General features: G+C 30.4%; 2 protein-coding genes across 7 annotated transcripts; both read left to right on the forward strand.

Moving 5' to 3' along the window:
* The first annotated feature begins 440 nt into the window (after positions 1-440).
* LOC129975728 (clavesin-2-like) lies at positions 441-42,554 on the forward strand. 4 transcript variants are annotated; one of them, XM_056088907.1, is made up of 7 exons: positions 441-656; positions 27,057-27,145; positions 28,341-28,509; positions 29,919-30,158; positions 35,287-35,480; positions 38,554-38,664; positions 42,179-42,554. In XM_056088907.1, the coding sequence occupies exons 3-7, from the start codon at positions 28,368-28,370 to the stop codon at positions 42,398-42,400; spliced, it is 909 nt and encodes a 302-aa protein (XP_055944882.1). In that variant the 5' UTR covers positions 441-656; positions 27,057-27,145; positions 28,341-28,367; the 3' UTR covers positions 42,401-42,554. The 4 variants fall into 4 exon arrangements, with proteins under 4 accessions (XP_055944882.1, XP_055944881.1, XP_055944884.1 ...); XM_056088909.1 differs by lacking the exon at positions 441-656 and adding an exon at positions 23,680-24,697; XM_056088906.1 differs by lacking the exon at positions 27,057-27,145 and having other exon boundaries at positions 42,179-42,553.
* An 11,480-nt stretch (positions 42,555-54,034) lies between these two features.
* On the forward strand, positions 54,035-69,017 carry LOC129975729 (clavesin-2-like). 3 transcript variants are annotated; one of them, XM_056088911.1, is made up of 6 exons: positions 54,035-54,344; positions 57,858-58,026; positions 59,436-59,675; positions 63,028-63,221; positions 65,233-65,343; positions 68,611-69,017. In XM_056088911.1, exons 2-6 carry the CDS (start codon positions 57,885-57,887, stop codon positions 68,830-68,832), a joined length of 909 nt encoding a protein of 302 aa, XP_055944886.1. In that variant the 5' UTR covers positions 54,035-54,344; positions 57,858-57,884; the 3' UTR covers positions 68,833-69,017. The 3 variants fall into 3 exon arrangements, with proteins under 3 accessions (XP_055944886.1, XP_055944885.1, XP_055944887.1); XM_056088910.1 differs by having other exon boundaries at positions 54,035-54,340; XM_056088912.1 differs by lacking the exon at positions 54,035-54,344 and adding an exon at positions 56,538-56,669.
* Positions 69,018-72,089: the final 3,072 nt, after the last annotated feature.

The raw sequence follows: 72,089 nt of genomic DNA on the forward strand, positions 1-72,089 counted from the left end.
CACTGATGAAAAAATGAATAAGGATCTGAATGCTGCTCTTTTCCTGTCACAACTTGTATTTTGCACGCGACACTTAAAGAGAACCGGAGCAGACGCCCGCTTCAAATGCTTTGGCAATGTTGCTATTGTAAGTCTTCCCTTCAATTAATTACAACAACAAAAAATACGAAAGCACGGGAGACGGATAATCACGAATCGGATAATCGGGTGTGTAATAAATCTTTCAGATTTATCTTACCTCCGCGATAAAAATAAATTCTATATTAAGAATCTTCTATTTGCTTTTCAATCGGTTAAAGAGCAGCTGATAAATTTGCTAAAATGTACTTTGCCTCGTTACTTTCGTGTGTTTGAAGTATGTCATTTCATATCTCATTCACTCATTATCTGTTTATCTCATTTAAATGCATGCATAAAAACTTGTATTTATCTCTTTTCAATTATCGTAAAGCTAATATTTGCTGAGATGATGGTTTAATATCAAAGTTTCGCCCCCTCTATCCAACAACTATACCAGCAGAAATTGAAGTTCTTTAAAAGATTTTCTGTTCTAAATTAAATTTCATGTAATTACTGCAATTAATTGAACTGAATCTAATTTAAATAATTATTTCAAATTTTTATTTGTTTGTTTTAGTAGAAAAGTTTTGATTCAGGTAAGTGCATTACAAAAAAAAGTCTTATTTTGTTTCCTCTTATAGAAGGATTTCGAATCAAAAATTATTTGAAAATTCCTTTATTATGTTTTTTTTTTCGTGAAATTATTTGGATTCAAATAATTTATTAAAAAGTTTCATCTGTTGTTGTTGTTTTTTATAAATTGTATAAAAATGTTCTAGCATGCTTTCTTTCATCGAAAAATTTGGGTTTCGGTAATTATTAGAAAATTTTTTAATATGTTTCTTTCATTGAAATATTTGGGTTTCGGTAATTATTAGAAAAATTTTTAATATGTTTCCTTTCATCGAAAAATTTGGGTTTCGATAATTATTGGAAGATTTTATAATATGTTTCCTTACATCGAAAAATTTGGGTTTCGGTAATTATTGGAAGATTTTTTAATACGTTTTCTTTCACCGAAAAATTATTTTTGAAGAAAAAGCGTTAAGCAAAACAATTCAGTTGAATGCTCTATTCTCTCAAAATTCTCGCTTGTAACTGCAAAGTGGATTTTTTTTGTGTTTATCCTTGTCACCAAAGATGCGAAATGAATAAGAACTGCTCTTTAAACATCTTATCGATAACCGATTGATTCATCATTTCAATTGATGTAAAACCTTTATAGACCAGATTACACATTGAATTAAATTAATTTAGGGCTGTTTTTATGGCTTGAACGCTTTCAAATACAATAAGGTAGGCAAGCAATCAGAACAGGGGCGACTTAGAAAGAGTGTGGGTCCATTTGGAAAAAAAAAAAAATACTAGCCTCGCTGGTTACCGATAAAACAGCAATGCAGAGTTTCCCTTCTCCTTATATCTTTTCACATTTTCTAATTTCAAATGAAATAAAAAAAAGCGCAGACTTAAAATAGAAAAATAATGCTGTCAGAAATTTCTTTGACTTATTTATTTTTATAATTTTTGAGATCTAGTTCAGATTTTTTTATTGTTTTATTTTTCTTGTTAATATGCCTGTGCAGAAAAGATGCTATTAATGATATAAAAATAAATTTGGGAAAAAAACATATAGAATTTTACTCTAACCAGAGGCCAAAATCATGCTACAGAAACACGTTGCGTGCTTTAATTTCTTTCAGATATGATTTAGAATTTTATTAAAAACGGTATCATTCTCTAGAAACAGAATTAAACAAGGAGTGTATGGTACTGTGACAATGGGCCTCTTAGGAGCAAGCCCCGGTTGTGAGTAACTAACTAACCCAATCAGCTAAAAGGCAGTTCTGAATCATATTGTGCACGTTTTAAAAAAATTTAATCAGTAATTAGAAAAATATAATCAATTTTGGGATTAATATCATATACTAAAATTCATCCTTAGTGCTTTCGAATACCTGCAGACAAGCCATTAGCAGATTTGATTCAAAATTTGGAGCTCATTTGTTTATCTGGTGAAAAAATTATATACCAGTTCCTATTCATCTATATCATTTAGCGTGCAAGTAGGGATTGCAATACCGGACCAAAATTTCAATACCGGTATTCGGTATTTTTTAGATCTTAATACCGGGATACCGGTTTTTATACCGGTATTAGAAATTTTAGAAAAAGAACGAAAACACAGCTGTTTTTTCGTTTTATTTGCTAGTTAGTCAGTTGCCAGAGAGTGTGAATATCACAAAAAATAATATGTAACGTATAAATTATAACACTATATAAAGAATCACAAAAAAGTAAAAGAACAACTTGTTTATTTAAATTACAAAAAAAGTGTAAATATCACTATTCAGTCTGTGGTACTATTACAAATTTTTGAAATGTGATCTTAAAAAACATAATGCATCAATTGTACTGGTATTAAGCCTGAAAAGTAATTTTGTGCAAAAATGACCAGCTGTCGAAAACGCTCTTTCGGCATCTACGCTAGTTGGTGGTACTATTAGCAATGCGCGATATACTTTTTCCAAGTATTTACCTCTAAATCCCTCATCTTCAAATAAATCGATTTCTCGTAGGATGGTTTTGGATATAGCTGATTTCTGTATTGTATTTTGGTTCGTTGATTCTTTTATTTATCACTAATTCTAATTTTTGTTCAAGAGACAATTCCTTTTTTCTATCGACATTAGTGCCATCATAATCTTCGATACCTGAACCGAATTTTTGAATGTGGATAGGTTTGTGCGTAAAAAAATTTAAGAAAATTTACTATAAACTTAATCAGATTTGAATTGATTATTTTCTTTTCTTCTTTTTCATTTGCATCTTTAAAATCATTATAATTATGTAAATACCATAAGACATTTTCTATTTCGGTATGCCTTTCTTCTGTGCGATTTTTCAATGTAATATATAATTTTTCAGATAGTGATGTGTGCTGTTCTTTCATGAATACAAAATGAAATTTATTGTTGCATTAGCTGTTAATAAATTAAAATCTCTCCGACATAATGCCTCTATAGTCAGTTTTATTGGAAGTAGAGCTGATATAGTTCTGGATATTAAGTCGAATTCACTATATGAAAAATTAATTTACAGGTTTAAGTCGATTATTGCTTTTTGGATTGGATTTCAAAATTTCAAAAATCGTTCCATCATTAGGAGCAAACTGTTCCAACGTGTCTTAGAATCTATTATTAACATATAGTCTGTTTTATTTTCAGTTAGTTTATATTTTTATAATATGACATTTTTTGTAGGGGAACAATCTTAACAATTTTTCGAACTTTATAAATTATAGGAAGCAATTCTTGATGGGTTAATATTTCATCCTCATTAGCAGTATCTTCTTCAACAATTAAATTGTCATTATCTTCATTGTCAATATCATTCTCATTCTTACTCTCTTCAATGTCGGAATCCGACTTTTCTATATTCACAGTATTTGGATTGTTCTGTCCCTTATTTTTTTTTTTGGTATAATACATCTATTACTCCTAATTGAATTCCATGAGCATATCACAATTGCTGATTTGCACCAATCAATTTTCCAACTTTATTCATAACTGTTGCTCCATTAGTCTTCTTTCAGGGATAACCCATGTTTCGCTAATTTAGATTTAAGCCATTGATTAGCTAATTAATTTCGCACGTTAGGGAGACGCAAAAACAAAAACGTATACTATTTTGCTATGTTGGCGATCTCTGAACATATAATGGAGACAATTTTAAAAATTTCTAGTAAATACCGAAAAACCGGTATTTAAACTTGTGAATACCGGTATTACAAAATTGCACAAATGGCTCAAAATACCGGTATTCGGTATCCCGGTATACCGGTATTGTAATCCCTACGTGCAAGTTATTGGGCTCAAATGTACACGGAAGAGCAGCCATAATTTCCTTACTGATTTAAATGAAATTTCAGCTGAAATAATCTTGGTGAAAAGGCCATAAACTTTAATTCTTCTATCTTGTTTGTTCCGTTCTTTTAAAGTTGGTTATAAAAAAGTAATGAGTTTACTTTGCTAGAACAATGAAGCCAACACCTGTTCATGTCATAAATGTGCGAAAACCAACTTCATTTCAAATTCGGAATCTGTTATACACCAAATAATTTCTATTCCTTGCATTGAAATATTTCTTTTGATATTTAAAAATATTATGCTACTTTTCCCTTTATTTTATTACCTTATATTTAATTATCCATTAAACATATTATCGTTTGGAGCTGTTTCTTTAATTCCTATTTTTTTATTTACTCAAAATCGTTTGTTGTTTACAACAGTGATTCGTACTTTTATGTTTCTGTCGATGTTTTTTTAATTTACGTCATATATAGTTATTTTCATTTCATTATTCGACGCCAGTGTTCGTTCTTTATTAAATATGCATATATGTTGTCTTTGCACTTTAGTTAGTCAACCGTCAAAACTATGGGACCCATTTAGCTAATAATTCTAGCTAGGTTTAGGTTATATTAGCTAAATGCTAATGTTATCCATTTACCTAATTATAGACTAGGTTTCTGTTATGAATATCTTGAAAAATCATGTTAGGGCTTGTTTCCTATTTTAGAAGAAACACAGTGTGACCTCATAAGTAATGACAAGATTTCTTACAAACAAATTGAAAAGAAAACTTTGCATGATTAATAATACAAAAGGGTAAAAAAGGATATTTTTTTTAATTTAAAAGTAAGCGTAATCTCTTTCTTGGTTTTTCAAACAATATTTTTGTTGTAAGAAGATTTATTAAGATTTTGCATCATTGTCTATAAAGATTATAACTAATTTAAAATTATAACAAAGTGAAAATTTTCAGTATGAAAATATAACAGTCAATTCTTTTGTTAGTTCAATTTTTTTTCTGGTACCTTCGATTCCTTTTAATATAGTTTTAAAATATCGAATAAAATAAGAATTATTTTGAATAATTAAAAATCATTAATAAGAATTATAAAAGATTTTATATTTATTTTCTTTTTCGATGAATATATTCATACCTAAAATGCAAAAAATTCCTTTCTTTGTTTGGAATATTTAACACCTTATAACTTGCATTGTGTTTACAATATTAACAAAATTTATTCTAAACAAAATATACAATTACTTCATCTTACCGCAGTAGTAGTAAGATTTCTGTTTGAATATTTGATTCCTTATATCTTCCATTTGTTTTTTCAATTTTTTAAAAATAAATGTCTAAAGATTATAAAAATTATTTTTCCTTCTCTCCACAAATGACGCCAGGGATACTCGAAATCTTTCTGGCTGGTTATGAAGCCATTTTCTTTAACAATGTATCATTCAAATTATTATAATTATAATTTTTTTACAAATAATTATAAAAATTTCCAAATAAAGAATTCTAATGCACTGATGCTAATAAACTATGTAACAAAATATTTCTAAACGACATAGAAAAATACGTGTGGTGAAATTGTTATTATCTTGGATTTTTTTCTAGTCATTATATTCAAATTGCTGTATATTGTTTACTTGAATTATTTATTTAATTAAAGGTTTATTATTTCAAAAATAATTTTAAAAAACCTGATAAAACTGTTGTTTTATTTATTAAAATGATTTACTGTTTGTTTAATAAAAATATATTATCAATAAAAACTTATAATAAACCATGTTTGCTTTACAATTTTCATTACTCCTTCTATTCTTATATTTTCCATGAGTTTTTCTAAAATCAAATATTTGATTAAATCGGAAATATTCATATGTTTCCCATTCTCAGAGCTCCACTACATTTAAAATTTAAAAAATATGCTGATTTTTTTTTCAAAAATATTTTTATTTCAAATTTTGGTACAATTATTTAAAAAAAGTTAAAAAATAAGGCAAAAATATTGTTATGAAAATATTAAAGAGATTATTTGAAATTGAATCACATTCAGTTAATACCATAGAAATTGCTACCGTGTCCAACTAGTTTCACTTCATTTTCAAATATGGATGCAATTTTTCGACCTTTATCTGCAGCAAAATCTGCGGACGTTAGCAATGTCCCAATTTTAATCCAGCCAATTTCATTTTATTTTCTTAAGTCCATGCAATTTTTTCACGTCCGTAATAAAATCTACGAACGTGAAAAATGTCCCAATTCCAATCCAGCTAGTTTCACTTCATTTGCAAATGTAGAGGCAATCTTCTGACCTTTACTCGCAACAAGGAGATCTGCAGACGTTAAAAATTTCTCAAATCCATCCATCAACGCTTTCAGTTTCGATTCTGGGTTATCTTGTTTGACATTTTCTTTGGCGATATCTTTCAATGCTTCGGCATACGAAAGAGCTAATGAAACAACATTCGATTGATTCAAAAGTCCTTCAGATAGCAGAAACTTGGCGGCCGTATTACCAAACACCTTTACTATCATTGGAGGCACCAAGGTTTCAAAATAGTTCTCTACCGCTGCAGCTGCGGTGTTGGCGGCGCAATGAGGAGATTCCATGCCAAGGTTTGTAGCTGATGCTTTGATGTAATCGTACAAAAAGCGTCTGAAGTTTGTGGGTGTTGTTTGACTGATTTCAAAGACATCCGTTAATATGTCGGAATTCTGTACTGTGTTGGTGAGGGTGGACAGAAATAGTTCTGTCAGAGATTTAGAAAGGTCTGCTGCTGATGAATCAAAAGCCGGAATTCCTGTAAAAAATTATTCTGTTAGAATAATACTTATATAAATATTCTTTTCAAATTCAAGCAGAGCTTCAGAATTTGATAAGGTTTCCCGATTCTTGAAGTGACGTTTCAACAAGAGTTCGCATAGACAGAGTTGGTGAAGTGGTTAAACGATAGAAGACATTTTGATAAAGGTTTACTCTTCGTTCGAGGGTTAACATTTTATATATTATTCTGGGACACAGCTCGAAAATAAAAATTTCATTCAAAAATAAACGGCAGAAAAAAAATTCAAAACCAACCAAACGCTCTTAGCATACTGCTTTCGTAGCCTCGTGCTTTTAAAGTATGTAACTACATTCGGGATTAAGCGCTCTAAAATAGTTATATTTTTTAATTGTTATGTAAAAAAATGAAAAAAAAAAAAACATCTATGAAAGCAAAATCTTCTAGACAAATTACAAAAGAAAAAATATCGAAAATGTTTAAAAATTGGGGCAAAAAAGCTTCCATTTCTCTCTTTTTTTTTTAGGAGGAGAGGTTATTAAAAAGAGGTATAAAGCCAAAATTCTTTAGTTTAGAAGTTTATAGAATGGTTTGCCGATAATTTCGTAGATAATTTAAGAAATATTTTATCTCATTCCTGAACTAAAAAATAAGCTGTATTTCTCCACTCTTTAAATATTGGCGTTTGACTGATGAATAATACGGAACTTCCAATTTTTTTCGCATTGTGAAGCCTTAAAACAACTATAAAATATTTCTACATGAATGGATTATGAATTCTCCAGTTCAGAAACTGTAAAACATATTGTGAAATTATTATACCAAATCTGAACAATATATAATAATAATTGTTTTTTGTTTTTTTTTCGTATGAAACTTCTGCTGGAGATTAGAATTTGATATAAAAGCATTAAAATATATATATATATATAAGTAAATATAAAAATCAGTGTAACTTCTCGAAAATCGACTTAGACGGTTCTATAAAGAACTCTGTTCATATATAAAAAATATTAGATAAAAAGAATTAATGTTTTTACAAAAAATCGACTTCCAACGCAGTCACTTACTTAAGATCGCTTAGAATAGATGTTTGTGTGTGCGTGCGTGTGTGTGCGTGCGTGTGTGTATGTGTGACAAGAACATATACTTTTTCACTTTAATACTTTAGTGAGAGCATATTTTTAGAGTGTAAAAAGAAAGCGTATTTTTTTAACATTTTATTAATGTTTTCTTTGTGCAAAGCATTATTGCTTTACAGTATTTTATTTATTATAAATGTAGATTTAAAAGAAGTACTTCGATATTTTGTTTGAAACCTTTGGCGTTTACATTAATTTAGAGCATATATTGTCATATATCATCAACTTTAAGATTATTGTTAAATAGGATTAAATTCGAAAAAAACTGGCATTTATTGAATTATTTTTTAAACAATATTTATAATTTCACAAAAAGTAATTTTGAAACTTTTTTTTTTACTCTTTTACAGATATATATTAAAAGAAATTTAATTAATTACCAAAAAAAAAACAACTCAAAACTGCTTTCGGATTCACTGACCTCTAAATTCGATTTAAAAATGATAACTTTTTTTTACTTTAAAATCTAGCTAATGAATGACATGTGATTATTAAAAATTGTTTAGGTATTTGGGAATACAAGAGCATATTGATTTTTTAAATAAAAGGGAAAAATAAGGAGATGCGTTTAGTTGTTCTTCAAACGAGAAACCAATGAAATTGTTTCCACCAGAGAAATGTAAATGTACCATTAATAGGAAAATGGATATTAAAAGGTTGAATTATTTAAGCGTAGATGAAGCTAAAAATTATTTAAAAGAAAAAAAATCTAATTTATTCCATTTAGGAATTTCCAAAAATTATATCTCTAAACACACAGGTGCAACGATTAAAATCAGAAATTCGGCAAATTGGGAATGCTGTCTAATGAATCATTCATTAAGAAATGAATAAGAATTCATTTCTTATTATTATGTCTTTTTTTGTTTGTTTAATAGTGTATCGTACAAAAAAAAAAGAATTTCCGTAGACTCTGTAGTTTATAGTTAGCTAGATTTCTTCCATTAATAATTCTTTTTTACGCTGAAGAAAATGAATTCATTCATGAAATAAATAAAAAGAAACGATTCAAAATTGCACATATTCATCTTAAGTTCTGTTAAAATATAAAATTCTAGATAAAAAAAAGAGGTAATAAAGTGTTTAAAAGATAATAAGAAATATAGAAATTAAGCTGAATATTAATCGAGCGCGTAAAAATATCAATTTTTAAGTAGAATTGAAACTTTATAACTGATGTTTCTTTTCTGAGCCAAAGATTCATATAACGTTTTTACTAACAACCATTTTTTTATTGGAAAATAATGAGGCGAGAAAATTCATCTGAAAAAATATACCTTTATTCCTAGGTCACAAAATAAATAAAAGGATGCCTGCAATAAATACTAGTATGACGTATAACGATCAGCTTGTCCAGCTAGATTATTGACTTTTGGTCTGTTGAACTATTAAAAAGGAAAGCATTTTTTTTTTCTTTTTGTAAATTTCAATGGCTTCAAGATTTCTCTCGGTTTTAACAAAACAACAACCAAAATTTTCTGGCAATTGTCTTTTATATTTGGGTGAGTTATAACGAAAAATAAACAGACTAGATTCAATCTAGTAGTTAAAACATTTCAAAAAAAACAGACCAGAAAGTAGCATAATCATATCCTCATATAGACTTAAAAAGAAATAAGAAACAAGCGTGGGCTGATAACAAAATTCTGAAAGTATTAAAATATCGCAGTATCACTGAAAATTAGAAAGTGGGTTAATTTCAGAACTTCTTATCGTAAAAAAAACTGAAACTCAATTCTTATGTTCCATATTTGTAAACATAAAAGAAACAAAGCTAAATAATAGAATCAATGACTGTAATAAATACTAGCAATTTTTGGTGATCAACCTGTTTGCCAATATTATATATATATATATATATATATATATATATATATATATATATATATATATATATATATATATATATATATACTACAGATAATACCCATGTAAATTATATTACGTGATTATAGTGTAATAAAAGCTGAAGTGAAAACTCTGCTTCGGAGTTAATTCTCAGTAAAAGCAATTTTTATCTTACTTTTAATATTCAAAAGCTCGCGATGTGATATTTTGATTAATTAATTTAAGTTTTATCACAATGTGAAATAAAACATTGTTGCAAATATTATATCATATTAAATTTTAAAACATTTTCAATTCAATTTTCAATAAATAATTAAAAAATATTTTTTGTGAGATAACAATTTTGGAAGATATGAACGTTAATTTTCATAGGCTCAAAACGATTTCTATCTGACAAGATTAGTCTATTTTCATGCTCAATTGAAAAGAGGAATTTGAGCTTTATTTTCTTTGGTAGAATTAAAGTTTCAGTGAAACGGCAAGCCTTCCTCCCAGCATTTTGCAGTTACATGAGTTAGCTAAGCGAATGCGAATTTTAGTGCTGACGCAAGTGAAGCAGCAGGGAAACGTTCGTGCAACGATTTATCTATATTTGACTGCTGCCATTCGAAAGTAAGTAATAGGAACAATTTCTGTGCCAAGTACGTTAGTGTGTATTATATACAGATTGTAAAGAAATTAAAGGAGGATAAGTTTTAAGCAATTGCGTAGAAAAATTTTGTAAAATTACCTGTATGTTGACGTAAAAATTAATTATTTTTCTTACAAATGTTATAATAATAAAAAAGACTAAAAAAAAACTATTCCCTGATTCCAAAATTTAGAAAATTAATAAAACAATATAGTGCATTGAAGCATATTTTTAATAAATGATGTTAATGTTAGGCAATGTTAGTTCAAAATAGTTTAATAGCAAATTTTGGAGAAATTTTCTAAATTATGGTGATGTATTTATCTACTTTCGTTTCACAGATATTATATCATTAGAAATCCACAGATAAATTGTGCCTTGATTTCAGAGTTTAAAAAAACTCATAATAAATGGATGATACATTAATACATATTGTTAGCGAATAAAAAGAAGAAAATCCCAAAACAATTACATAAAAATTTTAGTGAAATTTCCTAAATTATATTAATATACATAACTGTTTCTGTGAACTAGTGTTGCAATAGCAAAAAAAAAAAAAAAAAAAAAAAAAATCTTTCCTACTTAATATATTTCTATGTGATTCCATTTGGTTACAAAACGCTCTAGAATTTCAAGTACAATCGGAAAATTACCATTATCGGAGGAAAAATAGCAATTACAAAAACATCTGAATTAGTCGAAACAATATTTCTTCCAATTACATTTACTTACATTTATGAGGAAAAAAATTACCTGCGTAATTTACGAAACCACCAACAGATTGCGTATTTTCACACATTTCATTTTCTCCGTAACATATAAAAAATACATTCGATAGAATCAGTAACATGCAAAATACTGTGCTCATCATCTTTCAAACTTAGTGTTACAATTAATTCAAGAAAACTATGAAATCATATACAAATTTTCAAAGTCCGGAAGCTTTTAATGTGGCCTTTTAGCTATTCAAACAAATGAAGGACTGAATTAACAAACGAAAGCTGTGTTGCGAAAATAAAGCTTTAGTACTAAAGAATCTATAATTGTTATTCTTGATAAATAGGAATTTCAAAAAGCTTACAGATAATGCAAGTTAACATATTGCAAAAATATTTATAGGAATGAATCATTTAAGATGACTTTACTAAATGGAATGTCAATTTCTGAATTTTGAATTTAAATTTATTACTGTAAATTTCACTAAATTACTTTGAAAATTTCGAAAGGATAGGACAATTATTTTGCGAGATATGTAGTCATTTGGACAGACTATCTTCGACTGTTTTCTTTATATTTCACTTGTAAGCCCCTCTTCGACTATTTCCTTTATATTTAACTTGTAAGCCCCTCTTCGACTGTTTCCTTTATATTTTACTTGTAAGCCCCTCTTCGACTGTTTTCTTTATATTTTACTTGTAAGCCCCTCTTCGACTATTTCCTTTATATTTTACTTGTAAGCCCCTCTTCGACTATTTCCTTTATATTTTACTTGTAAGCCCCTCTTCGACTGTTTTCTTTATATTTTACTTGTAAGCCCCTCTTCGACTGTTTTCTTTATATTTTACTTGTAAGCCCCTCTTCGACTATTTCCTTTATATTTTACTTGTAAGCCCCTCTTCGACTGTTTTCTTTATATTTTACTTGTAAGATATCAAATCTTTTGTGTTATAATAAAGCAAAACACTTTTCTTACTGTCTACTCATTTTTTAATTTTAATTTTAATATTTTCAATAATTTTTCCATTAAGTTTGAAACATTTTTTAAAGAAAAATAGCCTTTTCAATATTTTTGCATGATTTATTGTTTTCTTTACTTCTGATAGATTTAGAAATGATACGAGTTAAAATGGCATATTATTTTATTATTAATGACAAAACACGTGAAATGCTTAAGTCGGATTTTCCAAATAAAACAATTTCAAAAACGATTTAGAATTTGGTTATCAAATTAATTAGTAAAACCGAAGATGATGACTCTATTGGTATTTACTTAAAAATTTTAATTTCAATAGGCCAGTATTATTATAGTTTTACAAGTTTTAGTTTTGTTTCAAATAAAAAATAGGAATTAAAAAGTTTCTATAGAAATTTTTAAACTCATTCTTATTGAATTAGTTTATCTAGATGCCTTGCTTGTTCCACATGGTCCTTTTAATTTATATTTTAATTAAATAATTTAGAATATTTCTGGCTATTGATAAGAATTCGTTGCAAAGAATTAAGAATGACTTCCTTATGATGATGTCGTGTCCGCGCTTCCACGGAAAGAGGGTGTAGTAGCTTCTGAGTGTAAAGACCCCTTCCTAAATGTATAAAAACATTAATTAAAATATAAAATATATACCTAATTTTTCTAATACTTTATTAAATTTTCATTTTTTTTAATTATATATATATTTGTTTATTGTTGAAAAAACTGGTTCATTACAAAATAATTTAATTATAATACGTTGAATTGTTAAGCCTGTTTCTCTCTCTCTCTTTTTTTTGTGGGGGGGGAAGGGATATGTCTACTATAAACTACTGCAAAACTTTTCTGCTATATCTGCTATAAAATACTCAAAGTCAAACGCATATTATTTAAAACAGAAGATTTTTTGGAAACTCACAAATATTAAATTAACAGAATTAGAAATCAATTTTTATAACTGTTACTTTAAAAAAAATTTAAAAAATAATGAAAGTAAGAAAAATGAATATTTTAAAAAATACTGCACAAGTTTTTGAATAATTTTTTTATTTCACTAATTTTTTATCCATTAACCAATTAACTACTAAGTGTTTATAAGGAATCTTTCAAAAAAAAACTTCGCAAATTGAATGAAAGAAACATTTTGAAAGGTAAGTAACTTTGAAGGAAAACTGTAAAACTTTAATTTTTTTAATTTCTAAACAGAAAAAATATTTTTAAATTCTAAATTTCCATTATATCTAATTGGAAAACATAAAACTAACAGGAAAACTTGCAACTATGAGGAAAATAAAGCAAATCTTTTCAAAACTGCAGGGTCGAGTACTCTTTATTTATATTTCCTGCATCATTATTCATTTGTTGTGTATTATATCTCCTTTGGCTAATTAGTAATTATTTTGTTTCTAAAATAACCTATTTTATGTATGAAACGATGTGATCTTGTTGAATACATCATAATATAATACGTATAAAATAATTAATTACTATTGAAATTAGTATTCAAGTTTTTCAATGATGATGATGTCGCGTCCGCGTTACCACGGAAAGGGGTTGCAGCAGTTTCTGAGGGTAAAGACCCCTGAGCACCCAAGGGCAGAAGTCTGACTTCTAGCTCATATGAAGATGAAACTCACACATTCGCTTGCACAACCCCTTTTTACAGGGGGGCACATTCACACACCTCACAGATAAAACACAGATGAAGAACAACTATGCTCCAACCAGGACTCGAACCCAGTACCCCCAAGGTCACGTGGAAGAAGCGCTACCCCTATGCCAGGACGCCGGCGGGGTTTTCAATAAAAACTGAAATTGCAGCACAGCTAGAGTATTCGGAAAATTATTTTTTTGAATAGCACTAAGATGTCAGGGGACTTGACTTTCTTAAGAATGTTCATATACACGATGAATCGAGCATATATATAATTATTAAACTAACCTATCTTTGATATATGCCATAATTTAATGCGTGTAAATACTTGGTTGATGAAATAATAACAATTAAATTATGCATAAACCCTACTAATTAAATTTAGGGCAGCCTATTTTTCAGCAAATCTCGGAAATGAGGTATATTTATTATAAAATTATTGATTTTTCTGACACTATTCACTGCCCATCGGACAATTATTATATCGGTAAAAATCGAAACAATTCCAGTCTTTTAAGCTATAAACTACTTGACAACAGCAAACTTCGGAAGGTGCAGAATTAAAGTTTGTTCATAATAATGATTACTGAGAAACAGCTGTACAGGTGTTCTTTTAAGATATCATTCATTACGACATGAGGACATCCGTTATGTTTAGTTTACTGTTTTAATGGACGTTTCTACATTCACGCATATGTTTCTCAATCCCGAGAGGCAACCACGTATAATCAATTTCAAAATTAACATTTGGAGCCATAAATCTATCGACAGAAATAGAGAAATTTCTGATAGGTCACATAATCGGTATTTAAAGAGCGATAATTAATTTCGAAATTGTTCAGTGCTATAAGTATTTCGTCGCTGAATTCACCGGTAATATTACTAGCCAATTATTCACTCAAATCAAAAACCTATCGCAGGCGTATAATGTTATGAAACTCTAGTTTTTGCTTTCAAGGTAGTGTTTCAACTAACGCTAGCTTTAGCTCGTTTAATCTTTGGATTCAGTGTTTGTTGCCACTCCAAATAGAGAAATGATCAATTGTGTGCGTTGATCATTTCTCTATACGAAAGAGAAGATTTAAATGATTGATTTCAGATTAATGTAAATAATTTTGATTTGTAAGTATCTTAGAATTACTTTTTTTTGCTTTTTTAACGTTTATATATATATATATATATATATATATATATATATATATATTTATTTATTTATACAAATCTCTTCTATCAAAAACAGTTTTCAGAAATTGGTGAAAAATTGATGTTAGCTGTATTTCAGGTGATTTGAAATCATTTAAATTTACTTGCAGTAATTATTGCATTTATAGTTTCTTATTACTAATTCAAATTCATAATTATAAGGCAATTAAGTAAAGCGAGTTGGCATTAACTAGTGATTCCAAAAGAATCGCAATATAATTTCTTGAGGGTTGGTGAGCTAAAAGAGCAAGAATGTTATGTGTTTAACCCTTTGGTATACTACAAAACTAAATGCTTATTAGATGTACTTTGCCCTAAAGAACTTCGGGTCAAAAAATTTTGATGCTTAAGGTGTATATACACACTTAAAACTTCGAAAATCAAAATATCGAATATTTTTTTATTGCTTAATAATGTTCTCTGATCCTTTAGCTTTCAAACGATACCAAGATGTTGGCAATATTCGAAATATTTCTAGAGTTATAATTATTTTTCTTGAGGTGCTTTCATTAAAAACTCTAGTTACGGTGTTTTTAAAACTCATTTTATGAAGAATGATATTTTTCCATTATGTTGCTTCGTTCAAACAATCATAACTCAACAAGAAAATACCCAAATACAATTATTTATATATCAAAATAATCTGTATGAAATAGCGGATGTTTTGTGCCTCCATCAAAGTTATATTTATAGAAATAAATTTTTAATAGCTGTTTGAAAGTTAAAATTACAGAAAAAATCTCGCTTTTTTTATTTATCGTTGATGAAAAAATTGTTTAAAAAAACTATACATTTTTATAACTTGTTTGAGGCAGACAACATGAAGACTAATGTTAGGCATCATTTCCAACTAGAATTGTGTGTGTGTACAAATTAGAATTTAAGATATCATGTTTCAAAAAATAGGCTAATTAGCTCATTAAATATTATTTAATTAATTAATAATTAGTGTAATATGGTTTTATCTCACTGAAATGAGTTTAAACATATATAAATAACCTACTGTGAAAAAACTGGATTTTTAAAGTTAAAATTAAAAAATAAAATCTTCAAGTGTGTACGTACACCTTAATTGAGGCACTTATTTTTATTACACATTGAATATTTCAACTTAATTTCTTTTTTCAATAATAGATATTAACTGCCATAAAAATTGCATATCTCAAATCTTCAATTCTTATTCAACCATTTCAAGAAAAATAATGCACGTAATGTGCCGTTAAAATATCTTGAAAACAGGAAAAATGTATGTTCCTTCCTTGATGATTAAAAAGCTGTAATAATGTATAATCTTATACATGTGGGAAAAGGCAACGACCAGCATTAATATTTGAAATATATTTATTAAGATTAAAGTACAAAGGACAAAACATTACTACATAGAACATAAAATATACATGAGCGTGAGCTGCACGTCTTGCAGTCTCAGTGCCCAACTCCCGTCTGCCAATAATGGCGGGAAAGCATCACGTGATTAATGACGTGACGCAACATGGCGCCATACGGGATACGAGATCTGTCAGCGCTTCCCACATCTGCCATCATGACAGGATAGGCGACCTCGCCTTATGGTATACAGTACATTGAAGTAAATATATAAAACAAACAGCAAATACAGGAAAATAATAATATGTAAAATTGAAATATTCACAAGATAAAACAAATAAAATAGTCGTACCATCCGTGACAGCATAAGTATATAGCAATACAATAGCGTGCACTGGAAATATCGAATAACTAACTAAAAATAAAAATAATATTAGTGTTGAACATATAAAAATATAATAACACAAAATAAACAGAGAAAAAAAATCAAAGTCTATATCGTCCAAATATACACACACAAAAAGAAGGCAAATAGTTCTCTTTTTCTTTAAGTAATGTTCAGTGTTTTCTTTTGAAACACAATTCAAGTGATATGTTCTATATTGCTGGACCATGGTTTCATATATTCTGCACAAGTTGAAGTTTTTGATGGTCCATCGAAGAAATCACACTTTTCAACATCGTATGTGTCGTTTGCTTTAATTTTGATCACTTTATATGGTCCGAGAAATTTTTGTTTCAATTTCATACCAGGGCCAAATTGAGTGCGCTTGATTGCGACAAGATCATTCAATTGAAATTTTTGAGCATGTTTCCTACGCAGATTGTAGGTACGGCGATTTTCTTCTTGGATTTTGAGGATTTGTTGTTTTGCATCTTTACGGAGCTCATCACGCTGTTGGAGAAATGCAGACTGGATCTCTTCGTTGACGATTTCGAGGATTTTTATCTCATGCTCAGATTTCATTTTAGTTCCAAACAGAATTTCGAATGGAGTAGAATTGATACTTCGTTGAAATGTAGAATTAATAATTTGCTGAACGGAAGCAACATGGCTATACCATTTCTCAGGGTTTTTTATGGATAGCTTGGAGAGTACAGATATGATAGTAGAATTAAGTCTTTCTACCTGACCGTTTGATCTAGGAAGTCCAGCTGTAATAGCAATATGGGTGATATGCTGATGTTTACAATATTCTTTGAATGACGTAGATGTGAAAGCTGTACCTCTGTCCGTAATAATCCTTGAAGGATTACCGAAAACTGATCTTTGGCATTCGAGCTTATTGAGAACTTCAGCGGTGTCGGTGGACTTGGTCGGGTAAAGCCACACAAACTTCGTAAACGAATCGATGATTGCCAGAATATGCTTATATTTCTTAGAAGTGCTGGGAAGAGGACCCAAATGATCAATATGGTATGTATGAAAGGGAGTATCGTCTTTGTCAAGTGGATGCAAAGTGCCATCTAATTTGCCACGTTTTCTGTTATTTAGAATGCATGTTACACAATTGCGTATGCATCGTTCAATTTTCTCTTTCAAGTTCGGAATAAAGAATTCTTTGTTTAACATTTCCTGCGTGCGTTTTACTGCAAAATGGCCTCGTTCATGACAGGATTTAATAATGTTGGCCTGCATATCATCAGGTACGACAAATAAATCGATTCCGTCTAAGTTCTTATATAAAATGTTGTTCTTGACTATGTAGTTCTCGTAAGGTGCATTTTGAAGTAATGCTTTTATAGCTGTAATATGCTCATCTGTCTGTTGAGCTTTGAAAATTTGAAGATTGACACAGTCTTGAATGATCATGCAGCATGGGCTTCGGCTAAGAGCGTCGACATGAGTCATCTTTGAACCGGTTCGATTCTCTATTTCGTAGTCAAAATCCTGAAGGTATAATGCCCATCGCGAAATGCGGGAATTCATTTCTTTTTTATTTAACGTTTTGACGAATGCATTACAGTCATTGATAATTTTAAAGTGTGATCCGAGGATGTAAACTCGGAATTTTTTAAGAGCTTCTACAATGGCGAGTACCTCCAGTTCATAGCTGGTGTATTTTCTTTCGCTGTCAGACGTTTTCTTGGACATATAATACACTGGATGGAATTTGTTATCATCTTTGGATTTTTGTAGTAGGACTGCCCCCAAACCATCATTTGACGCGTCTGTATGAATTTCAATGGGACTGCCTTGATTAAAAATAGTTAAGACGGGTTTATCAGAAAGTAACTGTTTTAAGCGTAAAAACGCAGTTTTTTGCTGAGCTTGAAATAGAAAGGGGCTGTCCTTACGAAGAAGATCACTAGGTGGTTTTGCTATAGTAGAGTATGAGGGAATAAATTTTCTAAAGTATCCTGTAAAACCTAGAAAACGTTGTACGTCTTTTGCATTTTTTAACTCAGGATAATTAAGAATGGCTTTAGTTTTGGAGGGTGAAGGGAGCAATTTGCCGTGTTCTACTACGTGACCCAAAAATTCAATCTGACTATACAAAAATTGACATTTTTTAAAGTTTATATCTAGTCCATAATCGCGAGCTACTTTTAAAACAGTGTTAAGGCGTTCGAGAGCCTCAGATTCATTATTTGCGGAAATGACGATGTCCTCCATATACGGGAGGACAATGCCTTTTGCAATAAGATCACGAAAAACGGCATTTATGTATCGCATAAAGACAGGAGGACATGAACTTAAACCGAATGGCATATAACGGAATTGAAATTGACCTGTATTTGTGACGAAACTGGTGTAACAACGACTTTTTTCTTTTACCGGCACATGAAAAAATCCGTTACGCAAATCGAGAGTACTGAAAATTTTAGCATTTTGAAGACGAACTAAAATGTCATCAATTAATGGTAGTGGATAATGGTCTTTAACTAATTTACGATTTAATTTTCTATAATCTATACAGACTCTATGTTTTCCATCTTTCTTACGAACTACGACAACTTGACTAGCATAGGGTGAAAAACATGGTTCTATAATTCCATTTTTTAACCACTCGTCTATCTGCGCATTTACTATATCACGTTCGGCAAGGGGTAAACGTCGAGGAGTGTGGAAAATTGGCTCATCGTCAGTAAGCGTTATGTCAAGTGCGATGTTCGTGGTTTTAGTTTTGTTAGGTTTATAGGCTAACAAAATATGTTCAACCTCATTGCGAGTTTGTTTAGAAATATTCGGACTTATATCAAACGTGGGAGTTTCGGCAGAAATAGCCATTATAAAACTGTCAGTTTCAACAGGATAATCAGATTTAGAAATTTTGGAAAATACAACACCGTCAGGTTTAATTGTCAAATTTGCCTGATTTATTACGTCGCAACCTATTATTAGGTTATAAGTAGTACAATTATTAGGTACCACAGAAATAAACACAGGAAAACTTTGTTTGTCAATAATAATTTCAGATTCAAAGGAACCTATTATTTTAGTTTGGGAAAAACCGAATCCAGTTAGTGTCATCTTGTTATTCGTCAACGGCGGCGATCCTAGTTTAATCCATGCAGAATGTTTGAGAAGTGTCGAAAAACTACCAGTATCGACTAATCCGGAAAGTGTATTATTAAGAATAACAACCTCTTTATGCATATTCGACGGAGAATGCAATAAATGTAAAGTGTTGACATTATCACGTGGGGTAGAACTGTCATTCCGAGTAGTACGATGACAATCGGAAGATTTATGTCCGAAAAGATTACAAGAAAGACATTTAGGACCACGATTACGATTAGGGCAAGACTTTGCGATATGTCCAAAATCGTTACAGTTAAAACAACGCGTCTTACTGTTAGTCGGATTACTAAAATTCGATTTTGATTCTCTTTGTTGGACAGGAATTTTATGTATTGTATCACGTCTTTGGCCTTCATTAGCATATCTAGAATACGACATCTTTGAATTATTTGCGTTCATTGCACTTACGATAGTTTCGAAAATTCGTAATTTTTCTTTAAACTCAGAATAACATTTTGCACCGTAAAGAATAATTTTATCAGAAGGGGAACCCTGTATCCCATTTATTGTGTATTGAATAACAGAACATTCATCAATAAGGGTTTCAGACTGATTCGCAATTTCACGCATGGCAATAAAATATTGCATAAAAGTTTCATTCGAGCGCATTTTACGTCTTTCTAGTTGTTTATGTATTTCAATCGAAGTTACTTTATCGGAAAATTCATTAATTAATGCACTTTTAAAAGTATGATAGGAATTTAGATTTCTTTGAGAGAATAAAAAAGATTTAGCTGCGCCGGAAACTAATCTCTTTACAAAGATTAATTTTTGTTGTTCGCTTAAAGAAGGAAAAAGAGAAAAATTCTCTTCAACATCATAAAAAAAACTTTTAATCGAATAGGAATCATTTCCTGTGAAGTTTCTACAACTACCACAGAGATCGCGTAATAAAAAACAAAACTGAAGGTTTATTTCATTCATCGTTTGGTTATTCGAGGGATCATTTTTGAGTGATTCCCTTTTGGCGCCAGTAATTAATGCCTGACTGTTATTTATGAATGATTCGTCTGAAATTACGGGGATGGGGAAGGAAGAATTATTACCCGTATTACAATTTTGGCTTTGAGAAACCTTTTGATTAGACAAAAGTTCTTCAGTTTCCGATCAAAAACTAATATCTAGCGAGTTCTGAAATTCATTTAAATTTGTTAGGGCTTTAAAAATATTTTCACACAAAGCATCTTTGTCGGTCTCAGTTACATCTAAGTGTAATAAATTAGAAACGGAGATAAAGTCAGATAAAGAAAAAGTCTTCAGCAATTCTTGTTTATGTTTTTCTACATCTAAATTTTCAAATCTTTCAAAATTTCTCATTCTTTTTCGAGAAGAATGGTCAAAATTACTGTAACCTAACACAGAGTTAAGCAATTTTACTGAATTAGTTTTTGCATATTTAAGGGAGTTTGCGATTAATTGAATATCGTCTAGTTTTAAAGACATTGTAATGAATTAAAACAGAACTAATGCACATTCACTCGGGATTAAAATTTAAAGGGAGAATGGAATAAAGTAACGTACTATACTATAAATTACAAACTTGGGAAAAAATTGCGCCTACCTGGTTGGGAGCAGTCGAATTATTCACTCTTAAAAGTTCCTTTTTTTTAAAGCAGCCGGTATATGTCAGCACAGTTGCACAAGAACACGAAGTAATTGAACCTTTAACGTTTTCACTTGAATCATATCCATCCAAAACGTGCACTAACGTCCAGTAAAATATCCACGGCAAAAATCCACTCTTATCAAAATTCTTAGCATCAATTTAACGTCTTAAATTGTACTAACGTCCACAGCTTTTTCAACAATTTGGCGGGATTTGCTAGGGGTATTCACGAGAAAGGCCGAGCCCCCAAAAATGTGGGAAAAGGCAACGACCAGCATTAATATTTGAAATATATTTATTAAGATTAAAGTACAAAGGACAAAACATTACTACATAGAACATAAAAGATATATGAGCGTGAGCTACACGTCTTGCAGTCTCAGTGCCCAACTCCCGTCTGCCAATAATGGCGGGAAAGCATCACGTGATTAATGACGTGACGCAACATGGCGCCATACGGGATACGAGATCTGTCAGCGCTTCCCACATACATTATATTAATTATTATAATATTTATGTTAATGAATAACATATAATAATGTGTGCATCCAAAAACAAAATATTTTTATTGTTTTTCAGTGGCTCATTTAATTGTGTATAATTGAGCAGATATTCTTTTCATTTTCCAATGGTTCTTAAAAGTAGTCAATTATACATAATCAACATCAGAATGTACATATTAAATTATTTTACTTTTTAAATCTATCCATATTTATATGAATTCAAAGAGAAAAATAAAGTAATTTTGATAAAAGAATGTATTACTATTTAATAATCTTATTGAATAAAAAAATTGGTTCCTTGACCTGAAACAGATATAAACTCTATTGTTCACAATCTCATTGACCCAAACTAAATTTGTTTATGAATTTTTCCTATAGCTTTGAATTTATAAAAATGTGTGCATCCAAAATGTTAAATGCTTTCAGACTGATATTCTAAAAGTCACCGCTATCAACTGTCTATCAAAAGGTTTGAGAAAGGGGATCATTCGATTGTTGAGTAGTTTCAATATACTTTCAGGCAGCAATGGCTGTAATACAAATAACTAAAGATTTTTTTATAGTTGCAACGTCATCTTAACATCATAAATGTAATAGGCGGTATCAGGAATGAATGCATTTTGACTCAGACATTCATCTAAAAGCAAGCACCTATGTCATTTTTCTCAACATTTATTTATAATGGAACTTTTGAGACACCCTAATATCTACATTATTCATTCAAGATATCTGTGTTATTCAAGACAAACAAAGTACAATACATACAAGATAATAACTGCAGAATCCTACAGCTCATTTCTAAATCGTAAAGTAATAGACATTCTATTTTGTGTAGCTTGAGTCAATAACCGTTCGATGAATTGAGAATTTTAAATTTTTAGGCTGACTGCCTGTCTTATATTTAATAATTTTTTTCGTATTCTAATAAACTGAATTTTATGTAGAATCAGAAAAATTCTTATTGAATAATCCTCTTGCACATTGCATAAATTATAAAAAATATCCTGTGGTACACATAAGACTTCAATTCTTAGCTATTCCATCTTTTGCACTCATATTTTTAAAAAAAGGTTTTAGTTACCGCAAAAATGTTTTTGTATTATTTTCAAATAAAAGTACAAATTTAAGAAGAGGTGACAGAAAATTTTTAAAAAAAATATATACAGTATGATGGACAGAACAGTATAACATTCTAAAATAGTAATAATTATATGACTATCAAATTTTGAAGCGTAAAAATATTTTCTTGAGGAAGCTTTTAAGATCAAGTAACATTAAATATTTGATTCCATTTTTTAGTGACCGTTCATCCTGGTGGAAAAAAAATTATCGTCAAAGGAGGCTAGTTAGAATACTCAGAGTATTGTTTCCATTATTAACTTTGTAATATATTATTTGAGCAAAATGATAAGTACTTCACTTTAAAATTTACTTTCTTCAATAATACAAATTTCATTTTCATGCCTATCTTTCTGAAGTTTAAAATGTTTCAGTATATTTTAAACTTATTTTTTAATAATCGATTTCATTATATTAGCAGCTTCGTTTGTATACAAGTGAATTATAATAATATTAAAAACATTTTTTTTTATCTAAATCGTTGCCATTATCAAGAGCAAGTTTTTACAATGACACAAAAATTGACGAAATAAGGCACATTTTTAATTTACTACGAGGGCCTAGACAAGAGGTTCAAATTATTATTATTTTATAACTGTCCAAAGAGAAAATTTTTTAAACATGAACTGATAGAGATCATAATTGCTCGTTCAATAAGAAAGTCTTCAACTTAATAATCAGTAAAACAAAAATCATATTGTCCCCTACCACTGAAAATTAGCTTTGGAAGCCTAATCATTAGAAACCTCAATTCATATATTTAAATTAATTACTTAGTTTTTTTAAAAATTTAATTTAAAATACAAAATAAATTTCACAGGAAAACTTTGATGATTGATAGTAATTATTTTTAAAAATGCAATTAAAATCAATCACATTTCTTATCAATAATGAAACCATTTGAAACATTCGACGAGTCATTTGAAAACGCCAATATGACCTCGTGTTTAGTTCTGCATATAAACTATCAATTATTAAAAAAGTTTAAAGAGCAGTTTCGAATTTCCAACAATGTTTGCAAAGGTTAAAAAGAGTGCTTTGAAATGGACTCCAAATCAAAAAAAGTCAAATCATAAATAGTCAAACTTTTAAGTGGTCAGGTAAGACAAAAGAATTTTTCTCAAATTAATTTCAAAAAAAAAATTATTTGTATTTTTCTATTCCTTCTCATTTACATTGTAAAAATGCACTGTCTCTTTCTTTTTCCGCTTAAAGTATTAGATTTATTGCGATATAGCTTCACGAACAAGAAATAATCAAATCCAGTTTTAAAGAAAGAAACGAACAACCAACGTCAAACAATTCTTTGCCCTCCCAGAATTCCTTAGTATTTTCAAAGTGATTGAAGGGTAGACAGTTCCTCAGTTATCATTCGACAGCTGATATTTATCTTATTTTATCGTCCTTCACCTAATTTTTTCCGCCATGTGTTAGTAGTACTTTAACGTAATTATTTAAAATAAAAATTATTCATACGCAGTCCATTGTTTATTTCTACACGACGCTATTTTGATAGATTGAAATAGTCAAATCGCTTGACTTATCAGGATAAATCTGCTGTCTTCAGAAATAGAAATCTTATTAATATAGAAGGAAAAATGAATTGTATGTCTGTGAGATATATTTTTAAAAAAACTTAAATTTAACAAGTAATAATACCACTTCAGAACTTTAGTGTCCATATTATTCACAACCTAATTAAGGTACAGATTTAGAGAACGAGTCATTAGATAAAGTGTGAAACCAGTGTAAGTGAATTATTATTATTATTATCATTATTGTTATTATTATCACCATTATTATTATTATTATGACAACCTTTTTAAGAAGCCTATACTGGAAGCTTTCTAGCATACCCTCTTGTTCTCTCCCCTCTTTCCCATATTAAATTTAGTAAACTTAAGCAAGGTTGTAAAGTGCTTAGATTTTTATTTTTAGAGTCTCACCAGGAATGTTTTGTTCTTCGTATCATAGTAAAGTAAAACTATATATATTTTCAATGTTTCTCAATTTATAATTATTTTTATTATTACACCCTTTTTAGAAAACATGCGCGAGGAATTTACTAGTAAACTCCTTAATAGAGTTTTTGTCACCCCTTTTTCCCATATTGAAATGGATGACCTTAGGTGAGGTGATGGAGTGCTCAGATTTTTATTTTTATTGTGTTGCCAATGATTGGTTTTTGCTTCGTATTTTAAATTAAACCTGTGTGTATTTCGAATGCCTTTCTATAACCTGATTAAAACCACAGAACTGCAACTTTAACAACAGGATCATATACCAAATCTCATTGAACAAAGTCGTTTTTTTTTTAATTATCGCGTTTATACACATACAAGTGCACAGACCGACTGATAATCAACACTTAGACAGAATTTCTTCAGAATTTTATTTACATCTAAACATTAGATGCCAAAACAGTGCAACAAATTTTATCCGTCTGGTTCTTTGTTTTTCATGTTCGAATTCATATGCAATTCGTCCCGGGTTCGAGTCCCGGTTTGGACATGGTTGTTCTTCCTGCTCTATCTGTGAGATGTGTGAATGTGCCCCCCTGTAAAAAGGGCTTGTGCAAGCGCATGAGTGATGCGTGGGTAGTCAAGTCGTGCTCTTGGCCCAAGTTAGCTCTACGTTAAAAACGAGAGGCGCTCCCCCTTAAGCTTAAATCGGCTGAATTTGAACAGCGGGCTTGTCCGTGGCAAGTGCCATAAGAAACAACAACTTTCAATTTGGTTTCGCTAGCGTCTGGTCGTCATCGGCTGCTTTTATTTTATTTTATTTTTAACGAAATGTCTCTGCTGTAGAAATATCTTTACATCAAACAGCAATAAAACACACCCTTGGTTCGAGACAGGGTTTCAAAAAAATTGGCTGGAAATTTAAATGTACCACAAAATGTGGCGAAAAAACCAATTGGTATGCAATTCAAAGAGTCACCAATCACTAATAAGCAAATATAATTTTATCATATGTTTCGCAAATTCATCTCCTGAATTGTAATGATATGTTAAACCGTTTAATTCTTTGTATTACAGTTTTTCAATTGATTGAATAATTGATTCTATCAACTTATTTGTTGTTTGCTTGACTGTATTAAAGTGATTCTTCAGATATTAAAAATAAATAAATAACATTATTTCGATTTCTTTCATTGTAATAATATTTTAATTCGTTTGATCTTTTTATTGAGGTTTTACAATTCATTAATGATTGATTCGACCAACTAATATGTTGATTGTTCTATTGTGTTATCTTGATTCTTTAGATAGCAAAAAATAAATAAACAACATTTAATTTAAGTGTACGTTAAGGTAATTGTAAAATGAAACAATTTCCCGCACTATAACGTATCACCCTAATGAATGTGCAGCTTAGCTAGGTAATCAACTGATTAATTGATTTATGCATTTTAACAGTAACACATATACCATTAAATACTTTTTTTAAGTATGCTACGATAATTGCGATAATATTATTTCTCAAATGGCTGTATCATTTAATATTTCTTGTTACAAGCGTGCCCCAAGAAATGTGAATATATCAATTTTAAAGGTAATTGATTCGTTTTGTTTTTGTATACATTGTTGCCTGTCCACTTATGGTAACATGGCAAGTTATAATGATATATTATTTTTTATTATTTCGAAACTTACAAGACAAGGACATTACCTTTTGCATATCAGATTGAAATCAATGTTCATAAACACAGTGCATTTTTCCTTCTCTCTTTTCCTATTACATTTGGGGGAAAAAAATTCCGGTAACATTGCTTATTGTAATACAACCTTTCTCTGTTAGGCAAAAATGATGTTAAATTGATTGATTATCAATAAAAAACTATTACAAATGACGACAATAAAACATTGCTAAATCTTTGAAATCACCATTTACATTCAGTTTGTTTTTTTTACAATTGATACAATCTTATTATACAAAAGAAATTAAAACTAAACTTTTTATTATGTGCGTCATGGATGTCATTGAAAAAAATGGTAAACTTTTCTTCAATGACGATAAACCATAATTACTTGAAGATAGTTAATAAATACTTGAGATTTATCACTGGGTATTTTATCATTTCCATTGTGTGTTTATGATATGCAGGGATCTAAAAAAAAGATTGAACTTTCGGAAGCAACTTAATTTGAAGCTGATGGTAAAAAAATTCAACTTTTTGGCCAAAAAAGGCGACGGTAAGTAGAATTGTATTACTGTTACAAATTGTAGAAAAAAATCTGATGTTAAATTATGTGTTTAGAATGTATTGTGTGGTGATATTTTTTTGTTTAGAAAACGTGACTTGATAGTTTTTGTTGTTAAAAATATAAATTTGTAATTTTTCAATATAACGATAATATGACTTATTGACTTTTATAAATAAAATATAACTCGTAATATTTATGTTTAGAAAGTCTAATGGGCAATTTTTATACTTCAATAATTAAAGTATTAGTTATAAAAATGGAATTTAGATTAAAACCTATATACAGGATGTCCATTCTTAGCTTAGTCTAATGCCTCATTTTTAAATCGCTAGAAACAGACTTCCAGTTAGAAAAATGTTTTAAACGATGGGTTTATGTTGTTTTACACAATAAATGTATTTCTGAAAATTTTAAATTTTATTCTTTTTTATACATTGGATAAAAAAGCATTAGATCACTATGAATTTCTATCACCTTATCGAATGTGAATAATATGACTGGTAGTTCCATTTTTTAACACAAAATTAAATCTCTATCTCATTTTTAAAATTTCTTTTTATATTGATAATGATAACACACACAAAAAATATATATACTGCAATATAACGTCATGTATATTTCCCTTTATATTAACAGCGATAACATGCGCACAAAAATGTATTTAATATCGTTATAATGTACGTATTTCTCTTAATAATAACAACGATAGCATGTAGGGTAAAAGTATATTTAATATTGGTGTAATGAGAGTATATATATTTATATAGATACATAGAGAGATAGATAAATGATATTACTTAAGCAAATATAAATATTTTCGTAAATTATATTTATGAAATACAGAAGAAAATCTTGTTAAAAATCAAACAACAACATTCTATAAAAATAAAATTTTTATCAATAATTTTTTACTTTTTCGTATATGAAATATAAAAAAAAACATTCTTATCTCCAAAAAAATGATTTCGAGTTTTTGACTAATCTGCATATTTCCGATCTGTTTGAATATCAACAAAGCATTTTGAGAACACGATCACTCAAACACACTTGGAGCTGAAAATCAGCATATGATCTCTATTTCGAATTAGTAGATTTCCAGCAAATTCTCAGGTTTTCATTAAATTTCAGCGTATAATAAATGATTTTTATAAATCTGCTTTTCATATGCATGTTTTTCTTTCAGAAAAAATAATTCATTTTGAATACAGAAATGAATCCTTCAGCGAGCGACTTCTTACCCTACCATATAACTAACGCAGAGGATCCTGCTCTGTTACCAAATCTGAGAAAAATAAATGAATCAGATGAAACGAAAGAGAAATGCCTAGAAATTCTACGCAAGGATCTGAAAAGTAAGCCATTTTAGCCCCTATTTTTCTATATACGTCATTTATTTTTATCTTGTTGTTTCAAGTTTCTAGTATATAATAAAGTAAATTGAGTAGCAGTGCAATAGAATCCATTCTTTGAAGTCATTCAATAAAATGAAAAGTCATTGCGGTATTCGTACGAATGCCAAGAACTATCCACTTTTTCACAACTTTAGCGTCAATGAATCCTTGTGATAAAAGTCTGAAATTTAACTAAAGAACATTTTAAGCATGGATAACAATATTACTTAAAATAAAGTCGCTTCAAAGAAGAGTTTAAAAACTCTGACTCATTTGACGCTGCAATGAAAAACTTCACGGAAAAGAATTTAGCTATGACTGCATATCACAGAAGTGACATGAGGAATAATATAATATGAATAGGCATGCTTTCTGGAAATTTAGGAGGAATATGTTTGAAAGCTGATGTTTGAATTGCTCAAACTAATTTTGATGCTGCAAAAAATTCGATAAAAAGAATTCAGCTAATATTGCAAGTAATTAAAATGATATGAATAATAGTGCAAATAGAAATTGCAAAATTTGCAACATACTTGTTTCAACCCAAATGAGGGACCCTATCTTCATATTTTCACCCATTTTAATGCTAATCATTGGCTTTTTAAATTTAAATCGTTTCCAACAATACGCATATGAAGATTTCCCAAAATTGTTGATACAATATATGTCGGGAAAATTTATTCTTCATTTCTTTATTATCCTTTGACGTCTTTTGTAAAATTTTATCTTCTGATACTCTTAAAAACTTTTAATTAGAGTTCTTATTCTCTAATGAAGTTTAACTTTAATTCAAAGTAACTTTTGCTTCTTAATTAATTGAAAATAACATATGACTCTCCATCAAGTTCTTTCTGCTTATTTTTTAAAAACTGATCGTATTTCTGAAAATTTTTGATGTAATCAGAATCTGTAAAAAGATTTTTTTAATTCAATTTGCATTTCTTTTTCCGAATGAAATTATTTTTAATTGCATTAAGTGCTCATACTTTTAAGTGAAAGCATTTGTTCAGAATATAGTAATTTCATTCGATATATAGAAATCGTTTTTAGATTAAAAATGTAATTCCTGAAAAGAGGTTTCCGATTTATGAAAACTTGATGTATAAGAATTCCATTGTATTAATAATATTTTCCAATTTTTAGTTTCAAATATTTCAAAACTTATCATTAAAACATTATAAAAATTTATAATCAGTCATTTCTAAAATGGACCGCCAGATGGCACTTGTTATGAGGAATTGTAATTTAAATACATTTATCGAATAAGTGGCTGTTAAGTTTGTTAAACTTTTTATTTCTTATAAGTCTTGTAATATCATTTATTTCAAACTTTATAATTTTTTTTAAAATTTCTATTATAATTTTTTCAGATGTAGAGGACATTGAACCTTGCTTGGAAGATGATTTCTTATTAAGATTTCTGAGGGTGTCGAAGTTCAACACGTCGAATGCATTTCAGAGAGTACTTAAATATTACCAGCAGTTTGACATAACGTTGGAAGCACTCAAAAAAGTGTCTCTACCTGTTCAAAGAGCTCAAAGTGTAAAGTACATCTGGATTTCTCCTCGCAGATTGAAGAATAATTCAGCTTTAGCTATCGCACAAGCAAGTATATATGTATTGAATTGAATTTTAAAATTTACGCTTCCTTCAATAAAATTTGAAACAATTGCTGCATATAAAGATCTACTTAACCCTTAACTGGGGACGTGCGGTCTGTGAGACCGCAAGTGATGGATTTTCTGTCACCCCTATTCTATTTTTAGCTCAATTGAATGGATTGACCCTGTAGCTTCTTGTTTTATGACCTTGAATACACGTGCACTTTTTCAATAGATTTCAGCAGATGCTTTTTAAAATAATTCGGTTTTTTCTTTTAGAGCGGTCTTTAAGACCGCATCTCCCTGTTAGTGTCCCAGTGATAAACAAGGCTTAGCAGATGACGCTAAAACTTGGGGCCCGAAACATCATCCAGTTTACTGATCCTATTATGAAGCAGTGCTCCAGACACTTTTAAATGAAGCATAGAGTGATTTTAGTGATAAGAATAATTGTACAGAAGAGTTTTTCGATGAAAGTTCGCATTCAACTGATTTTGATATTAATGTTCAAACATAATTAATTTTTCTAGTGATAATGCAGTTTGAAAAATTTATAAAATATATTAATATACCAAGATATATATATACAGACTTTATAGGTTGATTTTTATACTAGTTCTTAGCATGTATGTTTAAAATGCTTTAAAAAACCGTGCTATGAAAGTCACACAAGCCGTTAAAAAAAGGGACAATTTTACCCATTGTCATTTTTTAAAATTTTTCATATAATTGTTGAATTTCACATTATATTGACCTCTATATACCTTCATATACTGTAAAAATAAATATGATTTAAAAAATAATATGCTTTTTCCAGAATATTATTTATTGTAGCATGTCATTTGAGAAGAAAATGCATGTTCCAACACATTTACTTTTTTCAATGATAATATATTTTGAAACATTTCTAAAACATATCTATATGTCAAGAAAAATACCTGCAAAATATATTGGCAGTTTTTCACACTAATACATTCATTAGAAAATTTAATTTGAGTGTAAATGAAATGCGGTCTCGTAGACAGCATCTCCCCAGTTAAGTCCTAAAATTTCACCTCCCCAGTTAAGGGTTAAGATGATATATTCTCTGAACTTCAAATCTTACAACCAATCAGGAGTTAGAATATGTACTAGAGGTATAAAGTATGATAGCTGATCTAAGATTCATACTCAAAATTCTATTATGGATCAAATAACCATTTGCTTAGTTATTATAATTAAATGTAGATGATTACGGCCCACCCATCGACAAATTCAGAGAAGTGATAATAAGCATCAAGAGGAAAAAGAATCACCGTGCAGCATGGAGTCCCAAACGACGATTCATTGGTGAAAATCGAAAAAATATACAGAGTCGGAGAACAGTTGGAATCTGTAAAAAATTAATTAAAAAAAATAACAAATGGTGTTTAAACTATGAATTTTTTAAGTGAAAGCACATTCTTAAAAGATTTTTTTTTCATGCCGGTAACATGCGGATTTGATGATCTAGCAGGTCTAACTTACTGAAAACGAAAAAGTAGTTTAGAACCTATATTTCCAAAAATATTAAAACTTGAAGAAAAATAAAAGCTTTAAAATATGCGGAATTTTATATTCTATAATTTGATATAAATTGGGAGTGTGAGAACCGGGGAGTTTTAAAGATATTCAGGAAAAAACTAAAATGGGAACCAGAAAACATCGCTGCAACATCAGCACCGATGTTCGCAGAGAGCGTTGTCAAATTCGAAAGACAAATTCGGACCAATGATAGTAGGCATTAAGTAGATGAAAAATGACCAGAAAACATAGGGTCGCAGATAACGTTTTTCAATGAAAATCACAAATCGGGTGGAGTTCGCACGCTGGATGCTTGATGCCACAAAGGAAGATGCATACTTTTCTGCTGGAGTTCTATTCTCAGATGAAGCCTGCTTTACGAGATTATGTGTCTTCAACACACACATTGCGAATATTTGGTCATTCAAAAATCCTCACATCAGTATCTCGTCGAACTTACAACACAAATTTGATATTAACATCTGGGCAGAATCTTCTATTTGGACCGTATCTTCTGCCCGAATGCCTCAGCGTTAAAAAGAACCTTGTTTTCTTCCAGCACATTCCTCCGGATTGACTGCAGGAAAGACCGACCATTTGGTTCATGCATGATGGAGCACATTTTAGTGACATTCGTGAAATCTGACTTATTGTTTGCGAATTGCGACGACCATCCATTATAAAACGCTCATTCATGAATACTTGCACGCTGCTTTTATTTTTTATTTGCTTTTACGCATGAAAAATTTACATACGAGAAGGCTTCTTCTCGATTACCTTGTTCCTAATCCTCGCCTTCGTAGGTCCATTCTCTTCGCCAGACTCATTGTCTTTTCGACGTCTGTTTTTGTGATTTTCATTGAATAAACGTTACCTGTGACCCTATGTTTTCTGGTCATTTTTTATCCAGTTAATGCCTATTATCCTTGCTCTGAATTTGCCTTCGAATTTGATAACGCTCTCTGCGAACATCGGTACTGATGTTGCAGTGATGTTTTCTGGTTCCCATTTTAGTTTTTCGTGAATATCTTTAAACCTACCCAGTTCTCACACTCCCAATTTATATCAAATTATAGAATATAAAATTCCTTATATTTTCAAGCTTTTATTTTCCTTCAAATTTTAATATTTTTGCAAATATGTGTTCCAAACTACTTTTTCGTTTTCAGTCATTTACGACCCCCTAGATCATCAAATCAGCATGTTACCAGCATGAAAAAAAAATGAATGTGCTTTCATTTTTAATAAAATTCGTATTTGAAACACTATTTGTTATTTTTTTATTATTATTATTAATTTTTTTTTTTTTTTTACAGTTTCTAACTGTTCTCCGACTCTCTATATTTCTGCGATTTTCACCAATGAAACGTCGTTTGGGACCCCATGTTGTATGGTGATTCTTTATCCTCCTGATGTCTACTATCACCCCTCTGAATTTGTCGGTCGAATTCGGGGCAACCACCCTGTATATATATATATATATATATATATATATAGGGAGAGAGAGGGAGATGATATATATAGCAAGATCCAGTAATCACAACCAATGACACCGCATTGATTTTCCATATAAACAAAGCATAAATGACATAGCAATGACGCCTCAGGAGACGTCAGCAGATCCAAAATGAATGTTCACTGTTCATGTATGAACTTTTCCTTATACCCCATATTAGGATCGGTATTTTAAAGGATGGCGTCATCAAAATTTTGTTATTTTTTAATTCAAAGGAAATAATTTGACATTCACTCGCTCTTGCTCTTTCTTTTCTGATTAGGCAAAATTGTGTTTGGAGTAAACCTCACCATGCAGCATTTTTACTCTTGATCCAATCAAGAAGTACGAATGCATTTTCAGTCGATGGAGACAACTTTGATAACACACATGCCTATTCTGATTAGATCTAAATGTCGTCTGCTGACGTCAGCTCTAGAATCATCGTTTTATGCCATTTTTTATGAATCTGCTCTGCTCAAGGTAGACAACCACGAAGTCATTCAAAGTAATCGATGAATCTTTTGGCAAGCATTTTCGATCTTACATGACTGTGTGATTTCCTAGTAGTCTAAGTATACCCTACCCCTCCTGAAAGTTTGCATCACTAGGAATGAGATAGCATGTATGTATTTTTATGAATCTGCAATATTTTTTTTCTGTGCAGTTAGTTATTTTGTCTCACGGAAAGAAATATAATTTTCCAAATATTTGTAAAGTGAGCTAGTTTAATGATCGCCGATTTTGCTTTAAACTTGCCGATTAGTTGATGATTTTGGTGAAAAACTGTCTCTAAAAATACAAGAATTATTATCATATAAGCAAAGATCTAGAGATCATTCAAGAAAAATTACATGCATTGTCGAAAAAACCTATAAAAACGCCAGAGTCTAAAGACAAGTAACATTTTCCTTTGGGATGCTGATCGCAGAGCGATCTCTTTAGTTGCTTCACGCTGAACATTGTTTTGAGTGGTTGCCTACTATTGTATTAATAGTTTGTTCACGTTTGATTACGTGTTTTTTAATGTAATAAAAAGTCGATATCAGTTATCGAATTTGTTGGAATCCGTACACCATGCACTTAAAAATAAATTTGAAATAATTTTTTACAAATTGCAAATAAATTTTTGTTTTTTATCAAATTCTGAACGAAATCGATTCTCAGGATGTTTACTTTCTAACTGGCTACATGTTCAAGTACACTCGAATTAGAAAACTGCGAAACGTAAAACGTTAGATAAATAAAATTTGACATACAGTTTTAGCATCTAAAATATAGATTCTTATCAAATTTTGAACACTTCTGTCTGATGGTTGAGCATCTGTCGGTATGTTAGTCCGCATACTTGTAAACTCAATAACTCATAAACATGACAAAATGAGTGAAAATCGCTATGTAACATTTGTATTACAACTGTAATTCGGTATCAAATGTTGGCTTCTGAAAAAACGCGTCCAAACTACATATTCAAACGATAGATACGATAAAAAGGCTAAATTTTCACGACAAGGATTTTTATTGCGTAAGTATTATTTGCTAATGCCACGCAAGGCATTCTTGGCATTACACAAGATCCACAATTTTATGCATGAAGAACGGGATAAAGCCAAACGAACAGACTTCCTGTGAATAGATTTCATTCAAAAAGGTTTTAAAAAATCTGCGAATTTCGTCACAATTTCATATACCCAATTTCTAGTCTAACCCAAGTACCGTATTGCTATAGAGTTCGCAGGCAGACACACAAAATGTCAAAATTGTGTTTTTGCGGACTCGGGGAGGAGGGGGGGATCTGAAACTTAGTTCGAATTTTTTTGACGATTTCAATTTTTTTATCTATATTTCGCAAACGAGAAAGCAAACATTCCAACACACTAGGAGAAATAAAGCAAGATTGTGATTAAAAAAAAAAAAAACAGATATTAGAACTCAAATAGCAACAGCTTAGAAATAGATATGTATTTCGTCTTCAAGTAAAATTTGTTGTTAAGCAATCAATTAATGTAAAATTTTTATTATGTTTCATAATTATGAATTATGTGTTTTATAAGATGTGAATAATGTCCCTTTCATTCATTCAAATATTATTTTTATAGGAAATCTTGATTACAACAAAATTACCCTCGCAGAACGTATATATCTAGATATGTTGGCTGTCAATGGAGCACTTGAAAATCCTGTCACTCAGATAACGGGGTTTACAGCAGTGTTTGACTTCAGAGGATTCAACATACATGCCGCTCTAGTGCACACGCCTTTTTGGTGTAAGATCTTTATGGATACAATAACGGTAAAAAAAATTTCAGCTGTAATCTCTACTATTAACAAAGATGAGTGTATGTATGTGTGTGCGTGCGGGTATATGAGCGTGTACGGGTATACAACTTCATTACAGTAGCTAAAAGTGATTCTAAATTCATGGCGTAAACTTTCCTCAGTTAACCCTTAACTGGGGACGTGCGGTCTGTGAGACCGCAAGCGATGGATTTTCTGTCACCCCTATTCAATTTTTAGCTTGATTGAAAGGATTGACCCTGTAGCTTCCTGTTTTATTACCTTGAACACATGTGCACTTTTTCAACCGATTTCAGCAGATGCTTTTTTAAAATAATTCAGTAATTTCTTCGAGCGCGGTCTCTAAGACCGCATCTCCCTGTTAGTGTCCCAGTGATAAACAATTCTTAGCAGATGGCGCTAAAACTTGGGGCCCGAAATATCATCCAGTTTACTGATCCTATTATGAAGCAGTGCTCCAGACACTTTTAAATGAAGCATAGAGTGATTTTAGTGATAAGGATAATTGTACAGAAGAGTTTTTCGATGAAAGTTCGCATTCAACTGATTTTGATATGTATGTTCAAACATAATTAATTTTTCTAGTGATAATGTATTTCGAAAAATTTATAAAATATATTAATATACAAACAGATATATATACAGAATTTATAGGTTGATTTTTATACTAGTTCTTAACCTGTATATTTAAAATGCTCTAGAAAACCGTGCTATGAAAGTCACACAAGCCGTTAAAAAAGGGCCAATTTTACCCACTGTCCTTTTTTTTTCAATTTTGAATATAAGTTTTAAATTTTACATTATATTGTCATCTATATACCTTCATATACTGTAAAAATAAATATGATTTAAAAAGTAATATGCTTTTTCAAGAATATTATTTATTGTAACATGTAATTTGAGAAGAAAATGTATATTCCAAAGCATTTAGTTTTTTCAATGATAATATATTTTGAAAAATCTCTAAAACATATCAATATATAAAGAAAAATATCTGCAAAATATATTGGTAGTTTTTCATACTAATACATTCATTAGAAAATTTAATTTGAGTGTAAATGAAATGCGGTCTCGTAGACCTCACCTCCCTAGTTAAGGGTTAATTTTGCCTTAAGATACGTGAAAGCAAAAAGGGAGCTCTTTGCAGAGATTCTTTTTCGGATGGTAAATCAAACAAGAAAATTACAGTTTTAAGAGCATAACAACATAATGATGTATGTATGTATATGCTTGTTTATATGTATATATATATGTATATATATACATAATGACATATGTATGTATATACATAATGACATATGTATGTATATACATTTGTTAGCCTGGACCTCTTACTTTACGCACTTTAATGATTTCTTGATTACAGTTAGTCCTACTTGTCATACTGTGTACTATATTGTTGCTTTGCTAGGAGAGTAGCCTAAAAGGAAGTTCTCTGTAGGGCCTGTACGGTATTGTTGTTCTCTATGGGGAGTAAAGTATGGGGATCTCTTTTTTTGTGGATAATAAATTAAATAAGAAAAGCACAGTTTTAAGGATTAAAGCTTGTACGTATAGATTCGGATATCAAATCCCCTGAGCACATATTTAAAGCTCTTCAATGTTTCCTTGAATACGCTCAGTTCTACTTGTCATGCTACTGTGTTGATGCTATACAGTGAATCTTATGTTGTGAACGTTATCTAGTGTATTCCTTTCTTCTGCAAATGTGACCCATGAAAGTGTTTCTTTTTTTTCAAAAATAACTTATTTCTAATTATTTGAATTGCCCTTAAAATTTGACCCATGATTTTAGAATAGGTATAATCTAATACATATATACATAATCAATATATTCTGCATGCTTTAATAGGAATATATGCCCTTTATATATTTATACAACCATATATATATATATATATATATATATATATCATGCATATAGTTATAGTTTTAATAGACTCATTAAGTCATCAGTATAGAAACATCGGAGACCACTATAAATATATTCATTTCATATGATCTCTGTCTATTCCCGACTGGGAAAGAATTAGCTTACTTTCCTATTCTGAATACTTCCTTAACCTAATGCCATACTTAATGATATCAGGAATGCAGTAATCGTTTCCTTATTTGTAGAGCAAATACTGATTTATTGAATATTATATAGATTTTCCAGTATTTGTTCAAACAAATTCGTATCATAATAATTATTTAAAACAAAGCTAAATTATCATATATCAAGTCAAACGTTGAAAGCTATGCAATACAAATGTTAGAAAGCAAAATTTTATTTATTATTATTACCATGCTGAGCCCCAATATACAATTTTTCCCTCTTTGAGAATTTTAATTTAATGAAAAGATTTTAATCTGTTTAATTAAAAAGAGTTTAAATCTGTTTCAGCAAATAGTTTTGAATTTTTGTAGCTCCCCAAAAAATTACAGCTGTAAATTAAACCAGAAATCTAACAGGAAATCTCAAAATAATATTTTTGTTTAAACAAAATCTACAATATCAATTTAAAAAATCTTTTATTTCTTTTTCCTAAGGTGTGTAGTTATATGTTCAGTTTGCTAAATAGATCTTGGGTGTCACCATGTTACTTACATGCGCTATAGAAACATAGTTTTTAACTGATAATCTTTAACTCTTTCAAAAGTGATGTTTTATTTCCTGTACCACTCATATCAGAATATCACTGTGTTTGTTTTATAACATTTATATAACAGTATTTTTAAAGCTTATAAGTATGCTTTTTTTCATTAAGTAGTTTAAAAACTGTGCATCAAAGTATTCAATACTTTGATATAAATGATTTAGGTTATAAATCCCCATGCTTGAAAGCGTTAACTATTTAACTAATCCTTCACTAAAACTTTTTTAAGCTTCATATTATTAGTAAAAAAAAAATTTTTTTAATATGTTTACTTGAATAATTTTTCTATTTTGGATATCTCTATAGTACGAAACACTGACGTCCAAATTTTATTTATATTAATGTTTTTGACATTTCTTAATTTATTTACTTATTTTTTCTATATGCATAAGAAAATTTCAATTTTTAATTTTCATCCTGTATTTTTAGAAAGCATTTCCTGCTAAAATTAATGCTGCCCACATAGTGAATCCTCCAACCATATTTTGGGCTGTGTTCAAAATCATGCGTCCATTCATTCCGAAAAAGATACAAGATAGAGTAAGTTATTAAATTATTTTGAAGAAAGAAATAGATTGTTGTTGCATTAAAAAAATATTGGATATTTTAAAGAATAACAAATATTTCAACAACAAAAATAGCAGATATTTCAAAAAAAAATTCTTAAATATCGTTTTTTTGGTATATTTTAAATGTACTGTGTGGTTTTTGTTGTTTGACATAAGAACGGATTGACGATGAAATATAGGTTAAAAGTTCCAATATTTGGGATAGAAAAAGAGAATTTAATACAATTAGTACAGGGGTGGCGAACATTTATGGATCAACGTGCCATTTTTTTTTTTTTGTAAAGAAATGATTAATGAGGTATAGGCGTGCCATCAAATAATTTTGACTTCTAATTATTGGGAAAATGATAAACTAAATACTAGCAACTTAAAACTCTTTATTTACTATGAAAAAATACATTTTGCACTGTATAGTAGTAAATGTTTTAGTTATATGTGTAATTCAAATTAAAGTACATTAGTGTGACTTCTATTGTTAGATGACAAATAACTTATATTAGGATTGTAAGATATAACTTTAAGCAGAATGTATGCTGAATTGGGAGTCATCTGCCAAACGATTTCTTTAATGTTATTCGTCTCTGTAAATAATTTCTCGCAGGCATAGGTAGATGAAAATAAGGTTAATAAATAAGGCATGAGCCAGCTTCTTCAAACAGTTAAATGTGTCTGGAATCGAATTGCATGCTTCCAAAATTTCGTTACTGTCATTTTTACTTATATTGTTTGTTAATCTTTCTGTTTCAATCAATTCCAACTTTTTCCTTGTTTCACAAAATTTTTGAATCCATGTTAAACTAGATTGGAAAGCAATCACTTGCATTTCAAATTTTTCAATTCCCAACCAATCAAATTGGGACAAGTTCAGTTTATCAAATGAAGTCGCATGCAAACCGTTTTGATCAGTGGCATGACCAAAATATTGTGTCGCGTGCCATTGGCTTACCTGAAGGCCGCGGTGGCCTGGTGGTAAGATCTCGACTTGAGAGCCGTAGGGATTCAGGTTCGTGACCCAGTTCCACCGAAGAACCCTCGTATAAGGGGGTCTGTTGCACGTTAAATCTGTCAGACCAAACGTCCATCCGATGGTGTTGAGAGGGGGTGCCAGCTCAGGTGTCGTCCTCGTCATCTGACCGTGATTCAAAATTATGAGGTCCGTCCCAAAATAGTCCTGGTGTTGCTTTACAACGGGACGTTAATATAACTAAAGCCATTGGTTTGCCATCCCTGAACTAGCACCAAGTACTATTGTAGAGTAGCATAGCAAAGTTTCTATTACCCCAAATAAGGGGACATTTCATACATAAATTAATACATATTCTTATTTTCAATCCTTTAATAATCCTTTAAAATGTATTCATTTTATTATATTTTATTTTTTAAACTTCATATTTTTCATCATTCATAATTACTTTATCCCAGATTATAGTAATCACTTTTTCGCAAATTCTATAAAAGATGTCTCAAATTTAATTTATATTAATCACTTACTCAAGAAATAAGTTCTGGCAGCATTCAGTTATTGCATTGTTTTTGAGAATTTAGTATTTTAGAACTATAGAATGTCTGAGAGAGGAGTAAAAATGAATCAAAATTCAGTTGTTAACAAACCTGAAAACGTGTATATAAGAAAATATTTGCCTGACACTCGAAGGAATTTTTTTAAACTTTTGCACTCAAATATGTTCATAAATCTTCGGCGTCATGGAACTCATGGGAAAAAAAGTTTGATAAGCACATTTTTATTGTTTTGAAATACCCGATAGAGGGTTAACAAAATTGAAAAAGCGTTTGTGGGCATTAACATGTGAAGAAGCAAAGCTTCTGAAACAACTTTTGGGCCTCTGTTTTTTGTTTATTATTTTTAATTGAGGTAGTAATAGCTATATGCAAATAGATTAAAGAAAAGCAATGCAAAGAATTTCCGATTTAGATGCAATAAAATAAAGTTATTATAACAACTCCGAGCAAGATGGTTAAAATTTTCATTCCTATAATTTTCGAAATGACAGCAAAACATTTTATTGCGGGCTTTAAACACGTATTGACCGCTAATAACATAGTTAAAATCATATTATTACAAAAATTACCATTACACCACAATTAATAAAATCTTAAAAATATGCATCTTTTTAAAAAAAAATTTCAGGGGAATCTACCGATTTCACACACCACATTACTACTCATATCTTTTTCAGTAGGTCCAAAATAGATCTCCACGCAGCACTATCTCACGTTAAGGAAGCTGAAAGAATTGCTACACCTCCTCCATCAGACTCCTTTAATTGCAATGTCGCGAATCGTAACTGAGAACGATAAACAATTCATCCACCCCTGTTTCAAGAAGTTCATTGAAATTGTGGTCTTGTTACTAAACGGTTCTTATGATAGGAGTTGCCTAATAATTGTAAATATATAGCGTTTCGGAGGCATTTTTTAACATGATAATATTTATATAGGCTGGCATACTGTCTATAAATAAAGACATGGCTAATGCAAAAATCATTTAATATGCTGTTCAGATAATATAAGGTAGCTTAGAGGAGTTAGTAAAAATTAGTAAACATTCTTAATCTTTCCTGTGGGTTTTCCCCTCTTCCTATAACATTCCCGATAGCGGCCCTCTCCTAAAGAAATCTGACGAATCTTCATTAGCTTGATATGTACTATCATCTCTCCATGATTGGCTCGTCACTTTTATATCTCCCTGTATATGAGTGCGTGTGTGTGTGCGAGCACAAAAGAATAAAATTCACATATAAAATGGATAAATGGATTTAACTTTATCAATACAGAAAGACCTCGAAAACCAGTTCGAAGAGACTTCTGAATACGCCCGAGATCCCTCGATATCGCTGAACTAAAATTTCTCCCTTTTTTATTTATTTAATTGATTGAATACCCGAGGCAAGTGCTTTGTTCATTAGATATGTTTTCAAATATGGGTTTTGGTAATAGGATTTTTTTCTGTGAATTTCAAAATATGTCCGAGAATGCAATTACTTCATAGTCATCAGTTATCTGGAGTCCTCTCACATACAACTTCTTTTATATATCAATCAATTAAGAACACAGGCAGTCATTTTGATTTCTTAGGTAAAGGGGATAGAGATTTTTCTGTATATTTCAAAGAGAAATTCGGGTGTTCCCCTATTCTGAGGTACCTCATTCGAATGTTGAGAGGATTGAATTAAAAGTCATTTCAGCCATTGTATTTAAACGTTGGTGCATTTGGACTGACTATAAAAGCCAGTTATTTGACACATAATACAAAACTTTAAAACTTAATCATTTGACTCATCCTACTTAAAGCCGTTAATTTCAACAATTACTGACTCAAATTTCAAAACTGTTAACGCTCTTTTGTATATGAAGCATGCAAAGAGAAAACATTGTTCTAAAATTTTTACCATATTTATACCTTTTTATTACTGTCTATAAGTTATAACTATGAATTGCAACTGAAATAATTGAATTCTTTCCAGTTATTTATGCACTCAAGTGACGGCTGGGAGAGTTTACATTCTTCAATACCACCCGAAGTACTTCCCGAAGAATATGGCGGAAAATTGAAATTCGATTCTTTCATTAATGCTCTGGAAAACATTGAAGAACTAGATGAACATTTTCGTAAATTTCTTAGATTTGGTTACATTAAAAACAAAGCAAGCCGACTGTGTTTCAGACCCATTTGTAAGAAAAAGTAAAATTTTCTTTGTGAGAAAACAGGCATTAAAAAGAATATTTTAAGTGCTTGAATATTAGCATTCTTCAGCGATACACTAACAATTCTCTGTGTTAATTATTTTTATTTATTTATATGTTTGTAAATGTCCGCCGCTGTGATTACTAATAAAAAAGATTTTTATATGAAATGTGTACTGTGGATTATTTTTATATGTAACATTTTTTATAGAAGAATTAAGCTCGAGCTCGAGTACTTAGAATGATCTCTTCATCTATTGAATATACTCTCCCACCTTCAGGATTACCTGATGGAATGCTCAATGGATACTGTATTATCTGAAATCCTTTCTCTTTTTGAGCGTCGTTTGAGAATGAAATGGGTGAATGATGACCGCTGTGAATGGCCGCTATGAAATGGGATTTTTATGCATGTGTTGAAATAAAAAGAATTTCTAATAGTAACATAAAAGATTTATTGCTCATTTCCGAGCAGAAACGCATTGTAGGAAATTTGAGATGGATTCTGGTGTCATTAACTCATTTTTTTAAAATCCTGAGTAAACAGAAGAAAGAGGCAAAAGAAATAAATTTGATTTATTTATTTAAAATAATTGTAGAAATTGGGGGGGGGGATTAGAAAAACGACGATTATCTCAGTTTTTGCTATAATAATCATAATAAGTTTTGTAGCAGTCGTGTACTGGAAAGAAGTTAAAAAAAATAATTATATTTATAAAAGATGCATGAAAAATGAGCCAAGTTTAGTGACATTAACTCAACAATTCAAAAATGATTCGTTTTTGTCAGAATCGCTGCATAGCGGCATTTAAGTGTTATACATGGTTAGACAGTCGAAGGGCGAATGAAGTTTGACGAATTTAACTTTATTCAGATCGATGACTTTAGCCTTGCTCTCCAAGTTTCATCTATCTAGCTCATCCCGCATGTCACCGTGAACACACGCACCAGGATGACCGCATCGACTGGTTTCTTGTAGGCGAATTATTTTCAGAATTAGAAAGAAGTTTCCCGTCAGTATGACCTACATTTAATTGCACGTCTTTTATTCGGATGTCAATACCACTGATCAAATTTCACTTTTCTAGTTTGCGGTGCGTTTGAGTGATCCTATTCATGCGCTCACAGACAGACGAATCATTAGTTTATCCGTTGATCAAATGGCACGTCGATCCTCAATATTCGTAAACACGATAACAAACAGCGAAAAACTGTCTGTTTTACTCCATTTAAAATTTGAAAGAAACGTTCTTTTAATATGCGCCTTTTCATCTGTCTATCTGCTTGTCATTTTTCCACCTATCATGCACGGGGTGTAAAAAACAGGCTTCACTGAAATGGACTTCTACACCATTTAATAAAACTGTACCATTTTTGTATACCTCGACCATACCATATGTCTTCAAGCGTGTTTTTTTTTTCCCCTATCAGGATCGAAGACTGAACGCAGACCAAAGAAAATATAATTTTTTTTAAAAAAAACTATTTTTTTCGAACTCACATGTGCATTTTAATTTTATTCGAAAATGTAAGCATTGGTGTGGTTGGAGAGTTCCTCCAAAGTTTAGTAGAAACTGTCCATTGCTTTCACGATTTGTTACGTATTTACACTGTTTGCATGTCAATTCCGGAACATATCAACTTTCATTTACCCAGAATGAATTTCCCCAATGTCCAATTCAGAATGTCATATCCAGCGTACCCAATTTCATTTACCCAACTTGTGGTGTATCTCATTTGGCGCGTTCGCATACAATCGAACTGAGAATGAATCTCTCCATGATCATAATCTGAAACCAACTCAAGAAACTCGTTCTTTCGAATAAGTAATTCCACATGCTCACGGATACAGGGAACGGCAAACAGTTCATTACTTCGTCGGTGATTGGATCAGATCTTATTGAGACTTCCCATTCATATAATATATCATGCTTTAAAATTTCATCTGTTAAACACGTTTTTTTAAATGATCGTGTTTAAATACAAACGGTCAGACTGACAGGTTTCCACGGAGCAATTTTCTTCAGAAATGTGACGACAATTAATTTTTTTCGTATAACTTTGTGTGCCCATATTAGCTAAATGATCATGCTGATTGATATAAGACTGACCGAAAAATATAATTCAAATATGTTGTCTTTTGTTCGTAACTCCTTTTATTTACCTGAATGTTAGTAGAATGTGGAGAAGCAGGGAATGGCTGCGGGATGACTGGGGACGATCTTCTCTCAAAATACATCCCCTATTGTCAAGATGTTCTATTCCGTAGCTCATTAAATTTACTTTGGTTCAAACATCATCATTCTGGTTTGGTTGTGAAACTTTATGATCTTCTTCTGATTTTCTTGCCGAACTGAGCTTGTTGCAGGTTAAAATCAAAGATCTTCACGTTGGTGTGGTGTGGGAAGATGTAGTACTGACTGACTTGCCAAACTGAGCGCATTCCTTGTCAGGATATGTGGCGAATTCGGAATGTTCCTTCGCGCATGAAGCATTATGGCACTTTTCGCCTGGATCTTCGTCAGATTTGAAGAGAATTGAGAGCCCGCTTTATCGTATTTTGCCCAACATTTCGCGGGAATCAAAAATTGATCCAAATTTCACTCACTTCATTCTTCGCTCTCTTTCGAATGATCGGTTTCGAATTTAGACGCGTGTCCAAAAATGATCTTTTCGATTCTGTAAAAATTTAAATAGGAAGATTTATTCCTATTTTGGAACTAAAATATTCTGGAGAAAAATTATTTTCAGGCTTTAAGATAATAGATAAATTGCCTGAGGTAAAATGAATACGACAAAAATCTTAAAGCTAACTAAAAATAATGAAATAAGTATTTGAAAGAACTGAAGTAAGTAACCAAACATTTTTTTAAATTGCGTGATATAAATATAGTTGGTTATGGAGTGTAACGACTGATGATAACAGGCGAGTCAAAGGCAAGTCAGATGTATTTTTCAACTCCAATATTTTACATTGAAAGATCCCCCCCCCCTTTTCTGAACAATATTTGACGAAGATCTAATTTCGTCTTTTTTTCATATTAGCATTTTTACTCTATGGAATCCTTTTTCTACAGGCGTATAGTCATTGTTAATCATGGAGAAATTGAAAATTTATTTCCAACAGAAGTTCATACGCACGAAGAAATAATAATCTTAAAGAATGCAATTTGAATAGAAATGAAAGTTTTTTTCTTCAATATTTCATGCTACCTAATCTGATTTTACTTCTTTTAAAATAAAGAAGCGGCTAAGCGGTGGGATAAGGGGGAAACAGTGGGGAAATCTAACTTCTGATGACGGCAGCAATACATATTATAATTTTTTCTATGCAGAAAATTTCGACTTCATTCCGACCTTAGGCTACAAGAATATGATGCAACATGTGGTCTGGTCCCCAAACTTTACGAGCCCACAAATAAAATTTATTTCATGCCGCAAAGAATTAGAAATAGCATAAATAAGTAAATTAGTTTTTCTTAAAAATATTTCGAAAATTTGGAAACTGAGCAATTACAATTTTTAATAAAAAGAAGTTGTTCAGGTCATTATTATTAATGAAATGATGAGTTATTAATGAATTATTATTTATGGAATGGCAATGACAAAAGAATGTAAACGGAAATCTTTTGAAATAAAAAAAAATTTCATACATCTTCTTAAGAAACGTCAAATAGTAGGAATTTTTTTTCCTACATTGATTCTTATACAATCATTCCATTACTAAGCTAAGCGATTTTTTTTTAAACAAGTTTTCCTTTTTCCATATAAATTCTATAATTTTTTTTTAAGCTTTGGAGGAGTAACGGAAATCTTCTACCCTTGCGTTACATGATGACTGTGAATAAAAAAGTAAAATCCATTTCTTCTTTCTTTATTTCGTACTTTGCCTGCACAAAATATGGTGTAATAAAAAGTAAACTGCAACGGACGAAATTAGAAGGTCAGTTACAAAGAAAGAAAAAAAACGCTGAATCATGCAGTAATCTAGTATTCAGCATTTCTTCTTTTTTTGCTCTGAATATTTGGGGAATATAATCATTGTGTTGAATTTTTATTAATTTTGTTTTTACTTTCGATCCGTTAGGAGACGACTTGTAATCTTCATTTCATTTCCTTCTCTTGGAAGTTTTTTCTTCTTTTATTTTTTAATCAAGCTTTTATTCGTATTGATATATTGATAATGTAACCTTGCAACGGTATGGAGAATTCTTCAATCACTGCTGAGATAACACTTAATTTTTTTTGCTTGTTTTTCAGTTTTAAAGGGCAAATTCACAAACTAATGTAATCGAATTTCTTCCACTATTTAAATAAATATCTGAAATTTTGATGTAAAAATTATTTAACTATTATTTATTTATTGCTGCGTGGAAATGTTTAAATAACCGTATTCGCTTGTGCACCTACGGTAGAAAAACGGTAGGTTTTTCATAATAGTTTTCATTAATGATTAATATTAACCAGAACAGAAACTTTGTCGAAAATATAACAATTTTGCTGAAGCTACATTTACTACCATCAGTCTAACTTGTTGCATGCATCAAATTAGTTTCATATGTGCGAAACGCGAAGTAAGTTTAGGCGAAGCCTTCAACATGCATTCATTGCATTTTTTTTAATTAAAAGTGTTCTGCTCAGTTTTTAGATGAATGCATTTATCAACAGTAAAATATGGGTCGTTTCCTGCACTTAAAGAGTCTAAAAAATTTTCAACTGCGTATTTCGCATTTTATGTTAGGGGTAATTGCTCCAAGTCTAGTTATATCATAATTTAAGCACTTGTTTACTGAAACTTTGTTTAATACGATTTTGCATAATGTTAGTTTTGTTCAGTTAATTTGTAATTCATTCATTGCAATGTGAAAAGTAATCACATTTTATTTTATTTTAATTTTTGAAACACATTTGTTAATTTCTTTTCATTTTATGAAACTAATTTCAAAGTGAATGATTTTCCATTTAAGGTCAGACGTATCGGAAAGCGGTTCCGGTCGATTTTCTCCTCTTTCGTTGCAAAAAGAAAACGATTTTATTTTTTATTTCATCATAGTTGGAGTCAAATTTGAACACTCGCGAATTTATAAGACAAAACTTGAGAATGAAGGGTTTTGATCATTATTTTTAAACAATGTTCTGTTCATCATCAACTGTTAAAAATGCATAATTTCCAGTAACATTCCTTACATTTTGAGTGCTGTTATGGTCCTTTTTAAAACATTCTACAAACTTATTTACTATATTGCTTTCCTAAAATACTGTCGCTTTAAATCCATGAGTCGACGGGAAGATAAATTTTACCACAAGTTTCCACTCCTGCACTGATCATTGATATCGTATTTTATGTTAAAATGACTTTCTGAATCAGAAATATTTGTTCTTGGAGATATCAATAATAAGAATGGCGAATTTCAAATGATTGGCAACCAGATAAGATTTATCAAATATTTTTTCTTTTCTAAATTAAACTGCATATTATAAGAAAACAATCGTTTTAAAATAATTTATAGCATATTGAAGACTATTACAATTGAATTTGTATTTTTAAAAAAATCAGACAAGCTTTTAAATTCATGCGAATAAGAAGAAATTTTTATACTTTTAAATTTTATGAATTGTATTTTTGTATTGTTTTATAACACGCACTTTGAGACTTCAATTACAAATCAAGTAATATTTAGACCCACTTATAGGAAAAGTAGGAAATTTATATTGACAAATTAGGAAAGTGCGATTTTGATTTCAAAAACTTATTTTTAAGAATGCATTTCAACAATCATACTCATCTCATTTGTCATAACCGGCTATAAATATATGGCGACGAATTATGTTACGAATTTGTAAATTTTTGTTACTGTAATTTTTCAAATTTAAATCATTAAGATCCTTCCATCAGATTTATGATTGCCAACGCTACTGGATTTCTGTATGTGTGAGTTCTACAACAATTCTTTGTCAAAAACATATTTTAAATTCTTTTTTTATTTTTTTAGGATTAAAAATGTATAATTCTTATGTATATCTAAAAAACATTGCAGTTGTTGCTACCGTAAATACACGCTCTGCATGTTCTGTATTTGATGCTCTTAATGAAATTTTGTGGTATTAAAACGCAAAATCAAAAATTGGGTGTGTAGTGTTGTCAAACTAAACAAAAAGTTCATTATTTGTTTCATACTTGAGTAGCCTCTTAGCCGATGCAGTTTTAAAGAACTGCACCGTTGCCCAGGGAACACCACGTGGAGGTGGGCTACTTTCGTTCCCCGCCCACCCACCCTCCATCGCTGCATCCGAAGACAGTTCTGATCTGAAAACTGCATCGGGCAGCTGACGACAGTTCTGATGTAAAACTGCGTCCTTCTGCGACCGGTATCTCACTGGAATATCCAAGGCTAAGCAGAACTGGTAGATCGCAAAGGATTCTACCACTGGCACTCCGATAGGAGCCATCCGTGCAGGCAAACCCAGAGCAGAACACAGCTTGTAGACCGTATAGGATTCTACAACAGGGATATCTGATTTCTGGATTGCAGATGGAGCCAGTTTCGCTGGAAGTTCTAAAGCCTGGCAGATCCTAAATACCGTGTAGGAGCGAACCACTGGGACGGATTCTGCTCTAGTCGCAGGTGGATCAGATGCTGCATCAACATCTTGATCCGAATCGGGATCGAAAAACAGATCTCCGATTGTGGGTAGGTGAGGGAACATGTAATATTTCAACAGTTCCAAAATCGCCCATAGGACGATCCATCCAATGATGGCCGCAGCCTCATTGAAATGTACACAAAACGCACCAAGCATAGCTCAGCAAAAAAAAAGTCACACAACGATCAGTTGCAAAAAGAGAAATGATTCTTAACAGAGCAGCAGAAGGTGAATTCATTGTTTCATCTATTCTATTGTTTGTATTTTGTGCGTTTGTTTAACTTTAAACAGTAATATTTCTGCTGACAACAACAATAAGAGGGATTGTTGAAACTTTCTGCATCCAATAACAACTGAAACACAGCCAACACAGATGTGTGAGGTGTGTGAAAGAGCCCCCTCATATGAGCTGGAAGTTCGACTTCTGCCCTCGGTTGTTCAGGCGTTTTTACCCTGAGAAGCTACTGCACCCCTCTTTCCTATAAATAAATATGTAAAATTAAGTTTAAAGTGGAAAATATCAAATAAAAGAAAATTTAAAATAATATATTATTTGGCATGAAATTTCTCAGATCATGTGGGAGTGCCTATTTGTATGACGCATAAAGGGACATTTCACGTTCTGCACATTGTTCGTGTTCTGCGCACTTTTTTTTTTTAATACTTCACAGTGAATATCTAGGATGGGGACATTTGCTGTCATATATAGAACATATTTTTTTTTAAATCTTTGGTTTTATAATTTTTACATGAACACTGCACTAATAATAATGAAAAAAAGTTTTAATAAAAAAAAAATTATCAACTGCCTAAAAGTCAGTATTTGCAGAAAAAAATAGCAAAAAATAAAGCAGAACATGATGTTGAAACACGAATAAGAACCAATCTACCTGTGGAACAGCCATCTCGGTTTGTTCTTAATTTAACTTGAAGATTAAAGAAAATCATGATTTAAAACAACATTTCCTACAGATACTGTAGGAAAATGGGAAATTGATTTTTATAACATTTCAAATCTTAAGAGTTGAAAATAGTTCCCAAATGTGAGGCCAAAAAGTCGGGGTACTTAACCAACAAGATGAATGCCATAAAAGAAACTAAAATTGCTCGTGCTGCCATCTAGTTTTCTAAAGGGAGACTAAATACTATTTTCCAGCCATTTTGAGATATTTAAAGCAAATAGTTTTTTTTAAATAGAAAATTTTAAAATTATTGTACTCTTTTGCGAGCACCGCCCCAGAAAGGGTTAATGACGTCATTAATTATCATCTGTAGTGCACTATTTGTTCGGCTTATAAAAAATTCATGTTTTTATTTTATAAATGAGGGAAGAAAATGTTTCGTTCAAGGACCATTGTTTATGTCTAAACATCTTGACGAAAGCATGCGCTTTGGAATACAAACTAAAAAGTGTTTTATTTTTTTCTGCCTAACCGAGTCATGGATAAATAGTAATAAATGTTCGATTGACGAAAAAAATTATAACTTGTAGAGAAATAAAAATTGAATCTAAAAACTTCCAAACAACACAAATGCATTCGAAAAAAATGACACAATTCATCATCATCATTTCATGTAATGTTCCTCTGTCCTTTTGCAAGCAATAACTACATCTCACTTTGACATTCCAATGACCGAAAGCCAATCAGTTCCGACACTTTTATCTAGTTTTGAAATTCACAAACCGAACAATTTATTTTGCCCTACCCAAAATAAAATTCTCTCAGGAAAGAATTTTCTGTGTATATTTGTGTGTAACATGTCGGAACTGCTTGAATGAACTCAAACTGAAATGTTGTAGTTTTCAATTTTTCATTATTATTATTAATTGCGTACTAAAATTGTCGTTTAATAACAAAACAATCAAGTTGTCATTTTTTTTTTTTTTGTTTCGTTGGAAAATGATGGAATTCGTTTAGAAGTGAATAAAAAAAATAATGCATAAGCATAAACGCAAGAAGCTAGATGGATGAAATATGGTAAGAGCATGTCTGAACAATATTTAGTTTCAATATTTTTAATGAAAAACATGAAAACGAAACCAGCGTGATTTTTCTCAGTATTATTGTGAACATAATGCATGAGAATAAATACAAGAAGAAAGATGGATGAAATATGGTAAGTACATTACGATAGAAATTTTTCATGAACAACATGAATACTAAATCAGTGTGATTTCTCCCCGTATTATTGTGACCGTAATGAATGAGCTAGATGGATGAAATATGGTAAGTGCATTTCGGTAGAAATTTCACTTCAACATTTTTCGTGAACAACATGAAAACGAAATCAGTGTGATTTCTCTCATTATTTTGTACATAATGCATGAATATAAACGCAAGAAGCTAGATGGATGAAATATGGTAAGTGTATTTCGATAGAAATTTCTCTTCAATATTTTTCGTGAACAACATGAAAACGAAAAAAGTGTGCTTTCTCTTCGTACTATTGTAAACATAATGTATGATCGTAAACGCAAGAAGCTAGATGGATGAAATATGGTAAGAGCATATCTGAATAAGATTTAGTTTAAATATTTTTAATGAAAAACATGAAAAGGAAACCAGTGTGATTTTTCTCAGTATTATTGTGAACATAAGGCTTGAGAATAAATGCAAGAAGCTAGATGGATGAAATATTGTAAGTTCATTTCTGTAGAAATTTCATTTAAATATTTTTCATGAACAACAAGAAAACGAAATCAGTCTGATTTCTCTTCATATTATTGTGACCGTAATGAATGAGCATAAACGCAAGAAGCTAGATGGATGAAACATTGTAAGTGCATTTCGGTAGAAATTTCACTTCAACATTTTTCGAGAACAACATAAAAACGAAATCAGTGTGATTTTTAATCCGTATTATTGTGAACATAATGCATGAGAATAAACGCAAGAAGCTAGATGGATGAAATATGGTAAGTGCATTTCGATAGAAATTTCTCTTCAACATTTTTAATGAACAACATGAAAACGAAAAAAAATCTGCTTTCTCTTCGTACTATTTTAAACATAATGCATGAGCGTAAAAGCAAGAAGCTAGATGGATGAAATATGGTAAGAGCATATCTGAACAAGATTTAGTTTCAATATTTTCAATGAAAAACATGAAAACGAAACCAGTGTTATTTTTCTCTTTATTATTGTGAACATCATGCATGAGCATAAGCTCAAGAAGCTAGATAGATGAAATATGGTAAGTGCATTTCGATAGAAATTTCACTTCAATATTTTTAATGAACAACATGAAAACGAAAAAAAATGCGCTTTCTCTCATTCGATGAATTGAGAAATTCAAATTTTTAGGCTGTCTGCCGGTCCTATGAGCTATATTTAATAATTTTTTTCGTATTCTAATAAACTGAATTTTATGTAGAATCAGAAAAATTCTTAATGAATAATCCTCTTGCACATCGCATAAATTATAAAAAATACCCTGTGGTACACATAAGACTTCAATTCTTAGCTATTCCATTATTTGCACTCATATTTTTAAAAAAAGTTTTAGTTACGGCAAAAATGTTTTTGTATTAGTTTCAAATAAAAGTACAAATTTAAGAAGAGGTGACAGAAAATTTAAAAAAAAAAAAAAAAGTGTACAGTATGATGGACAGAACAGTATAACATTCTAAAATAGTAAAAATTATATGACTATCAAATTTTGAAGCTTAAAAATATTTTGTTGAGGAAACTTTTAAGATCAAGTAACATAAAATATTTGATTCAATTTTTTAGTGACCATTCATCCTGGTGAAAAAAAAATCTCGTCAAAGGAGGCTAGTTAGAATACTCAGAGTATTGTTTCCATTATTAACTTTGTAATATATTATTTGAGCAAAATGATAAGTACTTCACTTTAAAATTTACTTTCTTCAATGATACGAATTTCATTTTCATGCATATTTTTCTGAAGTTTGAAATCTTTCAGTATATTTTCAAACATATTTTTAACAATCGACTTCATTATATTAGCAGCTTCGTTTGTATACAAGTGAATTATAATAATATTAAAAACATTTTTTTATCTAAATCGTTGCCATTATCAAGAGCAAGTTTTTAAAACGATACAAAAATAGACGAAATAAGGCAAATTTTTATTATACTACGAGGGCCTAGACAAGAGGTTCAAATTATTATTATTTTATAACTGTCCAAAGAGAAAATTTTTTAAACATGAACTGATAGAGATCATAATTGCTCGTTCAATAAGAAAGGCTACAACTTAATAATCAGTAAAAAAAAATCATACTGCCCCCTACCACTGAAAATTAGCTTTGGAAGCCTAATCATTAGAAACCTCGATTCATATATTTAAATTAATTATTTAGTTTTTATTTAATTTGATCTAAAAATACAAAATAAATTTCACAGGAAAACTTTGATGATTGACAGTAATTACTTTTAAAAATGCAATTAAAATCAATCACATTTCTTATCAATCATTAAACCATTTTAAACATTCGATGAGTCATTTGAAAACGTCCATATGACCTCGTGTTTAGTTCTGCATATAAACTATCAATTATTAAAAAAGTTTAAAGAGCAGTTTCGAATTTCCAACAATGTTTGTAAAGGCTGAAACCAATGCTTTGAAATGGACTCCAAATCAAAGAAAGTCAAAACATAAATAGTCAAACTTTTAAGTGGTCAGGTAAGACAAAAGAATTTTTCTCAAATTATTTTCAAAAAAAAATTATTTGTATTTTTCTATTCCTTCTCATTTACATTGTAAAAATGCACTGCCTCTTTCTTTTTCCGCTTAAAGTATTAGATTTATTGCGAAATAGCTTCACAAACAAGAAATAATCAAATCCAGTTTCAAAGAAAGAAACTAACAACCAACGTCAAACAATTCTTTGCCCTCCCAGAATTCCTTAGTATTTTTAAAGTGATTGAAGGGTAGACAGTTCCTCAGTTATCATTCGACAGCTGATATTTATCTTATTTTATCGTCCTTCACCTAGTTTTTTCCGCCATGTGCTAGTACTACTTTAACGTAATTATTTAAAATAAAAATTATTCATACGCAGTCCATTGTTTATTTCTACACGACGATATTTTGATAGATTGAAATAGTCAAATCGCTTGCCTTATCAGGATAAATCTGCTGTCTTCAGAAATAGAAATCTTATTAATATAGAAGGCAAAACTAATTGTATGCTTGTGACATATATTTTTAAGAAAACTTGAATTTAACAAGTAATAATACCACTTCAGAACTTTAGTGTCTATATTATTCACAACCTAATCAAGGTACAGATTTGGAGAACGAGTCATTAGATAAAGTGTGAAACCAGTGTAAGTGAGTTATTATTATTATTATCATTATTATTATTATTATCACCATTATTATTATTATTATTACAACCTTTTTAAGAAGCCTATACTGGAAGCTTTCTAGCATACCCTCTTGTTCTCTCCCCTCTTTCCCATATTAAATTTAGTAAATTTAAGCAAGGTTGTGAAGTGCTCAGATTTTTATTTTTAGAATCTCACCAGGAATGTTTTGTTCTTCGTATCATAGTGAAGTAAAACTATATATATTTTCAATGTTTTTCAATTTATAATTATTTTTATTATTACACCCTTTTTAGAAAACATGCGCGAGGAATTTACTAGTAAACTTCTTAATAGAGTTTTTGTCACCCCTTTTTCCCATATTAAAATGGGTGACCTTAGGTGAGGTGATGGAGTGCTCAGATTTTTATTTTTATTGTGTTGCCAATGATTGGTGTTTTTGCTTCGTATTTTAAATTAAACCTGTGTGTATTTCGAATGCCTTTCTATAACCTGATTAAAACCACAGAACTGCAACTTTAACAACAGGATAATATACCAAATCTCATTGAACAAAGTCGTTGTTTTTTTTTAATTATCGTGTTTCTACACATACATGTGTCCAGACCGACAGATAATCAACACTTAGACAGAGTTTCTTCAGAATTTTATTTACATCTAAACATTAGATGCCAAAACAGTGCAACAAATTTTATCCGTCTGGTTCTTTGTCTTTCATGTTCGAATTCATATGCAATTCGTCAATTGGTATGCAATTCGTCCCGGGTTCGAGTCCCAGTTTGGGCATGGTTGTTCTTCCTGCTCTATCTGTAAGATGTGTGAATGTGCCCTCCTGTAAAAAGGGCTTGTGCAAGCAAATGAGTAATGCGTGAGTAGTCAAGTCGTACTCTTGGCCCAAGTTAGCTCTACGTTAAAAACAAGAGGCGCTCCCCCTTAAGCTTAAATCGGCTGAATTTGAACAGCGGGCTTGTCCGTGGCAAGTGCCATAAGAAACAACAACAACTTTCAATTTGGTTTCGCCAGCGTCTGGTCGTCATAGGCTGCTTTTATTTTATTTTATTTTTAACGAAAGAAAATGTCCCTGCTGTAGAAATGTCTTTACATCAAACAGCAATAAAAGAAACCCTTGGTACCAGGCAGAGTTTCAAAAAACTTGACTGGAAATTTAAATGTACCACAAAATGTGGCGAAAAAACCAATTGGTATGCAATTCAAAGTGTCACCAATCTTTAGATCGCACTAATAAGCAAATATAATTTTATCATATGTTTCGCAAATTCATCTCCTGAATTGTAATGATATGTTAAACCGTTTGATTCTTTGTATTACAGTTTTTCAATTGATTGAATAATTGATTCTATCAACTTATTTGTTGTTTGCTTGACTGTATTAAAGTGATTCTTTAGATATTAAAAATAAATAAATAAAATTATTTCCATTTCTTTAATTGTAATAATATTTTAAACCGTTTGATCTTTTTATTGAGGTTTTACAATTCATTGATGATGGATTCTACCAACTAATGTGTTGATTGTTCTATTGAATTAACTTGATTCTTTAGATAGCAAAAAATAAATAAACAACATTTAATTTAAGTGTACATTAAGGTAATTGTAAAATGAAACAATTTCCCGCACTATAACGTATCACCCTAATGAATGTGCAGCTTAGATAGGTAATCTACTGATTAATTGATTTATGCATTTTAACAGTAACACATATAACATTAAATACTTTTTTTAAGTATGCTACGATAATTGCGATAATATTATTTCTCAAATGGCTGTATCGTTTAATATTTCTTGTAACAAGCATGCCCCAAGAAACTTATGGTAAGATGGCAAGTTATAATGTTATATTATGTTTTATTATTTCGAAGCTTACAAGACAAGGACATTACCTTTTGCATATCAGATTGAATTCAATGTTCATAAACACAGTGCATTTTTCCTTCTCTCTTTTCCTATTACATTTGGGGAAAAAAAATTCCGGTAACATTGCTTATTGTAATACAACCTTTCTCTGTTAGGCAAAAATGATGTTAAATTGACTGATTATCAATAAAAAACTATTACAAATGACGACAATAAAGTATTGTTAAATCCTTGAAATCACTATTGACAATCAGTTCTTTTTTTACAATTGATACAATCTTATTATACAAAAGAAATTAAAACTAAATTTTTATCATGTGCGTCATGGATGTCATTGAAAAAAATTATAAACTTTTCTTCAATGACGATAAACCATAATTCCTTGAAGATAGTTAATAAATACTTGAGATTTATCACTGGGTACTTTATCATTTCTGTTGTGTGTTTATAATATGGTAAGTAGGATTACATTACTGTTACAAATTGTACAAAAATCTGATGTTAAATTATGTGTTTAGAATGTACAGTGTGGTGATATTTTTTTTGTTTAGAAAACTTGACTTGATAGTTTTTGTTGTTAAAAATATAAATTTGTAATTTTTCAATGTAACGATAATATGACTTATTGACTTTTATAAATAAAATATAACTCGTAATATTTATGTTTAGAAAGTCTAATGGGTAATTTTTATACTTTAATAATTAAAGTATTAGTTATAAAAATGGAATTTAGATGAAAACCTACCATTCTTAGCTTAGTCTAATACCTAATTTTTAAATCGCTAGAAACAGACTTCCAGTTAGAAAAATGTTTTAAACGATGGGTTTATGTTGTTTTAGACAGTAAATGTATGTCTGAAAATTTTAAATTTTATGCTTTTTTATACATTGGATAAAAAAGCATTAGATTACTATGAATTTCTATCACCTTATCGAATGTGAATGATATGACTGGTAGTTCCATTTTTTAACACAAAATTAAATCTCTATCTCATTTTTGAAATTTCTCTTTATATTGATTATGATAACATGCACAAAAAATATACATACTGCACTATAACGTCATGTATATTTCCCTTAATATTAACAGCGATAACATGCGCACAAAAATGTATTTAATATCGTTATAATGTACATATTTCTCTTAATAATAACAACGATAGCATGTAGGGTAAAAGTATATTTAATATTGGCATAATGAGTGTATATATATATATTTATATATATAGATAGATAGATAGATAAATGATATTACTAAAGCAAATTTGAATATTTTCGTAAATTATATTTATGAAATACAGAAGAAAATCTTGTTAAAAATCAAACAACAACATTCGATAAAAATAAAATTTTTATCAATAATTTTTTTACTTTTTCGTATATGAAATATAAAAAAAAAACATTCTTATCTCCAAAAAAATGATTTTGAGTTTTTGACTAATCTGCATATTTCCGATCTGTTTGAATATCAACAAAGCATTTTCAGAACACGATCACATCAAACACACTTGGAGCTGAAAATCAGCATATGATCTCTATTTCGAATTAGTAGATTTCCAGCAAATTCTGAGGTTTTCATTAAATTTCAGCATATAATAAATGATTTTATAAATCTGCTTTTCATATGCATGTTTTTCTTTCAGAAAAAATAATTCATTTTGAATACAGAAATGAATCCTTCAGCGAGCGACTTCTTACCCTACCATATAACTAACGCAGAGGATCCTGCTCTGTTACCAAATCTGAGAAAAATAAATGAATCAGATGAAACGAAAGAGAAATGCCTAGAAATTCTACGCAAGGATCTGAAAAGTAAGCCATTTTAGCCCCTATTTTTCTATATACGTCATTTATTTTTATCTTGTTGTTTCAAGTTTCTAGTATATAATAAAGTAAATTGAGTAGCAGTGCAATAGAATCCATTCTTTGAAGTCATTCAATAAAATGAAAAGTCATTGCGGTATTCGTACGAATGCCAAGAACTATCCACTTTTTCACAACTTTAGCGTCAATGAATCCTTGTGATAAAAGTCTGAAATTTAACTAAAGAACATTTTAAGTATGGATAACAATATTACTTAAAATAAAGTCGCTTCAAAGAAGAGTTTAAAAACTCTGACTCATTTGACGCTGCAATGAAAAACTTCACGGAAAAGAATTTAGCTATGACTGCATATCACAGAAGTGACATGAGGAATAATATAATATGAATAGGCATGCTTTCTGGAAAGTTAGGAGGAATATGTTTGAAAGCTGATGTTTGAATTGCTCAAACTAATTTTGATGCTGCAAAAAATTCGATAAAAAGAATTCAGCTAATATTGCAAGTAATTAAAATGATATGAATAATAGTGCAAATAGAAATTGCAAAATTTGCAACATACTTGTTTCAACCCAAATGAGGGACCCTATCTTCATATTTTCACCCATTTTAATGCTAATCATTGGCTTTTTAAATTTAAATCGTTTCCAACAATACGCATATGAAGATTTCCCAAAATTGTTGATACAATATATGTCGGGAAAATTTATTCTTCATTTCTTTATTATCCTTTGACGTCTTTTGTAAAATTTTATCTTCTGATACTCTTAAAAACTTTTAATTAGAGTTCTTATTCTCTAATGAAGTTTAACTTTAATTCAAAGTAACTTTTGCTTCTTAATTAACTGAAAGTAACATATGACTCTCCATCAAGTTCTTTCTGCTTATTTTTTAAAAACTGATCGTATTTCTGAAAATTTTTGATGTAATCAGAATCTGTAAAACGATTTTTTTAATTCAATTTGCATTTATTTTTCCGAATGAAATTATTTTTAATTGCATTAAGTGCTCATACTTTTAAGTGAAAGCATTTGTTCAGAATATAGTAATTTCATTCGATATATAGAAATCGTTTTTAGATTAAAAATGTAATTCCTGAAAAGAGGTTTCCGATTTATGAAAACTTGATGTATAAGAATTCCATTGTATTAATAATATTTTCCAATTTTTAGTTTCAAATATTTCAAAACTTATCATTAAAACATTATAAAAATTTATAATCAGTCATTTCTAAAATGGACCGCCAGATGGCACTTGTTATGAGGAATTGTAATTTAAATACATTTATCGAATAAGTGGCTGTTAAGTTTGTTAAACTTTTTATTTCTTATAAGTCTTGTAATATCATTTATTTCAAACTTTATAATTTTTTTTTAAATTTCTATTATAATTTTTTCAGATGTAGAGGACATTGAACCTTGCTTGGAAGATGATTTCTTATTAAGATTTCTGAGGGTGTCGAAGTTCAACACGTCGAATGCATTTCAGAGAGTACTTAAATATTACCAGCAGTTTGACATAACGTTGGAAGCACTCAAAAAAGTGTCTCTACCTGTTCAAAGAGCTCAAAGTGTAAAGTACATCTGGATTTCTCCTCGCAGATTGAAGAATAATTCAGCTTTAGCTATCGCACTAGCAAGTATATATGTATTGAATTGAATTTTAAAATTTACGCTTCCTTCAATAAAATTTGAAACAATTGCTGCATATAAAGATCTACTTAACCCTTAACTGGGGACGTGCGGTCTGTGAGACCGCAAGTGATGGATTTTCTGTCACCCCTATTCTATTTTTAGCTCAATTGAATGGATTGACCCTGTAGCTTCTTGTTTTATGACCTTGAATACACGTGCACTTTTTCAATAGATTTCAGCAGATGCTTTTTAAAATAATTCGGTTTTTTCTTTTAGAGCGGTCTTTAAGACCGCATCTCCCTGTTAGTGTCCCAGTGATAAACAAGGCTTAGCAGATGACGCTAAAACTTGGGGCCCGAAACATCATCCAGTTTACTGATCCTATTATGAAGCAGTGCTCCAGACACTTTTAAATGAAGCATAGAGTGATTTTAGTGATAAGAATAATTGTACAGAAGAGTTTTTCGATGAAAGTTCGCATTCAACTGATTTTGATATGTATGTTCAAACATAATTAATTTTTCTAGTGATAATGCAGTTTGAAAAATTTATAAAATATATTAATATACCAAGATATATATATACAGACTTTATAGGTTGATTTTTATACTAGTTCTTAACATGTATGTTTAAAATGCTTTAAAAAACCGTGCTATGAAAGTCACACAAGCCGTTAAAAAAAGGGACAATTTTACCCATTGTCATTTTTTAAAATTTTTCATATAATTGTTGAATTTCACATTATATTGACCTCTATATACCTTCATATACTGTAAAAATAAATATGATTTAAAAAATAATATGCTTTTTCCAGAATATTATTTATTGTAGCATGTCATTTGAGAAGAAAATGCATGTTCCAACACATTTACTTTTTTCAATGATAATATATTTTGAAACATTTCTAAAACATATCTATATGTCAAGAAAAATACCTGCAAAATATATTGGCAGTTTTTCACACTAATACATTCATTAGAAAATTTAATTTGAGTGTAAATGAAATGCGGTCTCGTAGACAGCATCTCCCCAGTTAAGTCCTAAAATTTCACCTCCCCAGTTAAGGGTTAAGATGATATATTCTCTGAACTTCAAATCTTACAACCAATCAGGAGTTAGAATATGTACTAGAGGTATAAAGTATGATAGCTGATCTAAGATTCATACTCAAAATTCTATTATGGATCAAATAACCATTTGCTTAGTTATTATAATTAAATGTAGATGATTACGGCCCACCCATCGACAAATTCAGAGAAGTGATAATAAGCATCAAGAGGAAAAAGAATCACCGTGCAGCATGGAGTCCCAAACGACGATTCATTGGTGAAAATCGAAAAAATATACAGAGTCGGAGAACAGTTGGAATCTGTAAAAAATTAATTAAAAAAAATAACAAATGGTGTTTAAACTATGAATTTTTTAAGTGAAAGCACATTCTTAAAAGATTTTTTTTTTCATGCCGGTAACATGCGGATTTGATGATCTAGCAGGTCTAACTTACTGAAAACGAAAAAGTAGTTTAGAACCTATATTTCCAAAAATATTAAAACTTGAAGAAAAATAAAAGCTTTAAAATATGCGGAATTTTATATTCTATAATTTGATATAAATTGGGAGTGTGAGAACCGGGGAGTTTTAAAGATATTCAGGAAAAAACTAAAATGGGAACCAGAAAACATCGCTGCAACATCAGCACCGATGTTCGCAGAGAGCGTTGTCAAATTCGAAAGACAAATTCGGACCAATGATAGTAGGCATTAAGTAGATGAAAAATGACCAGAAAACATAGGGTCGCAGATAACGTTTTTCAATGAAAATCACAAATCGGGTGGAGTTCGCACGCTGGATGCTTGATGCCACAAAGGAAGATGCATACTTTTCTGCTGGAGTTCTATTCTCAGATGAAGCCTGCTTTACGAGATTATGTGTCTTCAACACACACATTGCGAATATTTGGTCATTCAAAAATCCTCACATCAGTATCTCGTCGAACTTACAACATAAGTTTGATATTAACATCTGGGCAGAATCTTCTATTTGGACCGTATCTTCTGCCCGAAAGGCTTGGTGGCGAAAAGTACCTGGTTTTCTTCCAGCACATTCCTCCAGATTGACTGCAGGAAAGACCGAACATTTGGTGAATGCATGATGGAGCACCTTTTAGTTCCATTCGTGAAATCTGACTCATTGTTTGCGAATTGCGATGACCATCCATTATAAAATGCTCATTCATGAATACTTTCTCGCTGCTTTTATTTTTTATTTGCTTTTACGAATGAAAAATTTACATACGAGAACGCTTCTCCTCGATTACCTTGTTCCTAATCCTCGCCTTCGTAGGTCCATTCTCTTCGCCAGACTCATTGTCTTTTCGACGTCTGTTTTTGTGATTTTCATTGAATAAACGTTACCTGTGACCCTATGTTTTCTGGTCATTTTTTATCCAGTTAATGCCTATTATCCTTGCTCTGAATTTGCCTTCGAATTTGATAACGCTCTCTGCGAACATCGGTACTGATGTTGCAGTGATGTTTTCTGGTTCCCATTTTAGTTTTTCGTGAATATCTTTAAACCTACCCAGTTCTCACACTACACGCTTATATGAAATTATAGAATATAAAATTCCTTATATTTTCAAGCTTTTATTTTCCTTCAAATTTAAATATTTTTGCAAATATGTGTTCCAAACTACTTTTTCGTTTTCAGTTATTTACGACCCCCTAGATCATCAAATCCGCATGTTACCAGCATGAAAAAAAAAAGAATGTGCTTTCACTTTTAATAAAATTCGTATTTGAAACACTATTTGTTATTTTTTTATTAATTTTTTTTTTCTTTACTGTTTCCAACAGTTCTCCGACTCTATATTTTTCCGATTATCACCAATGAAACGTCGTTTGGGACCCCATGTTGTATGGTGATTCTTTATCCTCCTGATGTCTACTATCACACCTCTGAATTTGTCAGTCGAATTCGGCAACACCCTGTGGTGTATATATATATAGAGAGAGAGATGTTATATATATATATATATATATATATATGAAACTTGGATCTGAACTTGGTTCGAATTTTTTTTTCTATTTCAATTGCTTTATCTATATTTCGCAAGCGAGAAAGCAAACACTCCAACACACTAGGAGAAATAAAGCAAGATTGTGATTAAAAAAAAAACAGATATTAGAACTCAAATAGCAACAGCTTAGAAATAGATATGTATTTCGTCTTCAAGTAAAATGTGTTGTTAACCGATCAATTAATGTTAAATTTTTATTATGTTTCATAATTATGAATTATGTGTTTTATGAGATATGAATAATGTCCCTTTCATTCACTCAAATATTATTTTTATAGGAAATGTTGATTACAACAAAATTACCCTCGCAGAACGTATATATCTAGATATGTTGGCTGTCAATGGAGAACTTCAAAATCCTGTCACTCAGATAACGGGGTTTACATTAATATTTGACTTCAGAGGATTCAACATACATGCCGCTCTAGTGCACACGCCTTTTTGGTGTAAGATGTTTGTGGATACAATAGCGGTAAAAAAAAATTTCAAATGTAATCTCTACTATTAACAAAGATGAGTGTATGTATGTGTGTGCGTGCGGGTACACAACTTCATTACAGTAGTAGTAAAAAGTGATTTTAAATTCATGACGCAAACTTCCCTTAGTTTATTTTGCCGTAAGATACGTGATAGCAAAAAGGGAGCTCTTTGCAGAGATTCTTTTTCAGATGGCAAATCAAACAAGAAAATGACAGTTTTAAGAGCATAACAACATAATGACGTATGTATGCATATACATTTGTTAGCCTGGACCCCTTACTTTAAGCACTTCAATGATTTATTGATTAGAGTTAGTCCTACTTGTCATACTGTGTACTATATTGTTGCTTTGCTAGGAGAGTAGCCTAAAAGGAAGTTCTCTGTAGGGCCTGTACGGTATTGTTGTTCTCTATGGGGAGTAAATTATGAGGATCTCTTTTTTTTTGTAGCTAATAAATCAAATAAGAAAAGCACAGTTTTAAGGATTAACGCTTGTACGTATAGCTTCGGATATCAAATCGCCTGAGCACAAATATATAAAGCTCTTCAATTTTCTGGAATACGCTCAGTTCTACTTGTGTTGATGCTATAGAGGGAATCTTATGTTGTGAACGTTATCTAGTGTATTCCTTTCTTTAATCTAAGTCAAAAGCAAAATGCCGGTTATATCTGTTCATCTTTTGAAAATGTGACCCATGGAAGTGCTAATTATTTGAATTGCCCTTAAAATTTACCCCGTGATTTTAGAATCGATATAATCTGATACATATATACATAATCGATATATTCTTCATGTTTTAACAGGAATATATGCCCATTATATATTTATCCAACCATTTATATATCATGCACATAGTTATAGTTTTAATAGACTCATTAAGTCATCAGTAATGCATAGAAACATGGGAGACCACTATACATATATTCATTTCATATGATCTCTGTCTATTCCCGATGGGAAAAGAACTAGCTTACTTTCCTATTCTGAATACTTCCTTAACCTAATGCCATACTTAATGATATCAGGAATGCAGCCATCGTTTCCTTATTTATAGAGCAAATACTGATTTATTGAATATTATATAGATTTTCCAGTATTTGTTCAAACAAATTCGTATCATAATAATTATTTAAAATAAAAACTAAATTATCATATATCAAGTCAAATGTTGAAAGCTATGCAATACAAATGTTAGAAAGCAAAATTTTATTTATTATTATTACCATGCTGAGCCCCAATATACAATTTTTCCCTCTTTGAGAATTTTAATTTAATGAAAAGATTTTAATCTGTTTAATTAAAAAGAGTTTAAATCTGTTTCAGCAAATAGTTTTGAATTTTCGTAGCTCCGCAAAGAATTACAGCTGTAAATTACCCCAGAAATCTAACAGGAAATCTCAAAATAATATTTTTGCTTAAACAAAATCTACAATATCAATTTAAAAAATCTTTTATTTCTTTTTCCTAAGTTGTGTAATTATATATTCAATTTTCTAAATAGATCTTGGGTGTCACCATGTTACTTACATGCGCTATGGAAACATAGTTTTTAACTGATAAAACTTTAACTCTTTCAAAAAGGTTGTTTTATCTCCTGTACCACTCATATCAGAATATCACTGCGTTTGTACTATAACATTTATATAACGGTATTTTTAAAGCTTATAAGTATGCTTTTTTTCATTAAGTAGTTTAAAAACTGTACATCAAAGTATTCAATACTTTGATATAAATGATTTAGGTTATAAATCCCCATGCTTGAAAGCGTTAACTATTTAACTAATCCTTCACTAAAACTTTTTTAATATTCCCATTATTAGTAAAAAAATTTTTTTTAATATGTTTATTGAATAGTTTTTCTATTTTGGATATATCTATAGTACGAAACACTGACGTCTAAATTTTATTTATATAAATGTTTTTGACATTTCTTAATTTATTTACTTATTTTCCTATATGCATAAGAAAATTTCAATTTATAATTTTCATCCTGTATTTTTAGAAAGCATTTCCTGCCAGAATTAATGCTGTCCACATAGTGAATCCTCCAACCATATTTTGGGTTGTGTTCAAAATCGTGCGTCCGTTCATTCCGAAAAAGATACAAGATAGAGTAAGTTATCAAATTATTTGGAAGAAATAAATAAATTATTGCTGCATTAAAAAAATATCGGATATTTTAAAGAATAACAAATATCCCAACAACAAAAATAGCAGATATTTCAAAAAAAAAAAAGAAAAAAATTCTTAAATATCGTTATTTTGGTATATTTTAAATGTACTGTGTGGTTTTTGTTGTTTGACATAAGCAAGAACTGACGATGAAATATAGGTTAAAAGTTCCAGTATTTGGGATAGAAAAAGAGAATTTAATACAATTAGTACAGGGGTAGCGAACCTTTATGGATCAACGTGCCATTTTTTTTTTGTAAAGAAATGATTAATGAGGTATAGGCGTGCCATCAAATAATTTTGACTTCTAATTATTGGGAAAATGATAAACTAAATACTAACAATTTACAACTCTTTATTTACTATGAAAAAATGCATTTTGCACTGTATAGTAGTAAATGTTTTAGTTATATGTGTAAATCAAATGAAAGTAACATCAGTGTGACTTCTGTTGTTAGATGACAAATATATTAGTATTGTAAGATATAACTTTAAGCAGACTGTATGCTGAATTGGGAGTCATCTGCCAAACGATTTCTTCAATGTTATTCGTCTCTGTAAATAATTACTCGCAGGCATAGGTAGATGAAAATAAGGTTAATAAATAAGGCATGAGCCAGCTTCTTCAAACAGTTAAATGTGTCTGGAATCGAATTGCATGCTTCCAAAATTTCGTTACTGTCATTTTTACTTATATTGTTTGTTAATCTTTCTGTTTCAATCAATTCCAACTTTTTCCTTGTTTCACAAAATTTTTGAATCCATGTTGAACTAGATTGGAAATCAATCACTTGCATTTCAAATTTTTCAATTTCCAACCAATCGAATTGGGACAAGTTCAGTTTATCAAATGAAATGAAGTCACATGTAAACCGTTTTGATCAGTGGCGTGCCCAAAATATTGTGTCGCCTGCCTTTGGTTTGCCATCCCTGAACTAGCACCAAGTACTATTGTAGAATAACATAGCAAAGTTTCTATTACCCCAAATAAGGAGACATTTCATACATAAATTAATACATATTCTTATTTTCAATCCTTTAATAATCCTTTAAAATGTCTTCATTTTATTATATTTTATTTTTTAAACTTCATATTTTTCAATATTCATAATTACCTTTATCCCATATTATAGAAATCATTTTTTCTCAAATTCTATAAAAGATTTCTCAAATTTAATTTATATTAATCAGTTAATCAAGAAAAAAAGCAGCATTAAGTTATTGCATTTTTTTTGAGAATTTAGCATTTCAGAACTATAGAATTCTTGAGAGTGGACTGAAAATCAATCAAAATTCAGGTATTAACAAACCTGAAAACGTGTATATATGAAATTATTTGCCTGACACTCGAAGGATTTTTTTTTTAAACTTTTGCACTTAAGCTTCGGCGTCATAGAACTCAGGGGGGGGGGAATTTGATAAACACATTTTTATTGTTCTGAAATACCTGACAGAAGGTGTAACAAAAATTTAAAAGCGTTTGTGTGCATTAACATGTGAAGAAGCAAAAGCTTCTGAAGCAACTTCTTTTGGGGTTCTGTTTTTTGTTTATCATTTTTAATTGAGGTACTAATAGCTATATGCAAATAGATTAGATAAAAGCAATGCAAAGGATTTCCGATTTAGATGCAATAAAATAAAGTGATTATAACAACTCCGAGCAAGATTGTTAAAATTTCCATTTCTATGATTCTCGAAATGACAGCAAAAAATTTTATTGCGGGTTTTAAACACGTACTGACTGCTAATAACACAGTTAAAATCATATTATTAGAAAAATTACCATTACACCACAATTAATAAAATCTTAAAAATATACATCTTTTTAAAAAAAATTTCAGTGGAATCTACCGATTTCACACACCACATTACTACTCATATCTTTTTCAGTAGGTCCAAAATAGATCTCCACGCTATGTATAGATGGCAGCACTATCTCAAGTTAAGGAAGCTGAAAGAATTGCTACACCTCCTCCATCAGACTCCTTTAATTGCAATGTCTGGAATGATTGTATCGTAACTGAGAACGATAACCAATTCCTCCACCCCTGTTTCAAAAAGTTCATTGAGATTGTGGTCTTGTTACTAAGCGGTTCTTATGATAGGAGTTGCCTAATAATTGTAAATATATAGCGTTTCGGAGGCATTTTTTAACATGATAATATTTATATAGGGTAGCATACTGTCTATAAATAAAGACATTTCTAATGCAAAAATCATTTAATATGCTGTTCAGATAATATAAGGTAGCTTAGAGGAGTTAGTAAAAATTAGTAAAAATTCTTAATCTTTCCTGTGGGTTTTCCCCTCTTCCTATAGCATTCCCGATAGCGGCCCTCTCGTAAAGAAATCTGACGAATCTTCATTAGCTTGATATGTACTATCATCTCTCCATGATTGGCTCTTCACTTTTATATCTCCCTGTATATGAGTGTGTGTGTGCGTGCGTGTGTGTGTGTGAGAGAGCACAAAAGAATAAAATTCACATATAAAATGGATAAATGGATTTAACTTTATCAATACAGAAAGACCTCAAAAACCAGTTCGAAGAGACTTCTGAATACGCCCGAACCCCCTCGATATCGCTGAACTAAAACTTCTCCCTTTTTTATTTATTTAATTGATTGAATACCCGAGGCAAGTGCTTTGTTCATTAGATATGTTTTCAAATATGGGTTTTGGTCATAGGATTTTTTTTCTGTGAATTTCAAAAGATGTCCGAGAATGCAATTACTTCATAGTCATCAGTTATCTGGAGCCATCTCACATACAACTTCTTTTATATATCAATCAATCAAGAACACAGGCAGTCATTGTGGCTTCTTAGGTGAAAGGGTATAGAAAATTTTCAGAGATAAATTCGGTGTTTCCCTATTCTGAGGTACCTCATTCGAATGATGAGAGGATTGAATTAAAAGTCATTTCAGCCATTGTATTTAAACGTTGGTGCATTTGGACTGAATATAAAAGCCAGTTATTTGACGCATAATACAAAACTTTAAAACTTAATCACTTGACTCATCCTACTTAAAGCAGTTAATTTCAACAATTACTGACTCAAATTTCAAAATTATTACCGCTCTTTTTTTATATGAAGCATGCAAAGAGAAAACATTGTTCTAAAATTTTTACCATATTTATACCTTTTTATTAGTGTCTATAAGTTATAACTATGAATATACAACTGAAATAATTAAATTCTTTCCAGTTATTTATGCACTCGAATGACGGCTGGGAGAGTTTACATTCTTCAATACCACCCGAAGTACTTCCCGAAGAATACGGCGGAAAATTGAAATTCGATTCTTTCATTAATGTTCTGGAAAACATTGAAGAACTAGATGAACATTTTCGTAAATATCTTAGATTTGGTTACATTAAAACCAAAGCAAGCCGACAGTGTTTCAGACCCATTTGTCAGAAAAAGTAAAATTTTCTCAGTGAGAAAACAGGCATTAAAAAGAATATTTTAAGAATATTAGCATTCTTCAGCGATACACTAACAATTCTCTGTGTAATTATTTTTATTCACTAATTGTTAATTATTTTTATTTATTTATATGTTTGTAAAGGTTCGCCGCTGTGATTGCTAATAAAAAAGATTTTTGTATGAAATGTGTACTGTGGATTATTTTTATATGTAACATTTTTTATAGAAGAATGAAGCTGCCAGTCTCATGATTTTCTTCTAATTTTCAGGAAAATATCCAGGAAACCGTCTCATTTATAAAAAACTACTAACTATTAAAGTCAGTGCCTACAGTGCCCAAATCTGGTTTCTTGACCGAGGGTCCTGGTGTGCAAGGCATATGTCCCGGTTAGGTGTTCAACCTAACGCGGAATTCCCCGTGTTTAGTTCCCAAGCATGCTTGGTCCTCAGTTGATCGACCCACTGAAGGGATGAAAGACTGAATCGAGCATAAAAACTACATTCAACTAAGATCTCAACTTTCCAAAGATCATAAAACTTAAGCTTTTACAATCCTTTTTGGCATATGTAATTTCTGGTAGCAGATTTCGGCAAAAACCAGTAAAATAAACTGTTGCAACTCATTGGAGTGATCTTCCCAAAACGCTCTTGTAATAAATGTGCTATCCCAGGAACATCTTGCATAGCATTGTTGCATAATAGTTACTAAAAGTTAACCTCTGACTTGAATTTAGCATTTTCTCTGAGTCTATCGTGTCTGTTTTGGCGAATGAATTGGCGATTAATCCTTGGCGTGCGACAAATAGTATCCGAAACAGAATTTGTGTTTTATATGGATTTTTTGCACGCGATTGAAATAAAAATTAGACCTTTTGGCGATTGTGATGCGAGAGGATAGAACCTGGGACTTTGTGGTTCGCACCCAGTAACATGACCATGTTACAATAGCAATTGTTCGGGTAGCGTAGTTGTTAACTGCATTATTAGCTTTTACCACAGTACTCTCCCTCCAGTGAGTCTTAGGTGATATGGCTGCTGAGTGGTGATGTATTAGCTGTTGATTCTAATGCGCTTGTACCCATTTGAGTAGCGCCAAACGTTATGACGAGCGTGTGTGGGTGAGTGGTTGCTGATGCTGTTGCTGCGTCAAGTGAGTCTCTCGACTTTGGGTGCTGTGGGTACATGGTGCCCCAACAGCTCTACGAATGTTGAAGGTTCATCGTCCGAGGTCATCAATGTGGCGCATTGTAATGAGCGAGGATAGAGCCTGAGACCTTGTGGTTCGCAGCTGGCTTATAAGCTTTCACCACAACCTAAAAAAACACTTGTAGTCACAAAATTCCATACCAAATTTGCTGTATTTAAATAATTCCATTTTTGAGTTATCGCATTGACATGTTTCTAAAAGCACAGACCTACTGACATATCATCAACCCCTTGTTGGATTTGGCTCAAAATTAGATAGGTGTATAGACTACAGATGTTAATTATTAGTGATTAATTTTACCCATTTTTGCTCTCTAAGTTTTGTGATTGTCATGTTAACTTATATCGGAACAGCCGGACAAAAAAGACTTCCTTTAAATGGATTTTGCTCAAAATTTGACAGAAATCTACAAATTTGGTATAAAGATGTTATATAGAATTTCATATGTCTAACTCAAAGCGTCTCAAAGAGTTTTTTAACTCAAAGACGCTTGGTCTTGTCACATACTGAATAGACAGACGCTCATTTTCCAAAAATGTGGTTTTCGAACACAAGGATGTCTAAAACAATGAGAATCTCGAGTTCGAATTTTTTGACGATTTCTATACTTTCTCTATGCTACGTATAAAAGAAAGTGAAAATGCAATATTTTCTAGCTGATTGATATCCATTATTCACTCATCATCTCTTACTGAACCTGTGGCGGATTGTGATGCTCAGTGATCGAACCTGGGACCTTGTGGTTTGCAGCCCAGTCACATAACCACAATACAAAATCAATTGCGCAGGTAGCGTAGCTGTTAACTGGCTTATAAACTATTCACTACAAACCTATCTAATCTAATCTCTCTGTATTTTTATCTTAACGACACTTCCGTATTTTAAAGCTTATTTATTTGGAAAATAAATAAGCTTGATTATTAAAGATAATTTAACCTGTCATATTAATTATTTTTAGTTTGGGATTTCTTATGAAACATTGGTTTTGCTGTATGGAACTGGTTGTGGTAAAAGTATTTTGTCTTAAGAAAACGGAATAACGTGAAGCTTTCTATGTGTTGTTGAAATATGTTAGGGAAAATGTTGAACCTTTAGCCACTATATAAAATTTTCGACACGACATTAAATTTTTGACCATTTAAACTTCTCAAATTAAATAAAAAGATATTGATCTCAAATAGTATTTAAAAATTCTGAAAAATTCGTACAATAACTAAAATGTAAAATTTTAAGACAAAAGTATAAAGTTTAGCAGATAAATGACCGTTCATATTTGGAATATGAACATTTAAATTTTCTTTTTTCTAGAGAACGAAAAGTTAATCAAAATGAAATTTTAAAAAAACTGTAGAATCCTCTCTCCTTTTTTTTCCATTCAGCACAGAATATAAAGTTTCGTGCTGCCATCTATATTCACTTAATTAATTCTGAAAAAAAGAATATTTGAGACGTTATTCTTTCGCTGTTTTGCTTTGAATGAATTATAACTTGTTCTGCCATCTACCGGAGCAATATGAAAAAAATTAGAATTATTTATGGAAAATCAAGCTAGTATAAAACTTTTTAATTTTGTTTATGTTTTTGAAAATCAAATGTAATTTATTAAGAAATTTTTTTAAAAAAACCCCTTCGATCAGTTAAATTGTATATTAAGTTTTAATATACATGAATGGACCTAAATGGTTTTCTTTTTTAAAAAGTAAATCGCTGATGGGATCATGAGATAGTTTTCGAAACGTAATATTTAACTTTCTAAATGTTAAAAAGTTTCTTTTAAAACTTTTTTCATTTTTTTTAGCTTGTATTAATCTTTTACAATTTTTCGCCATTGTTGTTGATCGAAGAAATAGTTGTATATACATGATAGGTAAAAATAGCTTAATAAAACAAAAATATTCTAGAAATCTTGGAAAAATTCCGATGAATTAGATAGTCTAAATGCATGATTTGTTGAACTGCGATGAAATCTTACAACATTTTTTTACATTCAGTAGTTTTCTTGGAACTTTCATATATTTGCGTAATAAAAATTCTTTGAGAGATAAATACG

The sequence above is a fragment of the Argiope bruennichi genome, chromosome 7 (assembly GCF_947563725.1).
Source record: "Argiope bruennichi chromosome 7, qqArgBrue1.1, whole genome shotgun sequence".
Lineage (NCBI taxonomy): Eukaryota > Metazoa > Arthropoda > Arachnida > Araneae > Araneidae > Argiope > Argiope bruennichi.

Excerpts from the sequence above, each read along its gene's own strand:
- LOC129975728 (XM_056088907.1), top strand. The coding sequence starts at position 28,368 with ATGAATCCTTCAGCGAGCGACTTCTTACCCTACCATATAACTAACGCA. Across the intron at positions 28,510-29,918 it reads TCTACGCAAGGATCTGAAAA|ATGTAGAGGACATTGAACCT; the intron begins GTAAGCCATTTT and ends TAATTTTTTCAG. Across the intron at positions 38,665-42,178 it reads CGAAAAAGATACAAGATAGA|TTATTTATGCACTCAAGTGA; the intron begins GTAAGTTATTAA and ends AATTCTTTCCAG.
- LOC129975729 (XM_056088911.1), top strand. The coding sequence starts at position 57,885 with ATGAATCCTTCAGCGAGCGACTTCTTACCCTACCATATAACTAACGCA. Across the intron at positions 63,222-65,232 it reads TGTTTGTGGATACAATAGCG|AAAGCATTTCCTGCCAGAAT; the intron begins GTAAAAAAAAAT and ends CTGTATTTTTAG. Across the intron at positions 65,344-68,610 it reads CGAAAAAGATACAAGATAGA|TTATTTATGCACTCGAATGA; the intron begins GTAAGTTATCAA and ends AATTCTTTCCAG.